The sequence below is a fragment of the Cydia fagiglandana genome, chromosome 3 (genome assembly GCF_963556715.1).
Source record: "Cydia fagiglandana chromosome 3, ilCydFagi1.1, whole genome shotgun sequence".
Lineage (NCBI taxonomy): Eukaryota > Metazoa > Arthropoda > Insecta > Lepidoptera > Tortricidae > Cydia > Cydia fagiglandana.
The window spans coordinates 5,575,341-5,647,429 of NC_085934.1; the positions used below are offsets into that span (position 1 = coordinate 5,575,341).

At 37.8% G+C, this 72,089-nt stretch overlaps 2 protein-coding genes across 3 annotated transcripts; both read left to right on the forward strand.

The window, feature by feature from the left end:
- Positions 1-19,402: 19,402 nt before the first annotated feature.
- On the forward strand, positions 19,403-45,614 carry LOC134679905 (peptidylglycine alpha-hydroxylating monooxygenase). Its single transcript, XM_063538845.1, has 9 exons — positions 19,403-19,741; positions 24,375-24,432; positions 26,493-26,580; positions 27,264-27,339; positions 28,389-28,515; positions 32,338-32,386; positions 32,907-33,052; positions 33,456-33,645; positions 35,357-45,614. The coding sequence occupies exons 1-9, from the start codon at positions 19,634-19,636 to the stop codon at positions 35,526-35,528; spliced, it is 1,014 nt and encodes a 337-aa protein (XP_063394915.1). The 5' UTR covers positions 19,403-19,633; the 3' UTR covers positions 35,529-45,614.
- A 14,765-nt stretch (positions 45,615-60,379) lies between these two features.
- On the forward strand, positions 60,380-64,291 carry LOC134679887 (uncharacterized protein K02A2.6-like). Of its 2 annotated transcripts, none has more exons than XM_063538804.1 (2): positions 60,380-61,044; positions 61,733-64,291. In XM_063538804.1, the coding sequence occupies exon 2, from the start codon at positions 61,759-61,761 to the stop codon at positions 64,195-64,197; it is 2,439 nt and encodes an 812-aa protein (XP_063394874.1). In that variant the 5' UTR covers positions 60,380-61,044; positions 61,733-61,758; the 3' UTR covers positions 64,198-64,291. The 2 variants fall into 2 exon arrangements, with proteins under 2 accessions (XP_063394874.1, XP_063394875.1); XM_063538805.1 differs by having other exon boundaries at positions 61,733-64,277.
- Positions 64,292-72,089: the final 7,798 nt, after the last annotated feature.

The window sequence follows — 72,089 nt, forward strand, 5'->3', positions numbered from 1 at the left end:
CGCTTAAGAGCGATCTCTTCCAGACAACCTTTGGGTATCGGAGACATAAGAATTAGAATATACGGTAGGTGGCGCAAAGAAAAAAATATGAAAAGTCAAATTGAATATAACTTAACAATACAAAATATTACTATAGATAAACATACTTAAATACGTATAACCATAAACATACATAGACATACATAAAAAGTATATATTAAATAAAGAAACAACAGTGTCAATATTATAAAAATGAAAAACTAAGGTAGGGAAAGGTAGTATTTCTTAAGGTTTGATTTGAAGGAGGTAATAGATTGAGAACGTCTTAACTCGACAGGGAGGGAGTTCCATAGTCGAATGGCCCGAAAAGTAAATGAGCAATTATAGAATTTGGAAGAGGAAGATGGCACAGATAGGAGCAAATTTTGAGAGGATCTAAGAGAATTTACATAAGGGAAACGTTCCTTGAGATAGCGGGGAGTTGCAGGATTAAAAAGTATAGAATAAAGAAAAGAAAGTATGTGAGAGTTACGACGATGACGGATAGGGAGCCACTTGAGTTGGGATCGGAAACTGGAAATATGGTCATATTTGCGTAACCCGAATATGAACCGTATGCAGACATTTTGAATGCGCTCAAGTTTATTGAGTTGCTCCTCAGTAAGGTCGAGATAGGAGATATCAGCATAATCAAGAATGGGGAGAAGTAACGTTTGAGCAAGCGCAATTTTAGTAGGTATAGGCAGAAAATGACTAAGTCGCCTGAGAGACCCTATAGCGGCAAACATCTTCCTGCTCACTTCACTCACTTGAGGTACCCAACATAGAGAGCGATCCATAACAACGCCAAGATTTCTCACTTGGCTGGAATAAGGAATTTGGATACCATCAAACACTATCGGACGAAGCTTAGCGAAGTCGATTTTGGAAATCAGTTTAGGGCTGCCAATTACAATTACCTGAGTTTTCAGTGGATTTACTCTAAGGCCATGATTCTGACTCCAATTGGATAAGCGCATCAAGTCAAGATTCGTGCCCTCTATGACTGAATCGAGATCACTAAGAGCACCCTGCGAATAAATTTGGAGGTCGTCGGCATAGAGGTGATAATAAGAAGAGAGATTAAGAGTGATGGAATTGATAAATATAGAAAATAATAGGGGAGACAGCACACCGCCTTGTGGAACACCAGCCAGCGTGCTGCACCAAGAAGAGTAAGAAGAATCAATCTGTATTCTTTGCCGACGACCAACTAAATAGCTACGAAACCAGTCAATCGCTGTAGCAGACATGTTAAGAGAGCGTAAGAAAGCGAGCATAATGTCAAAGTCAACCGTATTAAAAGCATTGCTAAAATCCAAGAGAGTAAGAACGGTAAGCTTCTTATCGTTCATACCCAATCGGATGTCATCTGTGATTTTAACAAGTGCCGTAGTAGTGCTGTGGCCAGGACGGAAACCAGATTGAAACGGGTTTAGTAGGTCGTTTCTGTTCAGAAAGGAATTTAGTTGCTTATGTACTAGCCGTTCCAGGACTTTGGATAGGAAAGGTAGAATGGAGATAGGACGATAATCGGAATAAGAAGTGGGATTGGATTTTTTTGGTAAGGGAATAATATTGGCCTCCTTCCACAGACTCGGAAAGGTGCTGGATGAGATGGAATAATTTAAAATATTGGTGAGAATAGGAACAAATAAATCGAGGAGAGGGAGTATCAGGTAATGTTTTTATGTAAAAAAGTCTAGTGAACGAGGGCGGTATTATATAAATAAACAATAATAATCTGTAGCCAATTTCAAACTAAGGTTTTACCAGTCTAAACCGGCGGGTGTATACAATATTTTATTATAAATGACCACATCACTCTGACAGCCGCATCATCAAATATTATGTCGTTTTTAGGGTTCCGTACCCAAAGGGTAAAACGGGACCCTATTACTAAGACTTCGCTGTCCGTCCGTCCGTCCGTCCGTCTGTCACCAAGCTGTATCTCACGAACCGTGATAGCTAGACAGTTGAAATTTTCACAGATGATGTATTTCTGTTGCCGCTATAACAACAAATACTAAAAACAGAATAAAATAAAGATTTAAATGGGGCTCCCATACAACAAACGTGATATTTGACCAAAGTTAAGCAACGTCGGGCGTGGTCAGTAGTTGGATGGGTGACCGTTTTCTTTGCATTACTTTCCGTTTTTTTTGCATTATGGTACGGAACCCTTCGTGCGCGAGTCCGACTCGCACTTGCCCGGTTTTTAATGTATTATATAATTAAAATGGTTATGATAAAAAAGGTATATGTATATGGAACGTGGTGTTATTTATATGGTGGTGTGTTAATAAAATAGGTACTTTATTATGATAATATTAATTGCACGAGAATAATGATATTGTTTGATTAGATTGACACTAAATGAGTATAACAAATTGGAAATTATTATTTTTACTGATTACTGCTATAATTATTCTTAAAAACTTCAGTCCGATATATAAACTTAATTAAACAATATATATACCTATAAATTTAAATAAAAATTAAACTACATGATTTAGTAACTTCGACGTAAAAAGCCAGTGTTAGTGGTTGAATAAAAATTGGATTAAAAAAAAGAAGATTTACTACCGTTGTTTGTAGAATTATAGACGTAGAAAAAAGAATTGTATATTTTTACTAAGTCACACGAAAGATATGACATCACTTAACTTCAATATCACGGAAGTTTTGGAAACCAAACATGTTAATGTCACTGATGATAGTCTTAACATCTACGATGACAACACGACGATCGACTATGACTTCGACAATTCTACATCTGACGATGACGTTCTATGGGGTGATTTTAATATCTCACTGTTCCTGAGGATGCTAGAAATGTTCACATACTTGGTAAATGTGGCCGCTGTGTTATGTTCAGTGACAGTGTTATTTGGAGTGATATCTTGGATTTTATTACCAAAATGGAGACAGTTCAAAAATTTTGCGTTTTTAAACTTTTTCCTGGCTTTTGGAGTATACTCGTTATTTTATAGTAGTTTATTTGACATTAGTTACACGTATTCATCAGTAGCGATGTTTATAGTTAGTGTGAGTGCTATATCTATTCCAATTTGGCAAATTGTAATTGCTTATTCCTTTTACGTAAATATAGTTAGAATATTTAGTTTTCATTCGACACGTGTATACTTTTATGCCGTTTTCTGCGCATGGATCGTACCACTTTTCGCCACTGTGGTAATCCTATATTACGGCTACGAGAATTCAGATTATATTGAATACGTGGATATAGTGACGAGCATTTTAAATTTGCTGTTATACTTGAGAGTTCTTCGCGTTATAGTTTCGTCTAAGAAAATACGGAGCAATGCTAGTAGTACTTTTTGCTACCGAATACGTATCGCGACAATAATTTTTGTGATAAGTGGCATTACGAATTACGTTCCCTTATTCGTGGGAATGGTTGTCGAGGGGAAGCCGGAACTGAGGTCTTTGCCGCTTTTTCTATGCTTGCTCCTAACAACTCTTACCAATGTGCTGTATTTGATGCTGAAGAGCCACAGGGATTTGTGGATGGAGTATATAAGAAGCCAGCGTAGAAAATATAGTTTCTTACGCACATGACGCCTCTTATGTATTAACATTGATGATGTGTTCTTCATATTCAATATTACTTAATTACTTAACTTTTGATACCTACTAAGTATAGTTTTTGATGTAAGATTGTTGGTGCATTAAATAATTTTGACTTACTTAATTCTAATACTTATTATTTTTATGTTTATGGCGAAAAAACCCTGGTCGATTAACATACGCAGCGAACATGTTTATGTTATTTTATATTTTGCTTTGAACCTTTCTAGAATTAAAACTATTAAGTACTTGAAATTTTGTATATTAAATATTGTTTATTTTTTTGTCAACTACTAAACCACCTTTTGCTTCTGAAAGTTTAACACTTAATCAATAGGTTACATAATAAGTAGATGTGTTAGGTATAAATTTTTATAAGAAAATTATAAAACAACAAAACCACTTTGATTTGAATATTGTCTTCGTTCATCGTTGCCGGGGGTATAATATAGACTTTGAGGGGTTCCATCGTATAGCTATCATTCGTAATTACTCATATTTACCGTTTTTAATGTGATTTGACGTCCCAATTAATAATTATCATGTTAAAAGCGGAGCCGTTAAATAAGTACGAAGAACTCTCGTCTAAAACTTTGGATTAATTTATAAATGTCTTCATTAAAACGTTGAGTTATAAGCATTGATTTTATTTATGTAGACTTGTTTTTATATATGTATCTGGCTACGTAGCCAAGATGCCAATCGTTTGCGCTATGACAACGAAACGCTATCTGTAGGTATCTCTATCCCACTAATAAGTAAGAATGATAGAGTGAGAATGGTAGAGAAAGTAGAGAAAAAGCGTTTCGATGTACGCAATCGATTGGCATCTTGGCTACGTCCTCTGACCAGATTACTATTTAAAATAAATATTAACAAAGCAATCAGCCTCATGTCAACAAAGCAGAACCATAAAACCGGTACATCCCAAAAGTTCAAAACAATACACAAGTCAATCAGGCGGGAACACAAACAAATTTCAAATTAGGAAAGCAACCGGGTTCCGGTAGAAGGCACAATATGGAAAATCTAGCCAACCGGAAGGGATCGTTCTCTGCAAACGGATATTCAATAACCGACTCCTACTTAACTTTAAAACAAGCCAAAATAAACACTAGAGCATACATAATAAGGTCCACGTTAGAGCCAGTTTGGGCCTGTCGCGGACCAGCACTGAGCTGTTTATTTTTTCATGCTACATTTAACTTTGAAATAACCTTGACGCATAGATGCGTCAATATTTAGCTATGGAAATTCTCGACGTTTGGAGAAATTATAATTAATTTCTGTAATGATAGATTATTTAAATAGGTGTGTGCAAATTTATTCAGGATTGTCGAGATTTTCTATTTATAACTCTGTATCTTTAGGTAGGTACCTACTTAAATAAAAGTAAACAAATAATTTGTACCTACATTTTCGGGTAGTTAGTAGTTATAAAATTTATTGAATAACCAACCAAATACAAAACCACCTGGATCTGTCACTGAACAACCTGACTTTAACCTACATTATTTGATCATGTAATGTTTTCATCTACCCTCAAATGGCTCCTTAAGCCAGTTGAGGGTAGATTTTGTTTACTGTTTTTTAAATACCTAAAGATACAGACTATAAATATACTTCCGCTTCTTGAAGTCGACAAAACACGAATCTAGGATATTATCGTTTTAAAAAACATCAACTTGCTTGTGCAGACATTTATCGCTAAGACTGCTGAAAAAGGGATAAGGTACCCTGACCATAGAGAAAAAAATACATAGAGTGCTGACTCCAAACTTCAGTTTTAGTACTTACCTACCAAAAAGACTATTATTTTCGTAGTCAACATCTAGCATCGAGTAGTGGAATTATCAGTACTGCTACTTGACAATAGATGTAGCACCGACCGAAAAGTCTAATGCTCAACAATTTTCAGCTAATATTATAACCGGATTAACTAACTCTATTTTCAACGACTTCTGCTTTTAATATTAGTTATAAATTGTTGTTCAATACAATTTTCGTGAGCCACGACACTAGAGAATTCTAGTATCGAGTAGCAGTACCTACTGATAATTATGCTACTCGACGCTAGATGTCGACTGCGAAAATAATAGTCGCTTTGGTACCAAAACTGATGTATGGAGTGAGCACTCTATTCTTACTATCCCTGACATAACCTACAACAAGGTGCAAGATTTCCCCAAAATAAAGCCGTTAACCCACTAACCTATACGCCGGTTAAGTCACATGACAGATGTTTTCAAAAATGGCGGCCCGACACGCAAACGGGCCGTAAATTTTATCCGCCGTACATTATGGCGGGACAAAGAGTAGATATTGGATTTAGAGCTTCAGGCATAAAGTAAGCAATATATTTTGCTTGCTGTATTATTTAAAAAAAGATAGCAAGAATATAGCTTATCACAAAATAAGTAGTTCTAGACAGACTTATTATATAAAAACAGTGCGGAATCGATCACTATTTTTGTTGATATTGGAGTACGGATATACAATAAGTCTTCCCAGATCGAGTAGGTACTCCCAGACTGACCCTAGATTTCGAGTAAAGCTGTATAACTAGCAGAGATATATATAACTCCGTATAAGATAAATAAAGTCTAAGAAAAAAACGTGCATCGGGCGGCCAAAAAAAAGTCATTCCCGAATAGATGGCGCCATTACCTTTGGCCTATTCTCAGCTAGATGGCGTTAACGACACCGTTTGGTATTTAACAATTTTAACACATATCAGTGAAAGAACATGGGTCAGTATGGAACAATAAAAATTAAAAATCATTTATCCGTAAACATATTTTGATTAATTTATACATTTTCAATTTTATTTTAAGTTTTAATCGTGTGTCGATAGATGGCAGTAAATGTACCGTGACTACGAAATTGACAATGACAGGACCCCTCTATACTATCTATTCTTTTTGATAATTAGTAAGTTAGAGAAATTAAAAAAAACCTATACTAACTTATATGATAGCTAAGACGTACCTATTCCAAGCCTAAAAAAGATTAGATAGGAAAAGACAAAAATTGTTTCAAAATAAAATAGTAGCCAATAATTCTAGGAGACCGAGCTTTGCTCGGAAAACATATAAAAACTCAATGCGCGTTTTCCCAGAGATAAGATCTAGCTAGATCGATTTTTCACTCCTGAAAACCCCCATGCAGCAAATTTCATCGAAATCGTTAGAGCCTTTTCCGAGATCCCCGAAATATTTATATGCCGGGTGTGACCTGTAACACGAGCAAAAAATGTAACTGTAGACTGTACTCCTCATACTGACCAACATTTGTTCAGAAACTTTAAAAAAAATAACTTGTGGTTTGATTATTAAAACACTTTAAAGTTTTTTCTAAGACGCAATGTATTGCGAATTTGGTTATGTTAAGGCATGATAAGAAACGTCAATCAAAAATGATATGGCATGGCGATGGCGTCCATTGAAGATAATATTTATTTTGTATGAAAAATAGGAAGTCTAAATACTTCACAATTTTTAAAAGTTGTTGAACAAAAGTGTTACCGTTTGAGGAGTACAATCTATGTTTTAATTATTTGATCGTGTTACAAGCCACACCCGGTATAAATAAATATACAAGAATTGCTCGTTTAAAGGTATAAGACAGGTCAAAATTGGTCAGCTAATTTTTATTCCGAGTTTTCCCATCCGTATGAAATATTACATTACTCAACCCCCGGCACATCCGGCGAGTTTCACTTGTCGGGGGATTTTCCCTAAAATCGCCTTGACCTTTCCCTAAACGACCAGAAAATGGGGTGTTGTTTGTTTGACAGGCTCTATTACGATAATAAACTGCATTCTGACATAAATAAATGCCTTATGGCATTAAGTCCGCCTTTTGTACTATAAGATTTTTCTTTTGTGCAATAAAGATTAAATAAATAAATAAATACCTCTAAAACCACAGTATTTTAAAACTAGTATAAAGATGTAATGCCAGGCGTGGTTCACTCCGCGATTTCGGCGCTTTGCTACAGGTACCTAGCTAAAACTCCATCCGTTCGACCCCAATTTTGGGGTCTGCCATAAGCCGCGCCTGGCGCTGTCGCCACCTAGCGGCCATATCTGCGCTGATCGTGACAGACGCGTTTTGTTAGAGAGTGAGTCTTCTGTACCTAGTACTATTATTTATTCTGTGGTAATGCATAATTGTTTTCCATCATATTTTCTCATATTTTGTCATGCTTCTTCAGTCAACCTCATCAGACACCTCAGTGCTTTAATTATGTACCGAGACTGACAGAAATAACAAGACACCTTCGTACGTTTCCGTGAAAGTACGATGGAAAATAATTATGCACTACATCTGTATATATATTTTTTTTATTATGAGTATTCTATTGAATTTTACAAGTATTCTATTGAAATACTCTTACTATAAACATTTTCTGCTAAGAAAGCGTATCAGAGCTCCATGCCGACAATTCAAATCAATATGATTATTGATGTCAATATGAGAGTACACATCAATACTTATTGATTGAGTAGACATCAATATGATTATTGATGTCAATATGAGAGTTTGAATTGGCTTCCTACGATGATGATTATGATGATGATGCTCTCCTGATCGATTTCACACAGCGATTGTGTGCTTCTATACTTAGTGCCTTAGCGGAAAACTCTCCTTGCAAGGCTAGGCAAAGGTCACAAGGACTCAAAATTGGCGAACGAGCATTTAGACCCACCGTTCCTAACAAATCTACAGTCTGTATTTATTTTGTACTCTATGACTCTGCTGACGTCACGAAGCCTGCGGGATCAGCTCGCGTGTCAAGCAGGTGTAAAGCGTCTCCGAAACTGCTTAATTAAAAGGCAACTAGGCCTGTTGCGGTAATGGCGTCGAGTGCCAAGTTTAGTAACCTTCAGAGTTTTGGGCATTTTAAGTTAGCCTATTTTGTGACGGGGAGCGTTTATGTCAATATTAGTTAATTTTTCGCTGGGGTGATGCGGTTGAAGCGGACTTGCGCGATCTCCATGCTGATAACTGGCGGGAGATGGCACAGGATCGAGACAACTGGCGTGTACTCGTGTCGGAGGCCAAGACTCATTTTGGGTCGCTGCGCCATTAAATAAGTTATAAAAATTTTGAACTTTGGGGTGGTGTTTTTATATCTCGGTCAAAAACGTTCGAGAAAACCGGCGTCTTTCCTGTGGACAATCCAAAAGTTAACAATTCGGATAGGTACACTTTTCTTTCTTGTACATTCATCGTCTCCAGCTTTCACATTCTGACCGTCGTAACTGAGGGCCTAGGTGCCGCGAAATACGAAAATCGAATATTCGTTATCTGGCTCTCTATCACACATATATTTAACTGATAGAGAGGCAGATAACGATTTTTCGATTTTCGTGTTTCGCGATAGACCTTCGGGTCACAAACGCTTTTCACAAAACATCACATTACGATTTATATAACACACGTCGCTCCAACTTTTCACTACAAGAAATAAAAGAAAACCAATAACGTGACAGATAACACCGCCCTTTTAGGGAGCCCTAAAAAACACGCCAGATAAACGACACAACTCACTACGACACCCACACGTTTAAGCCAGTACTACACGGAGAACAGAAATGCTTAGATATGTGAGGGGTCCGGTGGTCCGGTGCAACGATTGCAAGTTGCCGATAAAATGTATGTATCGGTTGGTATTTTGATTTCTTTTCACTTGAGTTGACGGGGGAGGCGGAGTGAACGCAAGTTACAAGAAAAGGCGAGACAGTAAAAATTTTAATCTGTTTAAATCATAATTTTGAACAAACAATAATATACGTAACGGACTATTAAGTCAAGCTACCACCTAAACCTCTGTTCTTTGTTTAGTAAGGATCCTGTCCTGACCGATTTCTTAGCTGTATATTTGTATTTGTTTCGAGAACGATCGATGTTTTCTGCTCTACCGACGCATTATTGGACTACCACACACATACTTAGTCGTATAAGGGTAATCGTTGTTTCGATAATTTTAACGAACGGTTAAACACTTTTGTACGTCTAGTTTTGAAGGTCTACAACTAAAGTGAAGCTTGGTTATGTAGGCAGAACTTATTCTATCGTCCTAACATTATGTGGCCATCGGCAGGGCCAAATAGGATGAGGCCACGACCAATCGCGGGCCAATTTGTCATGTTTTGTATATTTTCTGTACCTACTAACATAGTTATTAAGTCAAAATTGTTACTTAACATTATATGGATCTTTGATCTGCAATAAATGTATATTTTTTTATGTAGATACTTCACAAGAAGCACAGGTTCGAAGTTGAGCTAGATAAGATGAGTATGTTGCGGAAAAGTACTTCGGTGTTCCTGGGACCTCGCCGTATAGCAGCGAGGCGGTAACAGAGGGGTTTTAGTGGGTAAACCTGGGGTCTCATTAGCCCACAACAGGGAGTCCCACAACTCCCACATAACTATCCCGGCCCGTCCCCGCGCCGGGTGGTATGCGTAAAGCATTTCACCTCTTAAAGGTAGGATGAGTATAGCGCCTTTTAACTTTATTTCAAAATTAACAATTCAATTTTGCAAATTTTATTTGTAATAGGTAATCAAAAATTGACGTATGTAATTTTTCAAATAAATATTCATCGCTCGTCGTTTTTCAGTCATACCACGCACAGAATTTTCATAGTCAGAAGGGAAACGAACAAGAATTCTGTGTTCAATTCGAGTCCAATAAATACCTTGTTAGGCACCGGCCCGTCCTGTTTATCGAGGGATGAAAATATTTGAGAGAAAAAATTGAAATTGGCTGAAAATATTTTGCAATAATTATGTATAAGTATTGGCGAGAATCGCTGCTGGGACATTTATTTCGGAGAATAGAGGAATGTTTTATGTATTTAATGTAGCAGCTCTATTTACCCAAATGTTTTGGTGGCCTGTTTTAATAAAATTATTTACCTAATACTCGTATCATTTAAAACGTAAATGTCTGGGCGTTGGAATCTAGGTACCTACAGATGTAGTATAATTATTTTCCATCGTAGGTATTTTCACGGAAACGCACGAACGTGTCTTGCTATTTCAGTTAGTAGCGATACAAAAAGTACTGAGGTTGACATGGGTTGACTGAAGTTAGTAGCATGACAAATACGAACGATTCCGAGAAATTCGATGGAAAACAATTATGCACTACATCTGGAGGCCAATTTTTGAATTTCGATCGCTCGATTTCGTCACTTGAAAATCGGTGCAAAACGTTGAAATGCTAATTTTTGAAATACGAGCCAAACTTGGATCGAATCTATTCGTATTGACCACTCGATTTCAATTCTATTAGTAGAATTTAAATGCCTAGTAGTGGAGATATTATTTACCGAAATACACGAAATCGAGTGGTCGAATTTCAAAAATCGGCACCCTGTACCTCAATTGTTTTTACTTTATTCATATCAACATAGGTGTTTTCCATCGTATTTTCGCTTATTTTCGTATAAACTTTACATTATTTTTTATATTGTTTGAATAGTGTTAAGAATAAACTAATAATTAATCCTAGTAATAGGTACCAAGATACTCAATGTACCTACTCGTCCCACTATGATTTGAAAGTCGGTTTGGTCAAAATCGGTCCCATATCTCTGAACGCTACTGTGGACACGTTTCATAAGAAAAGAAACATACATACAACAAACTTCAATCATCCGGGAATACCGTCCAGACTTCCGAAGAACTAAAATGTAAAACCGACCGACCGATGTAGGACCGGGACAAGTGGCGTACTAGAAGAGAGGCCTATGCTCAGCAGTGGGCGATAAAGGGCTGATATGATGGGTGTACCCTTGTTTTGCCGACAAACTTTTCATCGAATATTATTTCATCGACAACGATTCATCGAAAGGTTAGTACTAGTAATATTGTTTCGCGTTATTTTGTTTCATATACTATTTATTTCAATTTTTCTTACTGCGTAGAAATACTATTCAACGAATATTACTTGATCGCTGATTCGTTTCAAATTATTTTAATTGGCACAACTACTAAACATTGCAATTCATTTGTTCGACGTATTGCTTTAATACATTTTTATATGTCGTACTACTCATTTATACATTTTTCTGGTGTAACAATTTTAGGTTTAGGTTAGGTTAGAACTGCGACCCCACACAGAAACGAACGGCTATCTAAGTCGGTTTAGGTTAGGTTAGAACTGCAACCCCACACAGAAACGAACGGCTTTAAAAGTAGGTTTAGGTTAGGTTAGAACTGCGACCCCACACAGAAACGAACGGCTTTCAAAGTGGGTTTAGGTTAGGTTAGAACTGCGACCCCACACAGAAACGAACGGCTTCAAAGTGGGTTTAAGTTAGGTTAGAACTGAGCCCACACAGAAACGAACGGCTTTCAAAGTAGGTTTATGTTAGGTTAGAACTGCGACCCCACACAAAAACGAACGGCTTTTAAAGTAGGTTTAGGTTAGGTTAAAACTGCGACTCCACACAGACACGAACGGCTATCAAAGTAGGTTTAGGTTAGGTTAGAACTGCGACCCCACACAGAAACGAACGTCTTTCAAAGTAGGTTTAGGTTAGGTTAGAACTGCGACCCCACACACAAACGCACGGCTATCAAAGTCAAATATTACATTTTGAAATAATTTTATGCGTAATAAATTGTATTAAATGCAATCCAAAATGAAATAAGAAAACCCGTAAAGAAATACCACGATATAAACTATATACGAAATAACTCGAGTGCCAATTAAAAGTCCTAGATTTAAATTTACTAGTATCAATTCTTCGACGCAATGACTTGTCGATGAAATGAAAATACTTGAAACGTTGTCTTCGAAATAACATTCGATGAAATGTCTGTCGGCAATTCAAGGGTAAACCGATATGATGAAAATGTAAAATCTTCTTAAACGACGATAAAAATGCAATCATGACCATCATCAATGAAATTTCCATACAAATCTAGTATTCCTTCCGATCGCACACATAAGCATTCAAACAAAGACCCTCAATCCATAACATCTCCAATATCAATAAAGGGGAAATCAAATGCCCCATTTACCCACAAAACTAGGTTTATTTATTCCCAACGCCTCGGATCATCTCTGAACCAGTGAAATCCTGATCCTACTCGTAGAATAAGGATGACTAGACTAGACTAGACTAAATAGGACTAACTTTTTTTATAACATAATTAAATTAGAGTCGTCCGCCCGACTATAATTTGTATGTTATTGGTTATAAAAAACCGGACGGAGAAGTGCGAGTCGGACTCGCCCACCGAGGGTTCCGTACTTTTTAGTATTTGTTGTTATAGCGGCAACAGAAATACCTACATCATCTGTGATAATTTCAACTGTCTAGCTATCACTGTTCATGAGATACAGCCTGATGACAGACAGACGGACAGTAAACTTAGTAATATGGTTCCGTTTTTACCCTTTGGGGACGGAACCCTAAAAACGGTGAATAAAAAGTTAGTGATGATGAGTCATCCTAATTCCAGGATCAGGATTTCACTGGTTCAGCTAATACGCTCTTTACCCTGAGTGTTGTTAACTAAGGATATTTTTTTAGGTTTCCGTACCCAGAGGGTAAAACGGGACCCTATTACTAAGACTCCGCTGTCAGTCCGTCTGTCACCAGACTGTATCTCACGAGCCGTGATAGCTAGACAGTTGAAATTTTCACAGATGATGTATTTCTGTTGCCGTTATAACAACAAATACTAAAAAGTACGGAACCCTCGGTGGGCGAGTCCGACTCGCACTTGTCCGGTTTTTTTAACATAGTTAACAGAGTCGGCCGGACGTATCCGGCCTTATATCTCTTCACTCTAATTAACCAGGGATAGAAAATCTAATTTACCTTATAAGGGGCAGCAGAAAAATCTTAATAGCGCGAAGTAGCCTACAGAACAGCACCATCTACTGTGATAATTAGGCAACTATTTATAAAACAAAACATTACTGACAGACCTAGAGTTCAAGCAGGCGTGGCTCACTCCGCGATTTCGTCGCTTTGCCCCCAATTTTGGGGTTTGCCATAAGCCGCACGTGGCGCTGTCGCCACCTAGCGGCCATACCTGTGCTGATCGTACCTAACAGACGCGTTTTGTTAGAGAGTGAGTCTTCTGTGCTTAGTACTATTAGTTATTCTGTGGTTCAAGTTATACTAGTGTTCAGCTTAAACTGGATGTTTTGGGAAGGAAACTAGGGTTGCCACGTAAATCCCCGTCAAGGTCGGACGTGCTCGCGGCTTGACGCATGGCTCGATACATCTGCACGTGATTTGTGTTTTAACAGCGGTAGCCCTGTGAAATGTTGGCTGTTGAGATGGTATTCTGTACTTTCTGGTCAGTTTTGGAAAATACTATTGCTCGAATATGCAAGAGCGATAGAGTCTGGCCAGCGAGTCGTGTCACAAGCTGTTTTTTTTAAATTCTTTATATGGCACCTTTTTTCCTATCAAATAAGCTGTCAGTTTCAAGCTGTCATTTAATTTCAAAGTAATTTTATTGCCAGGTGCGGTTTTTATTGAAATTCCCGCGTTTTTTTGTGCCACGACTCGCTGGCCAGACTCTAGAGAGGCAGAACTTTGCGGTTTTTCGGTGTTGGCGGTAGGCCCCCCAGTACTGCCAGTATTCTCGAAGTTTGCGTGAGCCGTCAACTCATCATCCTTACACCTAGGGCCAGTACCAATTCCCGTAGTTTGTGTGATTTATCCTTACTTTAACTCATATACCTACCTATAGAAAAACTTCACTTAATGTCATAAGATAACTACAAGATAATCATGAACATCTCGTTACTATAGTCAGTAAAGTAGGTAGTCACTTTCCACCCCTAAATAACACAAGCAATATTCTAACGTCAATAAAATGTCCATCCGTGCCTTAGGGCAGTATTTCATGACCCCTGGGCCATCTCCATTCTTCGTAATTCATAATTCGTGTCTCTGTCACACCATCATAGAGCGATAGAGATGGAGATAGCCGGTTTTCAAACTTCGCGGTAACCCCCATGCTCACTGCAGTCTTGCTGTTTTAGATAGAATGCATGTTGTAGAAAGTTATCAGCTTGATCTGATTTTATGGGCAGCGTAAGATGTTTCAGACGTAAAAGTGGGAACATTAAAAATATGCGCGTCGTAAAAGTGGGAACATTAAAAATATGCGCGTCGTGTAGGTTTTATTAGGTAGGTAAGGTACCTGTATGTTTGATGGCTCCTCTACACGATGGGCCAACGCCGGCCACTCCAAGGGACGCATTTATGCGTTAGAGGGAGCAAGTGATATTGCTATCTCATTCTACCGCATGGCTGCGTCCCTTGGAGTGGCCGGCGTTGGCCCATCGTGTTGAGGTGCCATAGTCCTATTGTATACAGCTATAGTAACAGCACCAGTCATGGGACATTTAAGAGGAAATTTGGAATATTTATGATATTTCCCGTATACATGTAAATGGTCTACCGCTTAGCGTGTTAAAAGATGAAAGTCCTACCCGTCTTTCATGTTTTAGGCGTGTTGTATCAAAGATACAGCAATTAGTTTCCACATATTTAACAAATTAAAACTATGCTTTTTTTCTCCAGTCATGGACACCAAAGCTCCAGTAATGGGCCCCCGGTAATGGACGTGGATCCAGTAATGGGCCCCCTATAATGGACATTGCTCTATCAGTATAAAATATTGAAATGGGGAATAAGTTACGGCAAAAAAAACAATTTTTGGTATAAGCTTTTATCGCTGAATGTATTTTTCTTTCCACAGCCAATTATTATTGTATTAGATCCATCGAGACAATTCTAATATACCCAAACACAATTAGTTAGGGTTTATTGCGATAAAGTTCCCATGGCCACCTCCTGTCTCCATCATCAGATAAGGTCCATGTTATCATAATATTGCATTATCATCCGATTTGTATACTTAATTACGTACTTACACAAAATTTCAACTGAATCGGAAATCGAAAAGTGGCTCAAATTCAGCTACCAAGATTGGACCCACACTAACTAACAGGGCAAGTTAAATAAAAGTTTGGAAAAACGATATTAATTTATCCGAAGTCCGAGAATACCTCCTGATTGACATATTTCGTAACTACATTTTACTTCTGTATTGTTTAAACATGAAATTATGGCATGGCAAGCATCATTCTGTCAATTGTCCCATCATAGGAGGTACGCAGTTTTACAGCTCCTATAATGGGATTGGGCCAAATACCACAATTTTTTTACATCTGTGGACTCACAACATAGTGTGTTGTATACCTTATCTCATGGTAAATGCAACTAACAAAACACATTCTAGTTTTCATCAAGTATTAATTAATTGAAATTTAATCAATTAACTCACCTCTCTTAGCGAAGTTGTTAAGAATTCGTAGTGGTATTTTTTTTCAGTGACACGACAACTTTTGGGTTGACGCCAATTTCTTAAAAAGCAACCAAATTTAATGAAACTTCAAACTGAAACAGCTCTAGGACTCTTATTTATGATAATATACAGCCAGTGTTTATAAACTACTTTTAGATACTTATTTTAGAGGAATTATGTTTTTTTGTCCCATTACTGGTTCCACGCCCATTATAGGGTGTATACTACACACCAAAGATTGAAGCAATACCACAGAATAAAAAATAGTACTAGGTACAGAAGATTCAGGAGTAGGACAGGTATGACCGCTAGGTGGCGCAAGCGCCACGCGCGGCCTATGGCTAGCCACCAAAATTCGTGTGGGACGGATGTACTTGTAGCTACTTGTTGCGATGCGACGAAATCGCGGAGTGAGCCACGCCTGGCAATACATTGTATCGTTCATTTGAGAAACCAATGTACCTAATATACAGTTAGACCAATACAAGTTTGCTGCGTTTGATAGCACACGCAATGCAAGTGTTATTTTAGATATCAATCTTTATGAAATTATGACGTATAAATAACACTTGAACTACGTGTGCTATCTAAATCGTTGCAGACTTGTCTTGGTCTAACTACCTATATATACGAGTACGAGCTTTAATTGTATGCTAGCCGTGTAGATACCTATAGTTGGTCAAGCAGATCTTGTCAGTAGAAAAAGGCGGCAAATTTGAAGAATGTAGGCGCGTGTCTCATAGAAAATTTGAATTTCGCGCCTTTTTATGCTGACAAGATTTGCTTGACCATCTATAACCTACTTATATTTTCATCAAAAAAAGTTAGGTAGGTCCGTTGATCTGTTATCGACTATCGTCTAGCTAGAATTTTCTAACTAGATATGTAGATACCCAACTAATTTTGTAGCTAGAATTTTCTCTAAAACCCAGTGTCGTCCAAAGTAAACGCTTCACTTACTCAATTTGAAGTTGTCGTCTCCAATTTCGCTAAACGAAATAGCATTTTTCAAAGGGGAGCGGTAGTTTTGAAACTTGACAGATCACATTATTACTACAAGACAACTCCATTACGCTGCTCGGTGGGTTAGTTCTTAAAGTATTGAAAATAATGGGATAAAGTACGTACCAAGTCTATTAATAAAATAATAATTTTTAAGAAAAAAAAACCGACTTCTATGGGGCCCGGTGAAAGATTATGGTAGATGGTGCACTATGTAGAAAAGGAGGTAAAAAAAACCAGTACCTACTTTCTAGTAGCATTTCGTTTCCGTAAGGGTCGTAGTTATCTAGCCTAACCTAACCCACTTCTCTGATAGCAGTTCGGTTCTGTGAGGATCGCAGTTCGAACCTAATCAAACCCACTTTTCTAGTAGCATTTCGTTTCTGTAAGACTCGCAGTTCTAACCAAACCTAACCCACTTTTGTTCGGTTCTGTGAGGATCGCAGTTCAAACCTAACCTAACCCACTTAACGGCGCATGCGGTGCGGTGTACGGGAGTTTGAGCGGGAGGGGTTTGGCATCATCATACCCACATTTTATGGTAGGTAATCATAGTGGTTTATTTAGTTTAGGTATCATAGTGGTTTTCCGGGTCAAGGTCCGGGTCTCTGAGTCAGAGTCCGGGTCCGAATCCCGGTCCAAGTCCGGGTCCGGGTCCGGGTCCGGGTCCGAGTCCGGGTCCGAGTCAGGGTCCGTGTCCGGGTCCGAGTCCGGGTCCGAGTCCGGGTCCGAGTCCGAGTCCGAGTCCGGGTCCGAACCGGATCCGGGTATGAGTCCGGGTCCCAGTCCAAGTCAAAATCGAAATTCGAAATCACCAAACATGTACTATGCGTCGTTGAAGAGTTCTGTTCTGATCATCATCAGCAGTTCCACTTCATCAAATGCGACAGTTTTTAATGTAAATGCTTGATTTTATGAGGAAAATACAAAAAATTATATACGTATGCCTTTAAGATTTGAGGAGTTCCCTCGATTCCTTATGGATCCCATCATCAGAACTCGAGCTTGACAGAAATGTGGCTTCAAAACTAAACTTGCTTAGCAAACATAACGAAGAGGACAAATCGCCAAACGTGAACTATGCGTCGTTGAAGAGTTCCGTTCTGATCATCATCAGCAGTTCCACTTCATCAAATGCGACAGTTTTTAATGAAAATGCTTGATTTTCTGATGAAAATACAAAAATCTCTATACGCATGCCTTTAAAATTTGAGGAGTTCCCTCGATTTCTCATGGATCCCATCATCAGAACTCAAGCTTGACAGAAATGTGGCTTAAAAACTTAACTTGCTTAACAAACAACGAAGAGGACAAATCGCCAAAGGTGAACTATGCGTCGTTGAAGAGTTCCGTTCTGATCATCATCAGCAGTTCCACTTCATCAAATGTCACGTTTTTGAATGTATATGCTTGATTTGTTGATAAAAACACAAAAATCACCATATGTATGCCTTTAAGATTTGAGGAGTTCCGTCGATTCCTCATGGATCCCATCATCAGAACTGGATTTTGACAAAAACGGGACCAATCTGTATGCATATACATACAATCAAAAAAATAATTTTCAAAATCGGTCCAGTAATGACGGAGATATGGAGTAACAAACATAAAAAATAAAAAAAATAAAAATAAAAAACATACAACCGAATTGATAACCTCCTCCTTTGGGATTTGGAAGTCGGTTAAAAATAGGGTCTTCACTTTGGTTTGTTTCATAAATTTTAATTGACATGAATGAAGCTAAGCTTAACCGACCGACAGAAATAGTTACTAAACATTTCATTTATGTGTGTTCAGAATTGGTTTTATATTTGGTTGGTGGTAACGCTTGCAAACAAGATGAACTTTGAAAACAAGAATTAAATTGTGGTTAACGACGCCATCTGTTATATTTTTCGTGTTACACGTCGCCGACATGTTGCCCACATTATCTAGTTTCATGATTTGTACAGCTAGTGACATCTATTGTCCATCCGAGTAACTTGTAGACGCTTTGCTTCCGTTCGGAAATACATAATATATTCAAAGAGAGCTTTTAAAATGAAACACATTTCCAAGTATAAAGGCAGTATTATAAAATTTGCAACAACATAACAAAAAATACACGTTTTAAAGAAATTATTTGAGGCATTTTTATTTATTAAATTACATTTAAGAATCTTATTTCATGTACATTCATCGTCTCATTTCTAAACGAAAAAGTGCTGCCAATACATATTCTAGGAAATCTTGAAAAATGCTCTCTGTTTTACAAATATTTTAGCTATATTTAGTGAATTACCAAAAGACGTAATTCACTTTAATCTGTATCTTTTGACAAGTATTACATGTTTGTTATTTTAAAACGTATACTTTTCTGTGCTAGCACAATATTTTCCGAATAAATGAAAATAAGGATTTCGATATCTGCGCAATTGTAAGCAGACTGGCAATACACAAATGACGTTCGTAGCAATTATCGATCGCGCATAAAAATAGTTCCATATAAACACTTGTAGCTTTTGCCGTGTGGACACGATTCGCTGACCAAACAACGCGGATCAAACAAAATTATTATAATAACGTTTCACCAAACGCGCGTTTCTTTTACTCGTAGAGACAGGACGCGGACAGCGACACGGCGTCCGACTTCCTTGATTGCTTTTTAAATTACTTTTAACATGATTAAATTAGTTGTTCTGTTATGTGCGCTTGGAATTTGCGGTAAAGTTTTCGGTCTCGAAACGACAACGTACGAGTTATTAATGCCAGATGTCTATCCACACAGGGTAAGTTTTAAAACTTTATTAATTCTTAGTTTAAATATTTCGCAACCAAACTTTGCATCAAGGCCGCATTAAATTTCGCATTAATTTATTGTTATTGGTTTTTAATTCGCCGAACTTATAATTAAAAGTTACATTTGCTATACCGGTCCAACTAAATTTGATTTACGACATTATTTGTCAAGCGATTTACTATTGAAAACTTGCTTACATAGTTACACTCATGGAATCTTTACTCCATATTCGTAAGTTTATTGATACAAATACTGCTTTTTCGGTGATTTGCTTTATGTACTTACCATTTAAAGTATTAAAACTTTTAAAGAAGAATTTAAGCAAAAGATTTTTAATGTTCATCAAAAATTATAATTTGCTTAATTTTAATAAGCACTTTTAGTGTGAACTATGTTTCTGTAAATATGATACAGTCAGCAGCAGAAGTTGCTAATCGGGCGATGTGTTCAAAATTACCTTGATGCACTCTTAACAATAAAGTTGCATCAAGATCGTTTTGAACACCTTGCCCGCTTAGCAACTATTGCTGCTGACTGTACAATGTTGTTGTAACCCTGTTTTTCATCACTGTGAGAAAGTCAGTAAATGAAGTGAAATTGATTTTTAGTGTGCGCACAAAACTTTCTTCATGGTATGGGATCACTTCGGTTTTGCAAATCAGTTAAATATATTTATTCCAATCAATGAATTCTTGTATTAAAATTCTTTAAAAAATTGATTAATATTATAAAAATCCTGACATCATCCAAAACCTTCCCATTCCTCTGCCCAACTCAAAACTTCTATCTAGCTCTGTTAGTTGAGGTTTCAAATCCCTGATACTCGCCAAGTCCCCCTGCAATATGGACAAAGGACCAAAGATCCTGACATGCCAGGGAAAGAAACTACCCTATATATATGGTCATGATATTTCTCTCAAATTGGAAATTATTATTTCCATCTGATGGTTTTTGAATTCCTGGTTTCAACTTCCACTTTGCCCTGTTAGAACAATAATTATTTAATAATTAGCTAATTAAATAGCAATACTCTCTACATCAGCCATTCTCAAAAGTGTACTCCGTGGAGCCTTAAAGCTCTGCAAAATAAAAAACAGATCTTTTGTGACTGGTTCACAGTTCAACATGACAAAAAAAAAATATATTTGGGCTCCGTCAAATTATTTTGCTTTTCAAAAGGGTTCTGTCACCAAAAAAGTTTGAGGACCTTTGCTTTTTTTTTTTTTTTTTTTTATTATGAATGGGCTTACTCATGGCCACAGACTAGCCGAGGCGTAGACGTGGCCTACGATGGAGCGAGCTCGCCCAGAAGGTGCCTGTTCACTCTTGATTTGAAGGTTGCCGGGTTATAAGAACACGGAAATATAGACGCCGGCAGGGAATTCCATTCCTTCGCAGTTCGCATAAGGAAAGTAGAAGCAAAGCGCTTCGTGCGAATTGGTGGAATATCTACCATGTAAGGATGGAAACCGGCCGTGCGTCTAAAAGTCCGATGGTAGAATGGGGACGGTGGTATAAGCTCGTGTAGCTCTTGGGCACACTCCCCGAAGTGCAGCCTGTAGAATACCGACAGGCTGGCGACTTTCCGCCGATGGGCCAAAGACTGAAGCTTAGCCGTTAGCTTCTTGACGCCAATCATCCTCCTGGCTCTGCGCTCCACTGAGTCCAAAGCGGCGAGTTGGTATTTAGCTGAGCCATCCCACAGGTGGCTACATCATCATCTGAATATGCATTATACCAGTCAATTGACAATAATTAATTTAATTCAATAAATTCTTTTAGTAGTTTGTCATGCATTTTTTGCAAACTTGTCCACTTCATTATTTTGCAGTACATATACTCTGTAGTTTGCACAGTCTTGCCAACTTGGCATAAATGATGCCAGATCTGGCATATTTTCACATGCTTTGGCACCAAAATGTTCCATTTAGCATCTGGCATATTTTTTAGCATAATTTAGTCTAAGCCAAGTTTGCACCAACTTGGCAGCAACAATATGCGCCATCGCCTTATGTGGTTCATATTTTCATATGAATTTTGATTTTTGTGGACGGATGGACGTCAACGGACTATATAAAGTTGGTCAAGCAGATCTTGTCAGCAGAAAAAGGCAGTAAATTTGAAAAATGTATGTGTTTTAAGTGTCTAATTTCAAGTGATATTTTACCATTTTTAGCATAGGTGTTTCAAAAATCTTTGGCATAATTTTGGCATAATCTAGACATTAGTCTAGCATTTTTTCAAAATCCGAGTTGGCAACACTGAGTTTGCAAGTATGAATGATTTAGTTACGCAGTCAGATTTAAAAAACCCACCTATCATACATAACCGCTACCAAAATACATACTGTTATTATTTATAATTATGATAGGCATGGAAGTGTGAAATAAGGAAAATTTATGTGGTACTTATTTGATATTCAATCATGTTCAGGTTTTTTATCAACATTTTATAATTGGCAAGCCAATGCCAATCTCATTTTATGTATAAATGTACCTACCTCAAACTATGAAAACTCTTAAGGCCAGTCCGGATGGGACAATTTCACGCACATTCTGATTAAATCGTCAATTTAATCAGGATGTGTGGATGCAAAAATGAAAGTAGCTCGCCAATCCCACTTGATTTGATTGTAAGACCGATTTAATGGAGGTGCGGACGCAATAATACAAATATTTCATTATCATAGCCAATTTTGCCACTGGCTTTAAAATTTCTCAATATTTTATTAATCAGTTTCTACTTCTCCCATCCTCTTTTGAACTGTACTAATCTATCTATCTCATAACTTTAAACGACCAATTCTTGTTTATATATTTCGTGGATCTCGGAAACGGCTCTAACGATTTAGATGAAATATGGGGATTTTCGGGGGCAATAAATCTAGTTATACCAGGCGTGGCTCACTCCGCGATTTCGTGGCTTTGCTACAGGTAGCTAAAAGTACATCCGTTCGACCCCAATTTTGGGGTTTGCCATAAGCCGCGCGTGGCGCTGTCGCCACCTAGCGGCCATATCTGTGCTGATCGTGACAGACGCGTTTTGTTAGAGAGTGAGTCTTCTGTACCTAGTACTATTATTTATTCTGTTAGGACTTATCTCTGGGAAAACGCGCAATTTCGAGTGGTTATATGTTTTCCGAGCAAAGCTCATCTTCTTTTTCTTCTTCTTCTTCAGCGTGTGTTCGCCCACCGTTGGGCATACGCCTCTCCAATGTCTCAAAACAAAACTCTGTCTCCCAGATATTCATTAATTAAGAGGAACCTTATCAAAGCTTTGGACGTTGATTTTATTTGATAGATAACGATGCGTGGGTGGTTATGACACTTACGGCCTTGGAGTGTGTGGGTGTATTGATCAGTCTGTACGTTGTACCATCGCTCACCCTGTTAACTGTGCATTGATGGACCTTATGCCTTTTGTAATAAGGTCTACCAATGTGCAGATTTGGATTGTTGCTGTTTGTATGTCGTGTTGTGACTGTCATGCAAATTTAGTTATGAAATATGGGGTAAACATTAAAAGATCTGAAATTACGTGTGATAATAGTTTTATTCGAATATTAGCTTAGACTCTAAGCTTTAGAGAATAAGGAGGCCTATTTCTTGGAGCAGTTCCTGACCCAGTAAGCTACCTACATTTTAGGGCCTGTCATAATTTTCCATCAAATGAGACTGACATTGAACACTTGTTAGTCTATAATCTATATAATTATAATTACTATACAAGAATTATTATGTAAGTCTGTACTCATAATTATTGTGAAAATTACTTTTCAATGAGCACTTGAGATTTGACATCAATTCCATATCGGTTCTGCACACATTTCATAACACAGCTAGGGTTGCCAGATCGGAAGGCGCTATTATCGGGAAACAATATAATTTTTTCGGGATTTTGGGACTTAAGTCGGGAAAAAAAAACATTCAAATTAAAGTACTAATTGTATTAAAAACAACGATATTTTACATTATTGGCACTAACTATACGTCAGCTCGTTCGCTCGACGACAGTTCTGAACTTGGAATTATTGTTTTGTAACGTGAAGCCGTTTTTCGGGACAGTTTACATTTTGTCGGGAATCGGGAGCACATGCTAAAAATCGGGAGAATCCCGCCAAATCCCGACCATCTGGCAACCCTAAACACAGCCAATATATAAATAATGACGAATATTTTATTTTTTAAGTACCATTGCCCACACTATTAACTGACACTTCGTAAACCTTATTACAAAAGGCATAAGGTCCACCGTTGGACAAGATGGTGTCAATCGATCTCTAACCACCATACCATTCAAATATTAGTTTAGACTTCAGACTCATTCCATTCCATCCTGATGCAAAGGTTGTCCATCGCAATCCAACACGGCAACCCAGCGAGCGTGATGGGCACCTTTGCGTGCCCATTGTGGTTTCGTGGGGGGCAGCCCGGGACGGGCTTCAGTAGGCAATTTATTTTATACTTATTTAATTTTTATTTAAGTTTAGTTTTTAATTAGTTTTATGTTTAGTTTATGTGTCATTTTAATTAGGTATGAAATAGGTAAACATATTTATTATTATTATGCAAAACATAACATTGGAACATTTCTGATTTCTGATTAACATTGAATGATTACAGGATGAGCTATACCTCTGCACTCCCATCCGGATCTTCCCAGACAGAAGCTATTCCATAGGTGAGTTTCAGTTTGGTAACCCCTTCCATAAATATTAACTGTACAAGCAAGACATTTAGAGTCAATTGGCTAAATGCGGAGTGCGTGAGGCGGCAATACAAGACACGATAAAAACGACAACGCACAGCGTGGAAAAAAAACCGGGCAAGTGCGAGTCGGACTCGCGCACGAAGGGTTCCGTACCATAATGCAAAAAAAAAAAACAAAAAAACCAAAATAAAAAACGGTCACCCATCCAAGTACTGACCCCTCCCGACGTTGCTTAACTTTGGTCAAAAATCACGTTTGTTGTATGGGAGCCCCATTTAAATCTTTATTTTATTCTGTTTTCAGTATTTGTTGTTATAGCGGCAACAGAAATACATCATCTGTGAAAATTTCAACTGTCTAGCTATCACGGTTCGTGAGATACAGCCTGGTGACAGACAGACGGACGGACGGACAGCGAAGTCTTAGTAATAGGGTCCCGTTTTACCCTTTGGGTACGGAACCCTAAAAAGCGGCCAAGTGCGAGTCGGACTCGCCCATGAAGGGTTCCGTAGCAGCAAGTAACATAATAAAATTGCGGTTTAGGATTTATGACGTATTAAAAAAAATGAAATACTAGATCTCGTTCAAACCAATTTTCGGTGGAAGTTTGCATGGTAATGTACATCATATATTTTTTTTAGTTTTATCATTCTCTTATTTTAGAAGTTACAGGGGGAGGGCGGCACACATTTTACCACTTTGGAAGTGTCTCTCGCGCAAACTATTCAGTTTAGAAAAAAATTATATTAGAAACCTCAATATAAGTATGGGGAACCCCCAAAATTTATTGTTTTTTTTTTCTATTTTTGTGTGAAAATCTTAATGCGGTTCACAGAATACATACCAAGTTTCAACAGTATTGAACTTGTAGTTTCAGAAAAAAGTGGCTGTGACACACGGACGGACTGATAGACAGACACGACGAATCCATAAGGGTTCCGTTTTTTGCCATTTGGCTACGGAACCCTAAAAATCTTAACTTTGACTTTGACATTATGATATCTTGACAACTGTGATGTCTGAGTCTGATATTTAACTAATGTGTTACTTGGCCACGAGGATTGCGCCAAAACTAGAGATAAGTACCGGGTCTCTATAATAGGTATGTAAAACAATTACGTACTTACATAACTACATATATTTTTGAACTCGGATCTGTAGAGATTTATCTCTAATAACTCTGATAAGGTGGCAGATATTTTTGGCTCGTTGTTATATCCGCTACTAATGCTGTGTTGCTGCCTGTGCGTGTCAGAATTTTCATTTCAAAATTCAGCATCAACATTCGACATTTTCTTCAGCAATTTAAGTGCGATATTTAACAGTACTTATTCATTTCATAACAGTAGATAGGTATGAGAATGTAGTTATATACCTACTATACTATTTACTCGAGCGATTAATTATCATTGAAGAGTCAAATGTTACGCGTGTAGTTTCCCCTTTCTGGGGAATTACCGACCGCTTAACCATATCAGAGTAAACAGCAAAAGTTGCTGAGGTTAATATACATTACAATAGTACCTATTCTTTATTGTGATAATGATGATGATGATCCTTCTGACCAATTTCTGCAATGGCGACCGCTTAAACTCCTAGTTAGTTGGGCGCTCGTGCCCCCGCAGATGGCTGACGTAGCGATTCTTTATTGTACTCAGATAACAAATAGAACTAGCGGTTCGCTCACAATTCACATGGCAAAAAGCCGTTGCCTTGGCTTGGATGATGATGGGTCTATTTGCAGAAATACATGTGTAGAATTTGTTATTGACCGAAGCGTAAGGTCTACGTTTTGACTCGGGCCTTGTTTTTTCGTATGTTCTCCACAGGTCGCAACCGATTCTGGTGAAATTTTGTGGCCAGATTCTATGAATAAATAGTTTCTTTTTGACGATCCGGTTTTCGTGAGGCGTGAAAGCTCGCGCCTAAACAAATAGTCGTATAATACTGTTCGATTTACTTTATTTAACTCTTAACAGATGGATCATTCACTATATTTGTACCTACTAAAATTTTTGTTTGTTTTGTAGTGGGGTTTGAACCGAACGCGAGCATGCACACAGCCCATCACATGCTGCTGTATGGGTGCTCAGAACCAGGATCCAACGATAGTGTTTGGTAAGTGTTTTACCTTTCCTCTATATCTTAGGGCTCATTTGCACGAGCGCTTTTACAACGTGCGTTAAAAAAGCGTTTAAATGACACAAGTTTAAGTGATACATGTGTGGTATTTATTCACACGATGGCGGTGGCGCTTTTTATTAAGCGTTGTTGAATTTTTGGCTTTATAAGCTTTGGTCGTTAAAATCTAATTTAGCGTGCGGACTCGTTAGTAAATAGGAGGCCTTAAGGTCTGTCATGGAGGTAAAGGCTCATTTGACATTAGGTATACATCCAATTCAGCTCGCATACGAGTTTCTCTCACCGTCTAAATGAGCCCTAAAAGTACGTTGTAAGTCTAACCGCTTCAAATGGTTTGTTACAGCGATTAAGGCTTATAATTCTGGCTGTTTGTTTGTATGTTCGCGTGTCGGTCCGCTACTGAGTGATAATAGATAAACTTGGTTAATAAGAATAAGAATAATTTATTGAGAACACCTTATTGCTAATGTTACATTGTGCGTGAACTTTTACATTTTACGTACATTGTTACGTGCACCTGAACTAGGAATATAATCCTGTCTCTCAGGCAAAGAGATAATATTCTAATTTAAAGAACAATAAACAATAAATAAATTAAAATCATGACCTAAATATGTAGGTATTGAATTGTCTTCGTATTAAATACTGTCCATTTACAGGAGTTGCGGTGAGATGTCAAGCAATGAAATCGACGCACAGTACAACACAGCGAGCCCGTGCCGCTCAGGATCTCAGGTATTCTCATCATTCTCTTGCCCTTGTCCCATTCACTTGGGGTCGGCGCAGCATGTCTTTCTCTTCCACACCTCTCTGTCGCCCATCATTTCATCATTCACTTGCGTTCGTTTCATATCATCTCTCACACAGTCCATCCACCTTTTCCGCGTACTTCCCTCCACATTCATTCGTAATACCTTTCTCTTTCTCAGGTATTCTTTCAAACATTAAAAATATGCGAGGAATTAATTGGGTCACACACTTTTCAGTGGATTTATTCCGTGGACAATAGATTAAAAGTTAACGACCCCGGTAAATTTACTTATATCAGGTTTTTCTTGTTTGTCTCAAGTAGTCAAACAATCTAATTTCCAACCCATTTTCTACCTTGTATGTATATGTATGTATGTATTTACTTTATTGTACATACAAATATAAACACGAGAAACACAGTTACAGAGACAATCTTCACACAATCTTGTCTCAGTGACAATCGAAATGAAAGTCGTCGATAAGTACCTCATACTATAGTCACTCTATATGACACAAAATGGGTCCGGTATTAAATTCTTTGACTGTACCTGTCTTGCAAAAATATTATCTTTTTTAGGGTTCCGTACCCAAAGGGTAAAACGGGACCCTATTACTAAGACTTCGCTGTCCGTCCGTCCGTCCGTCCGTCCGTCCGTCCGTCTGTCACCAGGCTGTATCTCACGAACCGTGATAGCTAGACAGTTGAAATTTTCACAGATGATGTATTTCTGTTGCCGCTATAACAACAAATACTAAAAACAGAATAAAATAAAGATTTAAATGGGGCTCCCATACAACAAACGTGATTTTTGACCAAAGTTAAGCAACGTCGGGAGTGGTCAGTACTTGGATGGGTGACCGTTTTTTTTTTTTTGCTTTTTTTTTGTTTTTTTTTTGCATTACGGTACGGGACCCTACGTGCGCGAGTCCGACTCGCACTTGCCCGGTTTTTTTTAAATCATTTTTTCATTCTCTTAACTTCGTGCAGTCTACAGAATTTTCAACTCAAAATTCCTATTTCTATCATATTTCAGATCGTGTACGCATGGGCTCGAGACGCTCCGAGCCTGACGCTTCCCGAGGGAGTGGGATTCCTAATCGGGAAGAACTCGCCCATCAAGTATTTGGTGCTGCAAGTGCATTACATGTCGAAGTTCCCAAGTAAGTAGGAAGTTCTATCATATCCTCCTAAGACCCAAGGTCCTACATGTAGTACTTAATCTTGATGAAATTTAACTCATACTCAATTGGAACAGAGTCGCATTTGTTTTCAAACAAAACCAAAATCAACTCTATTATCTGCACTAAAGGTTCAAATTTCAGTTGCAAATTCTGGATTTTTCATTTGTATGGCAGGGCCTTAGGAGGATATTTCAGATCTGTACGCATGTCGAGACGCTCCGAAACTGACCCTCCCCGAGGCCTGTTTGGTAAGCCCAGTGGCGGATTTGCCCTAAGGCCGCCTAAAAAATTTGCTGATGATAACAAGAAATAACTCAAAATGTATAGTCAATATGATGGGTGCTGAGAAAGGGGCGGCTACAGGGTCTGGAGCTTAAGGGACTGCAAATCCGCCACTGGGTAAGCCGGAGCTCATTCGGCCTTATTTTTCTTCGACACCTTTACGATAATTACGATAGCGTGCTTGACTCCCTCATTTTACGCAGGCCCATCGGAATCGAGGGTATAATCCCATTTGTCCCCGCCCCACGTAACTGCTACACATGAGGCGTGGACAAATGGAAATGATTCATATGAAGCGCCTATTCCCATCTGCCCGGCAGGGACAAATAGGAATAAACCGAATATATTATTATAGTTGGTCAAGCAAGTCTTATTAAGTAGATAAAGGCGGCAAATTTAAAAAATGTAGGCGCGAAGTGTTATCATCCCATATACAATTTATTATTCGCGCCTTTTTCTACTGACAAGATTTGCTTGACCAAGTATAGTTTTATTGATGCCCGGCTATTGTCTGACGGTATTTCACGGCGGATTCATAAAATAGTCTTGATGCTTTATTCTAATCAAGTGTAGGTAGTTATTTTCAATATAAATTTGCGTAGCATTACTAGCATTGTTTCACGGTTGACCACTATACGGTCATTAAATACGGAACGTAATCACATTTTATGGCATACACGCCATGCGCCTTATCGAAACACGTTGAGTGAACAAATACATGTATTCGTTCAAACATGTTACTCAAATTAAAAAGATGTACACTGGCGTTCAAAAGTGCATGGATAGATGTCGACCGTAATGCCTTAATTTTACGGTTGAAATATCTCCATGCACTTTTGAACAGTTCACAAGTTGTACAATGTACAGATTTTACTTAGAGGCTGGCGGAGACAATCAAATAATTAAACGTCATAGAATACGAGTAGGTTACACAAGTCGATACTTCCAAAATAAGTCTTATGTTGCTGATAATTTGACGACGATATATGAGATATATATACAATAATACTATAGAATTCCATAGAAAATGGCCATGACTCGCTCACACGACACTAATAAATGCCCTTTACCGAGATTCGAAGTATTCGAACCCAGGAACGTCAGCTTCTTAGGCACACTAAATAATACTACTACACTTCTTAGGGTCACTAAAAGCGGTCGCCAGAATGTTGTATTATTTGAATAAATATTAATTGATAATTTTATAGGTAGGTAGTACGAGTATATAGTTACAGCAGTGGGGAGACACTCCTCACTTCGGTCGAACTCGGCTCTGTTCGGCTCAGCATTGCTCCGAGCAATTATTAGGGTTGGCACCACTTGACTTCCTTGTGCGTGAACGACCACAGATGAGATAATCACTTGAATTTTGACTACCCTAAATAGCCGAAAGGGATTATAGTGCCCTATATGAGGAAGGGATAGCATGATTCGACCCTGAACCGCTGTCAAACTTCGGGTTTGTAGGAAGAGTCCGTTCTGTACGGTCGTAGTACTATTATTTATTCTGTGAATACAGTTGACATCATGTGTTTATACTTTTGCTACGTAAGTCTTGTCAAAGGGTAACAAGCAAACGTATGACTTCATCACGCTCACGCCAATGCGAAAAAGGTGGCACCAAATCAGTAGTATTAGTATGTTTGCAAATTCTCCGGAATTCCAAATGGAATAGGGAATATTAGGCAAAGCTCTGCGTAGATGGCACCTTTGTGGCACATACAGTAAACAAACCACATTGACACATAACACGTCACGTCAATGACATGGCCTACCGCGAAACAAGAAGATCGAAATTTCGTTATCTAATCTCTCTATCACTCTTGCATATTCGAGCGATAAAGAGGCAGATAACTAAATTTTGATTTTCGCGTTTACCGGTAGGCCCTTGTTAACAAACCGCCTTGATGCATCAATGTCATATTTTATTGTCTGTGAAAACTTGTCAATAAACAGTTTAAGGCACATATTATGTATAAGTTGGTCTATGAATTTACTAGAGTCGGAGTGCTGCACTCTGGCGGCAGAACATTGCAGTAATATCCCCTATTATGTACGTGTGTTACAATTCCTGTTGTATTGACCGTTGGCTATGTTAAACCATTTAGCATACAAATGATAAATGGTTTCCTACAGATGCAAAGATATCCATAACAATGCGTTTGTACCTTTAATGTTCTGTCATATAGTCGGAGTGATCCAAATCTACATGTTTGTCAATGGAATTGTAAATCTTAAGCTAATAAATATTAGTATTATTATCGTGTGTAGTGCAAACTGACACTACAGTTAACGTAGTTTTTGTTTACTTTCACGATGCTTGCTGTTTAGAGTTTCCTGCCATTGTTAGTTTAAACAATTAGAGGTAAATAGAAAATATCTCCTGTCAATGTAGTTTGAATCTTCTCGCATTGGCAATAAAGTCGATATTTGGACGGATTATTTTGAAAAACATAAAGGTCGCGGTGTCGACGAACTTTTCCTGGATTTGGCGTTTAGATCATTGGTTGTGGGTCCATGGCGCTCTGAGCCTTTTCAAAGACCTGTCGAATAGCCTCCGAGATGCTCAGGCGACGGAAGAGCTGGTAGCTTCCACGCTCAACGCTGCCAGCATCATGGGTACTACGCCGCAGGGACCATTTTTTAGGGTTCCGTACCCAAAGGGTAAAACGGGACCCTATTACCACCAGGCTGTATCTCACGAACCGTGATAGATAGACAGTTGAAATTTTCACAGATGATGTATTTCTGTTTCCGCTATAACAACAAATACTAAAAACAGAATAAAATAAAGATTTAAGTGGGGCTCCCATACAACAAACGTGATTTTTGACCGAAGTTAAGCAACGTCGGGCGGGGTCATTACTTGGATGGGTGACCGTTTTTTAGGGTTCCGTACCCAAAGGGTAAAACGGGACCCTATTACTAAGACTTCGCTGTCCGTCCGTCCGTCCGTCCGTCCGTCCGTCCGTCTGTCACCAGGCTGTATCTCACGAACCGTGATAGCTAGACAGTTGAAATTTTCACAGATGATGTATTTCTGTTGCCGCTATAACAACAAATACTAAAAACAGAATAATATAAAGATTTAAATGGGGCTCCCATACAACAAACGTGATTTTTGACCGAAGTTAAGCAACGTCGGGAGGGGTCAGTACTTGGATGGGTGACCGTTTTTTTTTTGCTTTTTTTTGTTTTTTTTTTTTGCATTATGGTACGGAACCCTTCGTGCGCGAGTCCGACTCGCACTTGCCCGGTTTTTTTTTTTGCCGTTTTTTTGCATTATGGTACGGAACCCTTTGTGCGCGAGTCCGACTCGCACTTGCCCGGTTTTTTATATTATTTAATATTTATGTTGTGAACGACGTTTACGCATTCTTGAAATTGTTACTGTTTACTCATATATAAATATGGTTTACAATTAGCAAATATAAATATACCAAGTATTGAAATAAGAATGCGATTATGTTATTGGAACAATGAAGATTTTAATAATGATATAATTGTTTTTATTTACAGAAGGTAAAACGGATAACTCGGGTGTCTTCCTGAAGTATACGCAAGAACAGTAAGTATTCACGTGTTTCTATCATCAAAATAATAAACACCACGAGCAGACAGAGCTTCTGTATCGATCGAATATTTATCAAAATCAAATCAAATATCATTTATTATCAGGCAACTAAGGCCCATAGATACATACCTTACAAACTAACACACGTACAATAGTAAAATCTTACAAGCTAAAAATTATTTCGGCGACACGGCGGTTTTCAGTTGTGTCGCATGTTCCGGTGTAGGATTTGGCAGATTCCCACGGAACCGCCGAAACACCACACCCTTCGGCCAGAAGTCCGCGCTCGCGATGGTTCCCAGCAGCAACGAAAGAGCTGAAGTGCACGTAATGGCGCGATCGCAGCTGGAACACTTTCAGCTCGTAACGGCTCTTCTTGCGAACATATGCAAGAGCGATAGAGAGGCAGATAAAGAATTTTCGATTTTAAGTTTTCTCGGTAGGGCTTTTGTTTCTCGAGACTGTTCGAAACTCACCCTTATCACCTTGACTCACAGCTCAATTCCCATTGCAGGATGCCCCGCCAAGCCGGCGTGTTCCTGCTCGGCACCAGCGGAGCCATTCCTCCCAAGAAGGTGGAACATATGGAGACGGCCTGCACTATGACGGAGGACAAAGTCATCCATCCTTTCGCGTTCCGAACTCATACTCATTCCCTCGGTAAGTAATTATTGGTGTTCCTTCTTTTTTAAAGTTTAAAGAGAATCCCATCAAATTGTCGCTTCAAAAAGTACTCCTCTGATTTGTTTCTGATTATGCTAAATTTTTGTTTTACACTGATTTATAAACAAAGCTATGAAAACGATATCTTTATTCTTCGATTTATGCATTATGCATATAATGAACTCATGGAATATCATCAAATAAAAGATAGGCTTCCTAATATTTGTATTACACTAAAAAAGTAGCTTTCGTAAGCGACATTCTAGTGAAACACTCCTTGATTGTAAAAATATTACGATCGAAAAGTACGTTATTACGTGGAAAGGTACTAAATAATGTCAGACATTTAAGGAATAACCTTCATAATACAATAAACTAATCAAATCATTGCTCATTCCAGGAAAAGCGGTAACCGGCTACGTCGTCCGCAAGAACGAACAGGGCGACGAATGGAAACTGATCGGCGAGAAGAACCCCCAGTTACCCCAGATGTTCTACCCCGTACAAGACCCCTCGCCAATCAGCAAGGGAGACATCGTTGCTGCTAAATGTGTGATGAATAATACTCACGAACACACTGTTAGGATTGGGTGAGTCTCATACAATCATTATGTAGCTAATGAGAAAGGACCCCCAGCTGGCCCAGATGTTCTACCCCGAACCAGACCCCTCGCCTATCAGCAAGAGAGACATCGTTGCTGCTAAATGTGTGATGAATAATACTCATGAACACACTGTTAGGATTGGGTGAGTCTCATACAATCATTATCTAGCTAATGAGAAAAGACCCCCAGCTGGCCCAGATGTTCTACCCCGAACCAGACCCCTCGCCTATCAGCAAGAGAGACATCGTTGCTGCTAAATGTGTGATGAATAATACTCATGAACACACTGTTAGGATTGGGTGAGTCTCATACAATCATTATCTAGCTAATGAGAAAAGACCCCCAGCTGGCCCAGATGTTCTACCCCGAACCAGACCCCTCGCCTATCAGCAAGGGAGACATCGTTGCTGCTAAATGTGTGATGAATGATGAATAATACTCATGAACACACTGTTAGGATTGGGTGAGTCTCATACAATCATTATCTAGCTAATGAGAAAGGACCCCCAGCTGGCCCAGATGTTCAACCCCATATAAGACCCCTCGCCTATCAGCAAGGGAGACGTCGTTGCTGCTAAGTGTGTGATGAATAATACTCACGAACACACTGTTAGGATTGGGTGAGTCTCATACAGTCATTATCTAGTTAGTAAGAAAGGACCCCCAGCTGGCCCAGATGTTCTACCCCGTACAAGACCCCTCGCCTATCAGCAAGGGAGACGTCGTTGCTGCTAAGTGTGTGATGAATAATACTCACGAACATACTGTTAGGATTGGGTGAGTCTCATACAATCATTATCTAGTTAGTAAGAAAGGACCCCCAGCTGGCCCAGATGTTCTACCCCGAACCAGACCCCTCGCCTATCAGCAAGGGAGACATCGTTGCTGCTAAGTCTATGTTGAATAATAATCACAAATACACTGTTAGGATTCGGTGAGTTTCAATATTTAGTAAATGAGAAAGATTCTAGGTGTTCCAGATGTTCTACACCATTCAAGGTTCCTCACCTATCAGTAAATGAGACATCTTTGCTGCTAATTGTGTCATAAATAATATTCACGAACACACTGTTAGGACTGGGTATCATTAGTGTTATTTATATTAATCTACTGGTGCTGGTATTACAAGACTTACTTTAAAGATCTGTAGTAAAGAGTGGTTATATTTAATTTCAATTTCCAATATTTGAACCATTTTTTTTAAGGATTCTTGTTATCCAATATCTTGTTCAAATTTTTATACTATTTGCGTAGCCAATTTGAATTGAATGTCATTCGTAATATTTGATCAAATGTCGATTATCGGTGTTTCTAGTAAATTTGATGAAATCCCCCAATTTATTTGATCAAATACACATTGGACAAAGATACTAGACAGATGGAATAGATATCAGTTAGGGTCTCCCCAAATATATCGACGCGCATTCGGCAAAAGCCGATAGGAAAAAGCTTTATGTCCGCGCAATAAGAGCGAAAAACCGGTCGACGCGTCCGGCGTCGTCGGCCGTCGCGAGCCGAGCCAAACGACGACTTTTTCGCTTTTGCCGAATGCGCGTCGATATATTAGGGGAGACCCTTACTCTTCGAAAGCCGCAACACACTCTTATGACTACAAATAAGAACGTGTCAGTTATTTTTGCGGACTTCTACATATTTTACCGTTACCAGTATTTAAAATGAACTTTATCCATTCCAGCGCCACGAACAGGGACGAAATGTGCAACTTCTACCTGATGTACTGGGTGGAGCGCGACACCCCCCTCCAGCAGAAGTACTGCTTCTCGGCCGGCCCCCCCTACTACTACTGGTCGCGCGCGCCGCAGAACTTCAACCGCATACCCGTCCAAGATAACACCAAGTACACGTAAACGGACCGAGTATGTCTCTCTCACACTTTGCTACCAAGGAATGCAAGCAAGCAGACAAGCGAACGTATGACTTCAGGCGGCGTAGCACGGTGGCGTTTTTATCCCTTGTCACCATACCTGTCACGTTCTAACAAGTATGTAAGTGCGAAAGGGACGCGCATAGTGATAGTCGATAAAAATGGAACCGTGCTGCGCCCGCAGGACACTCAATAGAAGGACACCTCAATAGAATTATCGCAGCTACACGCTGTGATGTGTTTATTTTTTGCACACATTGTTTAATGTTCAAGGTTTGCTCTCCTTTGGCTTTGAAAAAAAAAATGATTTAATTCAATCTGAAATTCGTCGAACGTGAATGCTTAAGTAGCAAAGACTAGCCTTAATTTTAGTTCTTGTACCGTAAAACGGGGTGAGTAGGTTTCGCGGGGAGAGGTGGGTTATGAATGGGGAGAGAAGGTTTGAGAGGGGGGTGAGAAGGGATTTTAAGGCTACTGCTACAAAAATAATGTATTCCGATTTAAAATGGGGCTATAGTAATACGTATAATAAAAAAAAATCGATCCATCAATCTTCCAAAATCACCTTTGTATGAAAAACCCTCTCACCCCAAATACGAGGCACTACGGGGTGAGGTGGGTTTTACTCTTTATCGCCAAAGTTATGAAATGGAACTACCCAAAATAAAATACAAACGTCCGAACCACTTATTATATACACCTTTCAGTTTTCACATGTAAAAATAAAATTTTATCGAGGTTTGAAAGTCAAATTTCACCCAACTCACCCCATTTTACGGTACTTACTGCTTAGAGCATTTAGTATCTGGAGACGTCATGGCTGTCATTTTCTGCACGAAACAGTCTGCCGGTTTTTGCGGGGGAGGGGACGTCAAATGTATTGCTATTTCTACAAGATTTGTACGTAACGTACAAAATAGCCATGTCAGTGCATACAAAAGTTTGCACAATTGTGCAAGTTTTTCGGCAGAGGGGTAAGCTCTTAGGGCGACTCTAGTTGTTAAATCAATGCTCTAAGACTTACTGCGTTTCATATTTTCGTAAGATACATTTACAGTTGAATTTAACCTTTTACACAGTAGGTTACATTCTATATTTAAATGACGGCAGCTTCCTAACAGCCTACTAGAATTTACCCCATCAAGGGCCAGTTGCATCAACCACAATAGGGTATTATACTGCATTTAAAATAAATTATTTTACACCATGCATGAAATAAAGCACCACATAATTATTAGAAAAACACAGGAGTAATTTTTAAACACAAGTAGGTGAGTTGACCGTGGCGTCACGATGTAATGTTTCATATAAATTCCATATTAGCAAATCGTTGTGACAGTTGAAAAAAACCGGGCAAGTGCGAGTCGGACTCGCGCACGAAGGGTTCCGTACCATAATAAAAAAAAAACAAAAAAAAAAGCAAAAAAAAACGGTCACCCATCCAAGTACTGACCACTCCCGACGTTGCTTAACTTTGGTCAAAAATCACGTTTGTTGTATGAGAGCCCCATTTAAATCTTTATTTTATTCTGTTTTTAGTATTTGTTATTATAGCGGCAACAGAACTATCACGGTTCGTGAGATACAGCCTGGTGACAGACGGATGGACGGACGGACAGCGAAGTCTTAGTAATAGGGTCCCGTTTTACCCTTTGGGTACGGAACCCTAAAAAGGAACTGATTTGACTAGAACGAAAATACCCTATTGACGGACTGATCATAATTTCGTGAATTGACCGGTACTTAAACCTCGTACTAGGTAGCATAACGTGAGAAAGACTTAAGAAGGTCAACACTGCCGATTCCGGTAATAATAAGTAATACTAAAGGCCTATGTTGCGTTAATGTCATTTAAAGCGTATTTTGAAAAAAAATATGTGTAAAGCGTTAAAAGTAAGTACGAATCGGCTGATGAAATGATAGAATCAATATAGGTGGTTATTTCTGCTACTCTTAGACTAAAAAAAGTATTATATACATTTCAAAACTGTATTTATATCTGTTTAGCTATGTGCTAACTGCCATATGAACACTCATGGCGACTCATCGTTCACTGATGCCGTTATCTCTCGTAGCCATAGCTGTTTCTCATGTTACATTCTAACCCCCTTATTCATAAACGCGCTACAAACCTTGATTAGCTAATAATCGTTTGTGTTTATCTTTCATTTTGACTTATGCATTTGTAAGAAAGGGATAAAACACAATTTAACTAAATCAGTCCCGTAAAGTTTTATGAATAAGGGGGTAATGGTATAACGGTAATAATCAGACCCCGTTATCATTGGTGAAATTTTATTGAAATGCGAAGGGTTGGCACTCACTGCCCCACCGTGCGGATAAAATTGCGCAGTTATTGGGTAAAAGTACGCATGTGGGGTAATTGTTCGCATCAATTTCATTGGAATTGTTGAAATAAAGTTATTAGAATAACGAATATTTATGAAATTGTCTGATCAATATCCACGTACTAATTTAAAAATATTAAATAACTATTGATAATTTACTTATGATATTGAATATTTCTTGATTATTGCCTCATAACTTGACTTTAATGAACTCTAGACGTCATACTTATACATCAATAATGCGACGTGTGTTGAACTGCTTTCGCTTTGCGTCCGCAGCTCACGTGGTTCCAAAATATCGATCAGACACGATTTCATAAATAATTATTTATTTGTTAAACTTTATTTATTTGACAATTCCATTGATATTGACTTTTTGCGGACAATTACCCCACATGCGTACTTTTACCCAATAGCTAGCGGAATTTTACCCGCACGGTGGGGGAGTGAGTGCGAATGCCTTGCATTTCAATAAAATTTCACCACTGATAACGGGGTCTGAGTAATAATTATTCATACGTTTATGAATAATTTCTGACCTGAAACGTTACTGTCCTGAATTAGCTATGGACTGTTCCGTCCGTTTACTATAGGATATATTCTCGAGGCAGAACATTTCCCATAAGTACAAAACCGAGAACGTTTCCGAGAACGGCACAACTCTGGGTATGGATCGTTTGTCTTTATCTGTCATTTTGACTTATGTATTTGTAAGAAAGAGATTAAACATAATTTAAATTCAGGCCCATCATTTTTTTATGAATAAGGGGGTAAATCTTAACCCATTCAGTGAAGGTACGATCTTGATGCTGAATAGATTAAGGGTCGGTCGCACCAAACAGTCTAGAGTTAGACCAAGAAAAGTCTGCATCGATTTTGATAGCCCACGCAATGCATGTGTTATTTATACGTCATAATTTCATTGAAGTTTGACATTTAAAATAACACTTGTCACTGCGTGGGCTATCAAAATCGCTGCAGACTTTTCTTGGTCTAACTTTATCACCGTTAAAGCCTTCGCCAAATTTTATTGTACCTATGGGAAGTTTCATAGATCTCTGCAGGGTGACGTTGATCAGTCTGTTAACCTTTTTGACGCCGTGTCCAACACAAAAGCTGTCACCCAGACGCCACGTCACCGAAGTGTCAAAACTGAAATTGAACTTTATGCATAATGCTCTAGCCGTAGCTCGTAGGTCTGTGACCGATTAATCGGTCTTTGGCGTTGGACCTGCGGTGCCGATATTGGGAACGTGCGAAGTCGGTGGCGCTGATCGTCACAAACACAGGTAATCTTATGGAATGTCCGACATTAGTACTAGCGGCAGCCGCTTGAGCTAATTTTACTCCATAAGATTAACGTAGAAATTCCGACAAAATGAGGGCAGCACCAGTCGTGCACATAGCGAATATCGGTCATTGGCGTCCAAAAGGTTAACTGTGGTTGGTGCAACTGACCCTAAGTAATTAATGTAATTACACGTATTCTATCTGTTAGTCTATCATTTCAAGGTCGCGTACTTACGAAAGTTGGCTTCAATTTCTACTTTTACTTTTAACTATGGGGAATAGATTTGAAACTCTTACATAGCGAAAGGGAGGAACAGCTGTTCTAGAAACAGTTTGTCTTGAAAATATCGTGTCAGTGTTTAGAAAAAGATGTTGGTTGGCATCCTTTTCAGCCACTGATATATAAATAGTGGCATACCAATTTTAAAACTCAGAAAACTTAGACCATAGATAACTGGACTAGTCTTTCAGTAACTTTCTGTCTATGGACGGTAGAGGTAAGGAGAATACTCTTTATGTATGATAAACTATGTATGAATAGTACCGTCTTTACCATAAGGCCACACGGGGCCCGTGCCCAGGGTCCCCATCCTCGGGGGGGGGGGGGGGGGGCCGAAGGACAGACAGTAACAGTATATTTGATTACCCATAATAAATAGAAGATCATAGTAGGAAAATGGTAGAATTCGTTTTTTTTTCCAAAAGGGCCCCATATTCTTATGTGCCCAAGGGCCCCAGTTTAAGACGTTTAAGACGTAGACATAGTTTAAGACGGCCCTGTGCCACAATACCTAAAATATTTGGTACAAAATTTCAAATCACTGAGAGCGCACTTCACTCCGTCAATAACGGCTATGTTTCTAGCTACTCTAGCGCCACTCTGGAGTGATTTGGTACTATTATATATAGCTGACAGCTGGACACTGGCAACTTTTCTCCCATAAGAGACTTTTCTCCTTTCCTCTACCCTCCATATTTATTTCGTCTACAATTTTCTGCACATCGTGCAGGGTTTCTGGCACACGCGTCAAAAACCTTGCACAATGTGCAAAAACTCGTATAAAGTCCTTTCCATGTGTGATATGTTTGTGTGCGTCAGAATGAGCATGTGTTAATTTTTATTCATATGTGCGCGTGTCTCTTCGTCTTTCAACACAGGTATGTATGTAGGTATATTTATTTATTTGCATACTGTGTGAGTAATCTTTTGCACCTCCCCGCAAAATTCGGCAGCCATTTTTGTACGCAAATACGACAAGTACGGCTAATCCAGTTATGTATGGTCTAAGTAAGAAAATATCCTCATAAGTATGAATACTTTTTTATGAAAATTATCTTCTTGTGGTAAAACTAGGTATTGATAGAATAGTCAGAAATTTCTAAGTGGGCCAGTGTTCAAAATGCTCTGAACACACCTTTGGTATTAAAAGAATACGAACGTGTGCACATCATTTTCAACACAAGTGAGTGAGGGTTCACCATTACGCGGCCATTGCGTCAACTAAAATCCTGTGCATCTCGATTGCACCAATGACAGTACGAGGGAGATGCATTGTGAGTTAGTTTACGCTGTCGGTACCGAATATGTCAGTGTCAAACTCGTGGTAAGAATACTGGTCCGATTACCTATTTGTGCTGCTAGCTCTAATATTGCATTTCTGACGTGATATTCTAAATGCATTTGTAAATTATTTTAAATTGACATATTATTTAATTTGTACATTCCAATTGCGAAGACTAAGAAAGAAAACTAAACATTCCTTTGTTCAAGTATATGTATGTAATTAAATTTAAAAATCTGAAAATGGATCTGAAAAAATAAGGTATTGTAGCATTATTAACGTCTTCAGTATTTACTAACATGTTACTTATGTCTACTTCTAGTCATTTAATAAGAAAAACTTTAAGATTCATATTGACAATTTATTGAAATTACTACATATTTTAGCCGTTATCAGTTTTTAAACAAACGCACAATTTGTGGATTTGTATCCAAAATGTCAAAAAATTATATGAACGGCTATAAATAAGGCGAATAACTCTTATTCATACAAATTATAGTTATATTTATTATTTAATAATGATCTGAAGTGCAAACAATTGATCTGTTATTTACAAAAAACTGTAAAAGCATAATTATTCTATTATTTTAATTGTGTTTGTAAAAATAAAGATAGGTACCGGTTTAATCCTACAACTTCGCATAAAAATAAAAAAAAGTCATCATGATTTGAGAAAAATGGTATAAAAATATATGTATAGATTTAAACCAAGACAAGCCTGCTACGATTTTGGTGGCACACATAGTGCAAGTGTTAGTTTAAGACTTGCACTACGTGTGCGGTCAGAATCGTTGCACACTTATCCTGGGGGCCGATTTTTGAATTTCGACCGCTCGATTTCGTGTATTTTGTTCAATAATATCTCCAATACTAGATATTTAAATTCTACTAATAGAATTGAAAACGAGTGGTCAATGCCACTCGATTCCCAATTTCTATCGCTCGTATTTCAAAAATTAGTACTTCGTTATTTTTGACCGATGGTCGAATGACGAAATCGAGTAATCGAAACTCAAAAATCGGCCCCCTGGTCTAACTCTTAACTCCCTTATTAAATATATACAATGTGAAAAAAATCAATGGGCCCTGGAGGGAAAGTACCTTAAAACCTTAAGTTACCTCATTTTACTTAAAGTAAACAATATTTTATATTTAAAAAGAAAAAAAAACCATTAAAATATTTTTTTTTAATTTGCTTGTGTCGCCCGGGAATTGAACCGATTTAAAATTCAAAAATACTAAGTATTCGATTTTATGGATATTTTGTACGATAGGCGAGTGTACCTAAGACTTAATGTTTCTTGAACAAATGTTAACATTTGACATTCGACTAGTAAAATAGTGATTTTTTTTTAAATTTTAGTTGGTTTGTTTCCCGGGAGAGGCTACGCGAATTAAAAAATCTTTGAATTGTTTCCTTTAAGTAAAATGAGCTAACTTAAGGTTTTGAGGCATCATCCCGCCGAGGCCCATTAATTTTTTCCACCTTATTCCCGCAACCCTTATCCTTATTACCGCGCATATACAGATATGCGCGGGAATAAGGATTGCCTGGCTAATATTTATAAACTGCATCGCTGAACTCGGCCGTCTAAAGCAGTACTCGTTGCAGTGAGATCTTGATATTTATTATTGTATTCTAGTTTCATTAATGTTTTTTTTCCTTGACGATTAGGCAGCTATTGTACTTTATTTTCGGCGAAGAATTAGTATAAACCAGTATTTTAATGGCCGTTAAAGTTAGACCAAGGGAACTCTGCAGCGATTTTGTTAGCACACGCTGTGCAGTGTTTTAAATGACACATCTACAGTCTATGCCAGCGGTCGGCAACCTTTTAGCAGCCAAGGGCCACATAGTAGTTAATGGAGGTGACGCGGGCCGTACTTCGTTAATATTTATGACTTTATGAGACATTGTCGTTTGTCACTATTACATAAAAAAAAGCCAAAGCGGCACTCGGGCCGCAAGTGACAGGTTCACGAGCAGCATGCGGCCCGCGGGCGGTTGCCGATAGCTGGTCTATGCTATTATATCTCCAGTTATCTTGGTCTGACTCTGTTCATAAACGCGCTACAAACCTCAATTAGCCATAATCGTTTTTCTTAGTCTGTCATTTTGATAAATGTATTTTGAAGAAAGGTATAAAACACAATCTAACTAATTGAGGCGTGTAAAGGTTTATGAATTAGGGGGTAAGTGATTATGTAAACCCCTGTAATATCCCATTATCATAATAATATGTAATATGTATAATATGATTAATATGACCAACATATTTTTATGTTGTAGATAACTTATTAAATCATGAAATAAAATTTCTCATACGAGGAAGTGTTTTGTTAGTAAATTAATAATTTAGAAACAGCAATAAGAAATAAATATTAAAACTGCCAATGTAACTTCGCTCTGCAAAATCTTAAGTAGGTACGAAGTCGTAAAGATTTACAAAATATGTATGTATGGAACTCCGAAGAAGTGACGTCACCTATACTTCGTTTTTTTAGCATTAGAAATTAGGTAAACAATCTTGATGTGTCTTTTAATTGAAAAACACATTTTAAAAACAAGTTACGGCAAATATGTAACAATTATGAATCTAATAAGATCATTTATATTCTTCTGCTTTCATAAGTAATAGTTTTTGATTTTTAAAAAGCGTTTTTCAATTAAAAGACGTCAAGATCGCTTACCTTCTTGCAAGTTCTTTCTAATGCTAAAAAAAACGAACTTTAGGTACATATTTTTTCTGTCCGTAAAGAAAATATGTAGGTGGTTATTAATCTATTAGTTTAGACTTTAAAGTGACAAAAAAAGATTTAACCTATGCCGGTGTTTCCATGATTGAGAAATTTTATTTCCCTAACTTATATATCTTTAATGGACGACTTTGGCTTGCAATCTGGACTTTGAAAATGTATATAAATTATGTATATCCTTAAGTATACTAAACTTAACGCTTATTCAGAGACTTTTGAACTTTATATGTATTTCTATAAAGTGTAGTTCTATGGAAATTGCTAACTTGGTTTACATCAACCGCCATATTGAAATTGTCAAAGAATGATGAATTTACTAGTGACTTTTTTTTACATAGTTAGCAAGTTCCATAGAATGACACTTTAATAATTGATTTTTCAGAAGTGTTTGAATGATTCGCTTTACATTTGGGTTGTATATTGGTTTTGATAGGGCCTCACAGTGTGACTGGACTATATTCGGGATTCACAGACAATCTGTCTGTCTGTCTCTGATTATTTTTATGACTTTGCGCTTTGAAAAGCGTTTAATGAAGTATGTCAAGATTTAATGAATGGCCATGTCACGCTTTTATTAAATCTTGTTGAATAGAGCCCCATTCACCTGTGGCCAAGGCCTGGTAGAGTATTATTACGTTATAATTTGTCGTTATTAGACAGTAAGTGAACATTCCTAATACAAAAGTGAGCACGTAAATTTATTCCAAAATGAACCTTGAATTTATACGTTTAGGGTCGAATTCGAAAAGAAATAAAATACTAAAATTAAGTGTGAAATAGTATAAAATGCGCATAAAGACAGCACATTAGACCTAGGACAGTATACAGCAAGACTTGCGGCCTGATTCTAATTTTAATAAACGTCAAAAATTAGATCTCGATACGATATGGATCGACACTGACATATCCGGTTCATATCGTATCCAGTACGGACAGGATGGTCGTTCTTGTCGACGTGACAGCGTGATAAAACGGCATCCGTCACTTTGAAAATCACGCTTTGTTAAAAAGTGACGGATATTTTGTCACGTGGATAAAGCCATACATAGTAGGCTTAAAGATCAAATTTTTGACGTTCATTAAAATTAGAATCAGGCCATTGATGTATCTAATTTTCAGTAGTGGCAGCAAAATAAATATGTGTACTTAGGTAGATCGACCTACATAAGTTATTTAGCGTTTAACAATTTATTTTGTTCAATAACCGAATACTTATACAATTTTCGCAAAATAACGCCTGAATTAATCAATTACATGAACTGAATAGTCAATTTATATGACTTCATTTACGGTTTCTGCTATATTACGTTTATTATACATTAAAATATTTATAAGAAATGTATAGTAAAATACTAGAGTAAGTAAATCATATTTATGCGATAGATAACTTCCTACTATAGTATATATCATTTACAATATATTTTATTCCATGGATGTTAAACTAGTATAACACATGTTAGCTTTAAAATTAATGTTTTAAATCATATCGATGTGCTGAGCTAAAAGCGAAAATTGTTATAATAATTAGTACGTCATAATAAGTGAAATCGTCATAAAAAGTGGCAAATATGGGAAACCCATGAAAAACAATAAAAAAATGTTATATTTTCTCTAAAGTCATATTTTATACCTTCTAATATCTAATAACTTACTGTATATTATTTACTGGATACTTAGAATGCTTGGGTAACATACTAGAGATTATGCCAGCTGCGGAAACTTTCTAAAAAGTTGGAAATGTTCTAGAAAATATGAGGATTTTTTTATGGAAACTTTCCGACGGCATATTACACCGTATAATGTAATATGCCGTCGGAAAGTTTCCAAAATTTCAAAAATTTCGGAAACTTTAGATTTTATTGTAAGGGAATCTAAATTTTTCATATGTGTAGTTAGATTTTTATGAAATCCTTGTTATTGTCAAAATATCACATATACCACACAGAGAGAGAAAAAAACGTGGAAGTCCGTTCATTATTACCCGAGCATACAAAGTAACCAGTATTAGATCAATTTTACAAAATTGAGTTCCAAAACCTAACATTCCTACTACAAATCTCATATTGTATGAAACGGGGAAGTGCAAAATAAATATACTATATCTATATTTTACTGATTGTTTTATTAATTCATTATTTAGAAGAATCCCTTACTAAAAATAAGTACTCAAACTCTTTTGTACTCATTAATTACCAAGTCACCACCTCAGGCACCTTCTGGGCGAGCTCGCTCCATCGTAGGCCACGTCTACGCCTCGGCTAGTCTGTGGCCATGAGTAAGCCCATTCATAATAAAAAAAAAAAGACATAGATTTGAACTAATTTATGTAGGTACCTACATATATTAAATTGGTTCCTCTTTTTTTCTGTGGGTATTCAAAAAGGACCGCGTTGCATAATAAAATACAAGCTTATATTTTTAGTGATTGTAAAAATTAACATACAAAATGACTATTAAAGGCCACTTGCACCATCCCATTAACCTGGGGTTAAGCGGTTAACTGTTAAACCAGTGTCAAATTGTAGTGGTAACGATGGTAACTCCAGATTTAACACATTCAACACCAAGAACCCGACTGTCGGGTACACTGTTCGTAGCTAGCGACTACGCGCTACATACGCCGAACCCGTGGCTACGCGCTACGAGCGTAACCCGTAGCACTTACCCATATAACCATTCCAGTCGCAGAATCATCAAAGTGGTAACTAAATGTCAGATGTGTCGTAACAGAGTCCACACAATGTGTCTAGAATTGTTTCGAAACAAAGTGTCGTCGCCGTGTGTACACTTTTCCGTAACAAGGTGTCGACACATTTGTGTGCACTTTGCGTGCGGTTTGCGACTAAATCTGACAGCAAATTTGTGACAGCAAATGTCAATATAAAATACCTCTTGAAAACCAAGGTTTGTCAAACTACTATTAGTGTCTCGTGTGCTCGTAAGTAATTCTAGTAAGTCATCATGGGCGATGCAAATGATAATAATCGACCAAAACCATATAAACACCCAACACCCGTCAACCTTTTACAGAAAAGTTTTTAAAGAAATGCAATAAGCTACTTAGGTCAGCCAACGAATGCTCAAAAAAGTTGTAGAGGGAAATGCTCGGAACACAATTTTTGACTCTGTAACTTGGTTTGGACAAGTTAGGAGGTGAACATATCAAAAGTCCCCGGCCGTAGCCCTTGAGCGGGGGGAAGGGAGGGGGCTTTGAAGGTCCCATTTTCCGGTTTTTCGATTATATCTCGGAAACTATGCATCTTAGCGACATGGCCACTTATACAAAATGAAAGTTAATTTAATTTGTTACAAGTTTATTCCGTCAATTTTTTCGATATGTTGAATAGTTTTTGAGATATCCGCTCTTGAAAGTTTATTTAGGGCTCTCAATTTTATCTTGAACATCAGTGAAGGTGCTAGGCCGTGTATGGTATCGTTTTCGTATAAATCTGGGTTGCTGAATCCACTTAAGGTATCACATTGACACCATTCCACAAAATTAAAAAAATCTTTTTAGGGTTCCGTACCTCAAAAGCAAAAAACGGAATCCTTATAGGATCACTCGTGCGTCTGTATGTCTGTCTGTCTGAATACACAAAATAGTTCTTTACCTATAGATGACAGGAAAACCTATTAGAAATGTGCAGTCAAGCGCGAGTCGGACTTAATGTACGGAACCCTTAATACGCGAGTCCGACTCGCACTTGGTCGGTTTTTTTAAACTCCTCTTGACGCTTAACCGCTGAACCGATTTCGTTGAAATTTGGTATAGAAATAGTTTGCGTCCCGGAACAGGACATAGGATAGATCTTATAATCAAAATCATCTTTTGAAGGTGTGAAAAGTGGCGTGGAAATTTGTACGGGAAATCAATAACCGCTGAACCGATTTATATTAAATTTGGGATGGTCTACATCTTTGATTTAGTTAAAAATGATAAAAAAAACATGACTTCAAACCTAAACTTAAACAGTATTAACTTCAAGAAGTCAATTCTGAATTCCCCCCTACACCTCATTTCACACCTTTGAAGGATGATTTTTGAGATAACTTATTATGTCCTGTCTCGGGACTCAAAATATATGTGTACTAAATTTAAATTAAAACTGTTCAGCAGTTTAAGCGTGAAGAGGAGTTTAAAAGAAAGTAAGTTTATATGTTTTTACTTTGGAATGGTGTCAATGTGATACCATAACTAAATTTGGTACTGCGAATTTATACGAAAACGATACCAAACATGGCCTCGTAGCTTTACTGTTGTAGAAGTCAAAATAAAATTGAGAGCCCTAAATTCTTATTACTTGACCAAACTTGTGTAGAAGGAAAAGGAAAAATAAAAGTCTTCGGCAGGAATATAAGACACAAATATATTTTTTTTTGCGTTACTATTTCAATCATCAAATATAAACATACCTTGGTTATATTATTCTAGTGAGATCCTCACAGATAAACAAAAACATTTACTTAAAAAAATACAAGGTCGAAATGTCACGGAACTTGTGAGAGTAATACGTGAAAAATAAAAACTTTAAGACAAAAAAATCTGGACACAATTTAAGAAGCATCCCATTGCGTCGAGGAATCATCTGTATTTTTGCTTGTTTCATTACCTCCTCGCTTCTTTTTTTGTCCTTTGTATTCTGTAGCAATTTGTTAGATCTGAAAATAAAGATAACTTGCGTCGTCACGGATGTCGATTTATAGGTTTTAGGGAGTGCAGAATTCGAAAACGATGATCATTTTATAGTCCAAGATGGCCGCTACGTATTTTATCATAAAAGTCGTCATGAATATCGTTTTATAGGTTTTAGGAAGTGCCGATTTCGAAAATGATGACCAGTTTGGAATCCAAGATGTGTGCCGTGCACTTTGTCATAAAAGTCGTCATGGATATCGTTTTATAGGTTTTAGGGAGTGCAGAATTCGAAAATGATGACCATTTTGGATTCCAAGATGTCTGCCGTGCACTTTGTCATATAAGCCGTCATAGATGTTGATTTATAGGTGTTAGGAAGAGCAGATTTCGAAAATGATGACCATGACCAACAAAACGACATCCATGTCGACTTTTAACATAGTGTATGGCCGCCATCTTGGATTCCAAAATAGTTATTATTTTCGAAATCGGCGCTCCCTAAAACCTATAAAACGACAGCCATGACGACTTTAATGACATACTGCATGGCCGCCATTTTGGATTCCAAAATGGTCATCATTTTCGAAATCAGGGCCCCCTAAAACCTATAAAACGACACCCATGACAACTTTTATGACATAGTGCATGGCCGCCATTTTGGATTCCAAAATGCCCATCATTTTCGAAATCTGCGCCCCCTAAAACCTATAAAACGACACCCATGACGACTTCTATGACATAGTGCATGGCCACCATTTTGGAATCCAAAATGGTCATCATTTTCTAAATCTGCGCCCCCCAAAACCTATAAAACGACACCCATGACAACTTTTATGACAGTGCATGGCCGCCATTTTGGATTTCAAAATGGTCATCATTTTCTAAATCGGGGCCCCCTAAAACCTATAAAACGACATCCATGACGACTTTTATGACATAGTGCATGGCCGCCATTTTGGAATCGAAAATGGTTATCGTTTTCGAAATCTGCGCCCCCCAAAACCTATAAAACGACACCCATGACGACTTTCATGACATAGTGCATGGCCGCCATTCTGGATTCTAAAATGGTCATCATTTTCGAAAGCGGGGCCTCCTAAAACCTATAAAACGACATCCATGACGACTTTTATAACATAGTGCATGGCCGCCATCTCGGAATCCAAAATGGTCATCTTTTTCGAAATCTGCGCCCCCTAAAACCTATAAAACGACACCCATGACGACTTTTATGACATAGTGCATGGCCACCATTTTGGAATCCAAAATGGTCATCATTTTCTAAATCTGCGCCCCCCAAAACCTAGAAAACGACATCCATGACGACTTTTATTACATAGTGCATGGCCGCCATTTTGGAATCGAAAATGGTCATCATTTTCTAAATCTGCGCCCCCCAAAACCTATAAAACGACATCCATGACGACTTTTATGACATAGTGCATGGCCGCCATTTTGGAATCGAAAATGGTTATCGTTTTCGAAATCTGCGCCCCCCAAAACCTATAAAACGACACCCATGACGACTTTTATGACATAGTGCATGGCCGCCATTTTGGATTTCAAAATGGGCATCATTTTCTAAATCGGGGCCCCCTAAAACCCATAAAACGACATCCATGACGACTTTTATGACATAGTGCATGGCCGCCATCTTGGAATCCAAATTGGTCATCGTTTTCGAAATCTGCGCCCCTTAAAACCTATAAAACGACACCCATGACGACTTTTATGACATAGTGCATGGCCACCATTTTAGAATCCAAAATGGTCATCATTTTCTAAATCTGCGCCCCCCAAAACCTATAAAACGACACCCATGACGACTTTTATTACATAGTGCATGGTCGCCATTTTGGATTTCAAAATGGTCATCATTTTCTAAATCGGGGCCCCCTAAAACCTATAAAACGACATCCATGACGACTTTTATGACATAGTGCATGGCCGCCATCTTGGAATCCAAAATGGTCATCATTTTTGAAATCTGCGCCTCCTAAAACCTATAAAACGACACCCCTGACGACTTTTATGGCATAGTGCATGGCCGCCATTTTGGATTCCAAAATGGTCATCATTTTCAAAATTGGGGCCCCCTAAAACGTATAAAACGACATCCATGACGACTTTTATGACACAGTGCATGGCCGCCATTTTGGATTCCAAAATGGTCATCATTTTCGAAATCGGCACTCCCTAAAACCTATAAATCGACACCCATCTCGACTTTTATGACAAAGTGTTTGGCTACCATCTGCATGCAAGACATTTCTATTATTTTTACGTACAAAAATGGCCCCCTGTCAACTTCCAACCGAGATTTAATCGATAATTTATTCGATTAATGTTCAGATTAATTCAATTTCAATCTATGTTAGGTCGACTAAACTAATCGTGATTAAAATTTGAGGATTAACTTTTTTTATTCCATTAATTAGTCGAATAAACAGTTAATCTATTAAGTCCCATCTCTGACCACGTCATTTTTACACTTTGAGAATATCTGAAAACAAATGAACACAAGGAGCCATTTTGCAAATCCAGTAACTTTGTTATTACTTTTGACAGCGCGTGTCATGTGTCTACACAGAGTCGACACAAAGTCGAAACATTTGCGACTACTTTGTGACTGCAATATTTCTCAGCCTTAAACCATATTTATACATCATAATTAACAAGTTTCGTAGTATGTAAAGCGTTATTTCTGTTATTTAAGTACGCATCGAAGTACTAAAAATGCATCAAATAATATATTTATGAACACAAGCACTGAGAAGTAAACAATTTCATTTCCGATTTCCGGCTAAACTAAAACAATGTGGTGGCGCGTTGATTATATTACACTTAGTTTATCAAATCACTCGAGCAGTTTAATTCCCCATAATAATTTAAGTCCTATTGTAATATAAATGCAAACAATATATAATTACGTCTTGTAATCCGTTTACGAGATGGCGTATTAATGTCACTTATTTTTATTTAACTATTTTTCCATCTGACAGTTTCCATTTGACAGGAACAAAATGAACGAATGAACGAATGATTTTGGCATAAAGTAGTCGCAAACTAGTAACAATGTGTGCACACGGCGACCACACTTTATGTCACTTTGTGTCATGTGTCGACCCTTCCCCATTTCTGGTAACTGTGTCGACACGGCGACGACTCTGCGACTGGAATTGTGACCGAAACAGACGGTGTCGACACAAGATGTGTCTACACCGCGTCGTAACGGCGACTGGAAATGGTTGTATGGGTAGTGGTAATGAATGTGTTAACCGTTTAACCCCGGGTTAGTACATCATGCAAGGGGCCCTAAGCGTCATCGTCACTAGCTTGTCGGTAGGTATTTTATCATGCAGTAGGCCTCTGGACTCATTTATGATTGTAGTTTTCATTAATATTATTAATCAATACAATTTTGATTACACAGGTGCTGATATTATTACAAAACGAAATAAGTACCTACCCAAGTACAAATTTGAATACTTTATTTAAGGTGTCAAAGAATTTAATTTTTTACCGAGAACTTATAAAAAATGGAATTAACCTTCCCCTACAATCTATATGAACAGTGATTGCCAAGCGTTGATGGGCAGGAGTTATTTCTCGCATGGCGGTAGGGGGGGTGGGGAGGGCACGTTTTCTCTCCAGCTGCGTTTGTCCCCCACTTTGCCCTTGCGTGGGTGCTCCGTTCATGTTGGATAGTAGGGAGACGGACTTTAATGGTATTTATTCTAGAAGGCGCGAACAAATACTTATAAATTTGAGAGTATTAATCAACTTGCGGTAAAGATGTGTTAAAACCACCATTCATTCCGCTAGTAATCCTTTAAATCGATACAAAAGAGGAAATGCATAACTATAAAGAAAAGGATACATACTTATATACCTATATTCAGTATTTTGGACTTTATTGAATGATACGTGAATATCATCTATTTGTTGGCAACCTTTTCCGTGCACTTTCACTGAGGACTCGGGAGAGAATTACGCCCAGAGGGCCTACCGCGAACCACGTTCGACGTCTTGCCTCCCTGTCACACGTACGTACGAATTTACAAGTGCGACAGAGAGGTCTTGTCCATGCTTGCCCCTCACACGCACGTCATTTCTTCGACCTCTTGCACAGAGTCTGTAGCTATGAGATCGTCATTCGGAGGGTAAAAATCGAAATTTCGTTATCTGCTTCTATCGTTCAATTTCCAAGAGTGATAACGAAATTTCGATTTTTGCGGTAGCCCTTAGCAGTTTTGAAACCCGATGGTACGCAATTTCAAATATGTCTCTACATATACCTATGCTGTACCTACCTACGAGTATGTACAGCTTGGCCAAAAAGAGTACCTAGAAATTAAAAAGTGGCAACACTGTAGTGTCGCCCATTTCAAACCAATTTATATAATAAAACGGGACGACACTACAATGTTGCCCCTTTTTAATGTCTACTCTTTTTTGCCAAGCTGTAGGTATATACATATTCACCTAAAAACATATCCGACTCCTTACTAACGTAGCTCTTTCACGGGTCGTATTGACGTACAATACAATAATTACCTGTGTATGAACCCGCCTGGCATACCGTGAAATTAATGATGTGCCTACCTACGCTTCATACGTATTAAATAGTATACCTACGAGTAGTATTAATTATTTTAAAAATAAATTCCGGGACAACTTTATCAAGTATGATTGTTTAATAGATACCTTGGGAAACTATCTACATTCCCAATTAATAAAAGGTCAAGCGCAGGTGTTATTGTCACATGACATACAAACGGCCAAGTTATTTGAACAAATAACCTGAAGGTACGTACTCTGTTTTACCACGCATGATATTGGAAAATCAGTTTGAACTTTGAATTTATTGAGTTTTGAAGGAATTAAATTTGTATGGCCTTTATTTGGGAACAACATATATATTATATATATAGTAGAAATTAAAAGGTGGCAACACTGTAGTGTCGTCCCTTTCAAATCAATGTATACAATAGAACGGGACGACACTACAGTGTTGTCACTTTTTAATTTCTACTATTTTTTGCAAGGCCGTAACTACCTACATAAAAAAAATGTACCTATATAGTAGGGGAGGTAGGCGACTCGTCCTGATTTACAAGGGGTTGCCAGAACCCGAGCCTCCCAACTGCCCTATGGCCTATGGTCCCCTACCTCCCCTAGACTAATCATTAAAACGAAACTTATAGGTTAATAAATAAAAACCGGGCAAGTGCGAGTCGGACTCGCGCACGAAGAGTTCCGTACCACAATGCAAAAAAAAAAACAAAAAATACGGTCACCCATCCAAGTACTGACCACGCCCGACGTTGCTTAACTTTGGTCAAAAATCACGTTTGTTGTATGGGAGCCCCATTTAAATCTTTATTTTATTCTGTTTTTAGTATTTGTTGTTATAGCGGCAACAGAAATACATCATCTGTGAAAATTTCAACTGTCTAGCTATCACGGTTCGTGAGATAGGTACAGCCTGGTGACAGACGGACGGACGGACGGACGGACGGACAGCGAAGTCTTAGTAATAGGGTCCCGTTTTACCCTTTGGATACGGAACCCTAAAAACATTCCTAGTTGACTTACTAACTGCTGCTGTATGCTTATTGTACCTATGAGATTATTCATTTCGTGTAAAGATATTGATAATGTTACCAATCGAAACAAATAGAAATATTTGTTAAGTGGGTAGATATATTTAGATACCTATAGTACTTATTTTATTATTAAAATAATACCTAAAGTAAGCACTTAAGTAAGTTTCATAATTATGGTTTAACCTTCACAAATTAATTTTTAATATATTATTCACGTAACATAATACTTTCAAGATGTCTGAACCGTCCAAACCTTAGAGAATATAACCAAATGGAGACGCCATGTGTAATTTTCGGTACAAAATAGTCTGCCAATTTTTGCGGGGGTGGGGCACGTCAAATGTATACGTAACGTAAAAATAGCCATGTCAGATAAATGTCAGTCCATACAATGCGTATGACCATTGGCCGTCTATTTTCGACAGAGGGGAACGCCTGTTAATGGCTACTCCGTTTGGTTTTATCCTATAAGGCCAAACATCTTACATTTTCACGTTATCAAACACTTGGGTGGCTCAAGAGGTTTGTTTACTTGAGACATAGCCTACTTAGGAATCCTCTAGACCGAGTTTAGAGCAATTATTTCATGCAACCGCGCAGGACGAGGTGAGCGAAGTCACGTGCCGTGATTGGTCCGTTCAAAGACACGGACGTTACACAAAGACACTTTCGACTCGGACATGGAGTAAAATTACCGAATGCGTGGCAGAGGGGGTAGCGCGACTATGCTCAGTCTGGAGGATGTTTTGTCTGTGACTTGAGGCTATTCAGCCCAAAAATGAAGTAACAACCTGAGGAACACAAATTATAAGAGGAAGGTCACGCCAAATGTTTTTATATTGAATTTTTACACGTTTTAATCAAGTCTATGAAAAAATCACGAAGAAACTAAACTATATTTGCAAGGGCAGACTAACCAAAACCTTAATTAAAAGGCTTTAGCTCGATTGAATCAAGTCAAATTATTCATTTGTATATTGTTATCCTGAATACCATAGCACGATAATTTGATTATAAAATAACTAGTTAAATATAGCTAGAGTTAGACCGTAAAAAGTCTGCAGCGATTTTGATAGCCCACGCAGTGCAAGTGTCATTTTAAACGTCAAACTTCTATGAGATTATGACGTATAAAAATACCTAACACTTCCACTGCGTGGGCTATCAAATTCGCTGCAGACTTTTATTGGTGCGACTATAAGCAGCCATGTATAAATTTTGGAACTTAATTGATTACTATCAATATTTATTTGATTTATTGACAATAATACTACTAAATAACTGAATTGGTTTCCGTTTTTGTAACGTTGGCCTTGAATTTATATAAGTAGTGTAAGTATTTAACATTAAACATTACTTATAAGCGCCTTGGTTTATTAGACTGTAAGCTTATTTGTGAATATGTAAAATTGAATAAAATGAAAATGCTTGATAGCCGAGGGATCTGACGAGCAAAATTTTTAACAGAAGTAGTAATTAAGTAAGTACCAGTGGCGGTGGCGCGTGTAGATTGGTCGTAGGCAAGCCGTAGCTAAGTTGCCCTACCTTTTCTCCATAACTTTAAAGAAATGGCCCAAGAGCCTGAATATCAGACAAGCCGACGGGAATCGAGTTCCATGGACGCACCGCCACTTAAAGTACCTACTTGTCTATATTATTTTGAGAGTAATTGAAATAAAAGGTAAAAACATTTATTTATTCCTACGAAACAACTATTGAAAAACATTTGGAGACGAAATCGCTCTGGGTACTTATTAATTAATTGATATAATGATCTGACAAAAACAAAGTCAAATAGCAAAAAAACAAAGTCGCTCTAGTACTTATAGGAAAATGCAGTAATTTTCCGTTTTTTCCTGAATCTGCGCATATACGCACTACGCTGCTTACGTCTTTAAAAAAAAAACAAAAGAGGAGAGAGTTAAGTGACACTGACGGATGGCACCCTTGACAGCATGCTCGAATTTGCGTTGTTCACTACGATGTATCCTTAAATAACGGATAGGTATATTTTTATTCAAAAAAAGCATAAGACCAAATTTTTCGTCACTCGAACAGACATTTCTCAATTTGAAGACGTTCCAGTTTGTAGAGTTGCTCTTGAATGAATGAATCATCATCATTCATTTAAGAGTTAGACTCTTGTCGGTGGAGCGATTTCCATGTATGTCGGTCCTCTGCCTTCTCCTTGACATCCTGATACGACACGACGTTGAGCTTTTCCTTTACTTGATCTATGTACGTTCTCCTTGGTCTCCCCCTCCGTCTTGTTGCCTCAACTTTCCCTTCAATGATATTTTTGATAAATTCGTCGTGTCGTAGCAGGTGACCAAGCATCTTTCCTCTTCTGTTTTCTATGGTTCTCAACAAACTCCTCTTCTCTCCTACCATGCGTAAAACCTCTTCGTTTGTTTTCTTCTCCGTCCAGCTGACCTTTGCCAATGAATGAATGAATGAATGAATGAATGAATGAATGAATGATTTATTTGCATACGAATATTGGGTTACATAAGTAGGTGTTGGGTAGGTACAATATTTTAAATTTGTTTCACCAAGATTCTACGATAAGTAGATATAGTTAATTGGCTTGATTCGCTACATACTAATAGGAGTAGAATTTAGCCACATTACAGAAAATTTATAATAATAGGTACTTAATTGTAATATATGACAACATTGTTAAATTTAAGTACCTATACAGGGTGATTCAGGAGACGTGAGCAGGACTAACACTGCGCATTTCGTAAATTATAAGCAACTGTTTCCTATCAGAATTACCCTAGTAGCATTTTCGTTGGGGCCCACGGTGCCAACGGTAGGGAAAACGTTGGGATGAGGTTCGTTCCAAAGCTAACATTAATTTTGTATTGGCCCACCATCGCATTTACCAACATTCGCTGTGGCACAGATGCCCAACAATGGGCCTTTGTGTATTTTGGTACCGTTGGCTAAACAACGATAATATTCGTTGGCCCATTGATGACATATATCACATTTACCAACATTGGCAGTGGCAGTGATGCCCAACAATGGGCCTTTGTGTATTTTGCTACCGTTCGCTAAACAACGATAACATTCGTTGGCCCAATGGTGACGAATACCGCATTTACCAACATTGGCTGTGGCACGGATGCCCAACAATGGGCCTTTGTATATTTTGGCAACGTTGGCTAGTCAACGATATCATCCGATGGCCCAATGATGACAAATATCGCATTTACCAACATTGGCTATGGCACTGATGCCCAACAATGGGCCTTTGTTTATTTTGGTAACGTTGGCTAATCGACGATATCATCCGATGGCCCAATGACGACAAAAATCGCATTTACCAACATTGGCTGTGGCACTGATGCCCAACAATGGGCCTTTGTTTATTTTGGTAACGTTGGCTAATCAACGATATCACCCGATGGCCCAATGACGACAAATATCGCATTTACCAATATTGGCTGTAGCATTGATGCCCAACAATGGGCCTTTGTTTATTTTGGTAAGGTTGGCTAGTCAACGATATCATCCGATGGCCCAATGACGACAAATATTGCATTTACCAACATTGGCTGTAGCATTGATGCCCAAAAATGGGCCTTTGTGTATTTTGGTAACGTTGGCTAATCAACGATATCATCCGATGGCCCAATGATGACTAATATCGCATTTACCAACATTGGCTGTGGCACTGATGCCCAACAATGGGCCTTTGTTTATTTTGGTAACGTTGGCTAATCAACGATATCATACGATGGCCCAACGACGACAAATATCGCATTTACCAACATTGGCTGTAGCATTGATGCCCAACAATGGGCCTTTGTGTATTTTGGTAACGTTGGCTAATCAACGATATCATCCGATGGCCCAATGATGACAAAAATCGCATTTACCAACATTGGCTTAGGCACTGATGCCCAACAATGGGCCTTTGTTTATTTTGGTAACGTTGGCTAATCAACGATATCATACGATGGCCCAATGACGACAAATATCGCATTTACCAACATTGGCTGTAGCATTGATGCCCAACAATGGGCCTTTGTGTATTTTGGTAACGTTGGCTAATCAACGATATCATCCGATGGCCCAATGATGACAAAAATCGCATTTACCAACATTGGCTGTGGCACTGATGCCCAACAATGGGCTTTTGTTTATTTTGGTAACGGTGGCTAAACAACGATAACATTCGTTGGCCCAGTGAGCACAAATATCGCATTTACCAACATTGGCTGTGGTACTGATGCCCAACAATACCAGTTGAGTTTGCTTGTGGCGTCACTAGATGGCGTTACTGTCTCCAAACATCGAAGTTATAGTTATTTTCTCGATTATTCCGGATATAATCATAATATTTTCTTAAAGTAACTTATAAATCTAATAGCTATAACTATAAAATTTACACATAAATTTAAAAAATTGTATTTTGCCAACATTTTCTCAATTTAAATCTCAAAAAACATAAATCTCGCTTACGAAGTTTCGAAGTGCGGTTAGTATATATACAAATTAGAGTGTATAGTAAGTGTACTTGCTTCGGCAGTACATATACTAAAATTGGAACGATACAGAGAAGATTAATAACAACTGCTGCCTAGGGCCTTCATGTGGATACAACCAATGCCTATCGTAGTGTAATTGTAATATTTATTAGCAAAGGCCCAACGTCGTATTACACAATCACTTAACGTAGGGTAACTGTAGGACTCGTAAACAAAAGCCCATTACATAATAGACTGTAGGCACACTATAAATTACACAACTATTTACCTACGGTAGTATTGTAAGAATCCTATACAAGGCCCAACGTTAAAGTGACAATGTTGGTCCTTTGTGGGACAAGCTGTGTTGGGCCTTCAACCTGGTGCACGACTACCTACCGACCTACCTGACTTGCCGTTGGGTAATTGTTGAATTTGCAAACAGAAGCACAACGAAAAAATTGCCCTTTTTTATTTTTTGGCAATTGGCCCTACAGCAAGCCATACGGCCAAATGTAACAATTAACCAACCATCAAACAAATGTGTATAGGCCCAACCACGGCCCAACCAAAACCACCACCGTTGAATAATTGTATGATTAATTTAAATAGGCCCAACGAAAAAATTACTCTAATGGCCCTCTGTTGGGAATCTTCGGGAGGGCCTTTGTCAAGGGCCCTCCAGCAAATCGTACGGCCAAATGTAACAATTAACCAACCATCAAACAAATGTGTATAGGCCCAACCACGGTCCAACCAAAACCACCACCGTTGAATAATTGTATGATTAATTTAAATAGGCCCAACGAAAAAATTACTCTTATGGCCCTCTGTTGGGAATCTTCGGGAGGGCCTTTGTCGAGGGCCCTCCAGCAAATCGTACGGCCAAATATAACGGTTGCCCAACTAATACGTAAACAAAGGCCCAACAAAATCCCTACAAGAAAATGCTATTAGGGTAGTGAGGTTAACGTTAATTTTCTAGTCGTGTTGAAAAAAAAAGTTATAATTTATTTACGACATGGATGGTCACCCTAACATTAGAATACTAAACTACCGATATTCTGTGTCAAATTGAATGTCATCACTGTCATCACGGTCTGGTTACTTTTGAAAACTCGTATCTCACTCAGGTTTGACATTTTATTTTCTTCGTAAAAGAGGTTTTATGTTTATTAATTAGGTCTTGTAGGGTGACCATGATTGTAGAGAATTAAATTTGCCCTCACCAAAAAGTTGAAAAAAAGGAAAAAGTGTGGTTGTTTCACCTAAATACGACGGTAATCGATCAATTACCAGTTACTGAGTGTGCAGGATTAGTCCTGCTCACGTCTCATGAATCACCCTGTATAGACCTACCTATAGAGTTATACAACATCAAGTCAAAAAGTTACGTCATTCCTGATTCTGATTATAAAAATAAAAATATCAAAAATAAAAATGAGAAAGAATGTACCTACACGTACGGTCAGCCAAGAAAGTGGTGACTCTATCATCTGATTGATAGAGTCGAAAAGTGATAGACCATTTTCTTGGCTGACTATACCTAAAGTTAAGAATAACCAATTAAATAGGTAGGTAAGGATTAAAATTTATAATTAAGAATTGTCTTCGGAAATATCAAGATGGGAAACATCAGTGCATCAGTGTCACCTTTGCTTATCTTGATAAGGAGGAGCATCGTCGGTGGTAAACAAGCATACAGCCCGCCTGATGGTAAGCAGTCTCTGTGACATATGTGTCATAAGGATGATTATCTGTGGCAAGAGACCACTCGCCAACATGGCATCTTGGAATACAATTATTGATTTTCGTAAATAATCTTTTATTTAATATAAAGTCCTGAATCCTTGTTCAATGCATATATAATGCATACAAAACATGGTGTCAGGTGAAAACTGAGTATAACAAGAAGAAAAAACCTAAGTGGTAAATAGAAGTATTTGTGAAGAAAATAAAACCTTTGTGGATCAGACAAAATGGAGGAAAGGCCCGTAATGACCCTGGGGTTGCAGCCTCCTAAAGGATACAAAATTGAAGATGCGGAGGCTTGGAAAAAATACAAGCAGATGTTCAATTTATATATACAGGCCACGGATTTGGAACAGGGGACTGATGAAAAAAAGGTAGCCATTTTCTTAACCTACGCGGGAGAAGATATTTTAGAGATTTACAATGGTATGAGTGACACTGCTACGTTAAAATGGGTTGAGTTGCTTAAAAAGTTTGATGACCATTTTAAAAACAAAACTAACACCGTCGTGAACAGCTACAGATTTTATAATTTACGACAAGAGCCAGATGAACCGGTTGAACGATTTGTTTTAAGATTGAAGAATGCAGCCAAGACATGTAACTTTAAAGAAGAAGATAGAATGGTAAGAGATATGTTAGTGATAGGTGTGAGTGAGACGGGCATTAAGGAGAGATTGTTACGAGAGAAGGAACTGAGTTTGGATACGGCACTAGAATTATGCAAGGCTGCTGAATACAGCAAGAAAAATGTAAAAGAGCTGGAAGAAAAAGTACAGTCAGTAAATATGGTAAGAGAAAGTTCTCGTTATAACAAAGATGTAAAGAAACCGATTCATTACAATTGCAGTTATTGTGGTAAGAAACATGAGCCAAGAAAATGTCCTGCGTATGGGAGAAGATGTACTGTGTGCAACATTTATAACCACTACGCAGAAATGTGTAGATTTAAGAAGAAAGAAGAGAAACCGCAGCAAAAACAAAGATCCACAAAAAACAAAGTTGATGGCATCAGGGAATCTACAAATGACAGCGACTGCAGTTCGGAAGACTTTGTAGTAGACTCTGTAAGTAGCTCAGATAGGTTACAATGGTATGAAGTAATAAATGTTGAAGGAGTAGATATAAAATTTAAACTGGATTCTGGTGCTGACTGTAGTACTTTATCACTGGAACTGTTTGAAAGCTTAAAATTAGACAAATGTAAACTCGGGGAACCCACAGTGTTAGTTGTTTATAACGAAGAAAAAATGAAAACTGTGGGATGTGTTAATTTAACCTGTACTGTTAGGGGAAAAAAGGGCAATGTAAGATTTACTGTTGTGGATATGCCTGTTAAACCAATCTTAGGCTTGCCTGATTGTGTCCAATTCAATTTAATAAAAAGAGTAGATGCTGTAGTCTCAGAAGAAAAGAATAAATTTGTAAAATTAAATGATGATGTGTTTAATGGGTTAGGCAATATAGGTACATATTCAATAAAGCTGAAAGAGAATTCAGAGCCAGTAGTTAAGCCTATTAGAAGAGTTCCACAGACTATAAAGGAAAGACTTAAAGAGACTTTAAATAATTATGAAAGTAGAGGAATAATTGAAAAAGTAGAAGGACCTACCGCATGGTGCAATAATCTTGTCATTGTAGAAAAACCAGATAAGTCACTTAGGTTATGCTTAGACCCCAAAGAGTTGAATAAAGCCATTCTTCGAGAAAATTATCAAATTCCTTCACCTGAAGAAATATATAATTCACTTGCAGGTAAAAGTGTCTTCACAGTACTAGACATGAAGGATGGGTTTTTTCAAGTGAGTTTGGAAGATGAACAAAAACTCTGCACCTTCGGTACTCCCTTCGGAAGGTATTTTTTCAAGAGAATGCCATTTGGCATTTCTTCGGCTCCAGAGGTAATGCAAAGAATAAATACAGCCATATTTAGTGATATACAGGGGGTAAATGTGTATTATGATGACATAATTGTCGCGGGGGACAGTTTAGCAGACCATGATAAAATTCTCAGTGAAGTAATAGATAGGGCAAGGAAGTTCAATGTAAAATTTAATCCAAACAAAGTTCAGTATAGAAGTGATTTTGTTAAATATGTAGGGTTGTTAGTCTCAAAATCAGGAATTAAACCTGATCCTGAACATGTAAAAGCTATTGTGGACTTGAATGAACCAAAAAATGTTAAAGAACTACAAAAGTTTTTAGGTATGTGTAATTATTTAAGTAAGTTTATACCACAATACTCCAAAACAACTGAAACACTTAGGGATCTATTAAAAAAAGATGTTTTGTGGGATTGGGGTACCGCACAAAGTCAAGCTTTTGAAGAAATAAAAATGAAAATTAGTAAAGCCCCAACCTTAGATATTTTAAAGAGAGACGGTTTGGTGACTCTACAAACTGACAGTTCAAAAAGTGGCATGGGAGCTTGTCTTCTTCAAAATGGTAAACCAATATCTTTTTATTCCAGATGTTATACAGAATGTCAACAAAGATGGGCTCCCATCGAAAAAGAACTCTTTGCAGTTTGTCTTGCAATGGAAAAATATCACCAATTTGTCTACGGACGCAAAATAGTTGTTGAAACAGACCATAAGCCTTTAGTGGCGATAATGAATAAAGACATTAATAAAATTTCAGCCAGACTGCAAAGAATGGTTCTTAAACTTTTAAAATATGAATTTGACATAAAGTACATACCTGGTTCTCAAATGTATGTTGCTGACTATTTGTCTAGGCATTATAATTCAACAAATGGGCAAGTAGAGCCAACACTTAAAGAGTTAGTGCATAGTGTAGAAACAGAAAAAGTGTATGGACTAGACAGAGACTTACAAATATCAGATAGTAAATTAAAAGAATTGCAAAATGAAACAAATAAAGATGGTAACTTGCAACAAATAAAGATGTGGTATAGTGCAGAATGGCCAAAAAATGATAGAAATATTTATGGTGTGGAATTAAAAAAGTTGTACAAATTAAGACATGAGTTGATAGTTACAGATAATATTGTATACTTTGGAAATATGGTCCTTGTTCCTAAAGCATTAAGGAAGGAAATGTTAGATATAATACACTCAGGGCATGCAGGTGTAGTAAAGTGTAAAAAGAGAGCTAGGAAAGTACTGTACTGGCCAGGAATGTCAAGAGATATAGAGGATTATGTGTTAGCATGTAGAGTATGTGAAAAGTACAGGATGTCAAACTGCAAACAGCCAATTATATCACATGAGATTCCTGATCTTCCTTTTAGTAAAGTAGGTATGGACATTGGATACTATGCGGGTAAAGACTTTTTAGTGGTTGTAGATTACTTTTCAAAATGGATTGAGGTTGCAAAATTGAAAAACAAATCGACCACTAATATTATAGATGAGTTAATTAAGATATTTAGTACTCTAGGAATCCCTAGGCAAATAGTCAGTGACAATATGCCATTTGGTAGTTTTGAATTCATACAATTTGCAAAGAAGCATGGTATAGAATTAGTCAAGTCCAGTCCACATTATGCGCAATCAAATGGGCTAGCAGAGAAAGCTGTGGGGATTGTTAAAAATCTGATGAAAAAGTGTAATGAAAGTGGTTCTAATTTTGATTTAGCGCTGTTACATTATAGAACCACTCCAGTAGCAAATTTGGATTACAGCCCATCAGAGTTGTTAATGAGCAGATTATTAAGAACAAATTTGCCCTGTTCCAAAGAAGTGTTAAAACCTAAATTATGTGTAAATGTCAAAGATCAGATGTTAATTAATAATGAAAAATCTAGGGACAATTATAATAAAACTTCAAAAGTTAAAAAACCATTTCAAAGAGGGGAAGATGTAATTGTTCAAGATGTAAATAGAAGTAAGTGTTGGTATTCTGGTAAAATAGTGGATAAAGCCAGTGGACCTAGATCATTCATTGTTAAAAATGATAGGGGTAATTTAGTTAGGCGCAATGAAAAACATATTCGACATAGTAGAAATAAGTTTATTGTTACAAATCAGTATATGCTGGACTCATCAGATGTGAGCCAGGCAGTGCATGAGAGGGGTAGTCAGGGAAGACAAGATGCAACGGTGCCACCTGCACTGGAGCCTCATGCACATGTTCCTCTTCCACCGGTGCCAAATGTACCTGCACCTAACCTAGAGCCATTAGATTTGCCAGTAGTTACAAGGACGGGAAGGTTGGTGAGGAAACCTGCCTACTTGGGCGAATTTGATTTAAGTTAAAATAACTTCTAGTGGCTCGAGAGCTTTTGTAATTAGCAGTATGTATGTATAAGCAGTCAATAAAATTAGCATAAGGGGGGGATGTGACATATGTGTCATAAGGATGATTATCTGTGGCAAGAGACCACTCGCCAACATGGCATCTTGGAATACAATTATTGATTTTCGTAAATAATCTTTTATTTAATATAAAGTCCTGAATCCTTGTTCAATGCATATATAATGCATACAAAACAGTCTCCGTAGCCTATGGACGCCTGCAACTCCAGAGGTGTTAGGTACATGCGCGTTACCGACCCTAACCGACTCCGCACCCTCATGGAGCTATGGAGATAATATTACTAGCGATAATATTATATTATGCTTTATCTTCTTATTAGATAAAGCATAATATACACATAGTAAACTATTTCCGAGAAACTGTACTGAAAATAGTAGTCTTTATTTTATACTTGTCACTATAAATAGGTACCTACTAGAATTATCCTAGACACACCCACGGAAGCCTATAAATAGGCCTTACGCGACATAGTAAGCCTATTTCTTGTTCATATAACCCGCGCAAAGTACTTCTAAGTGTTTACATGACTGTAAGTTTGCTGTGACATAGAACTATGAAGATTCAGTTAATTTTATTGTAGTAGGGGAGACCGAGGTGAGTTGTGACAGAGGAGAGTTGTGACATCGTCGATTTTTTGGAATCTATTAACTAGAAACTAGGTCGCAATAGCGCGTTTGATAGTTCAAGTTACGAGCTAACAAACGCACACTGTTGCGACCTAGTTTCCAGTTAATAGATTCCAAAAACTCGACGATGTCACAACTCTCCTCCGTCACAACTCACCTCGGTCTTCCTTGAAGGCGCATTTAGATTTCTAAAATCGTACGGGTACGGGTCCGGGCCGAGGCGTTCAACACTTCGCTTACTACGTACGCAGTGGACATTTATATACAGTGGACAATCTGACACAGTGGACGCCTTGTCAGTCTTGTAACAGTGAAGGGTTTGAGACTGTGGACACTTTGAACCCCTTTGGGTTTCACAGTTTGGGTCAGGAGCCTTTGCTCCTAACAACTGCTAAAAATTGGCTACTTTAAATTAAACTCTGTCAAGTTGACAAAAAGTCCAAACTAGATTTGGGGCCTGTGTACAGTCAGCATCATAAGTAGCGGATCAAACAACGCGTCATTTTGTACGAGGTTATTAAAAAGTGATGTCGTTATATCCTACTCGTAGAACAATTCTCTCTCTCTCTCTCTGTGATCGTTCCCTCATGACTAAGGATCGTGGTCGTCGGTGGATGTGGATGCCTAGCATGACTAAGGATCGTGGTCATCGGTGGATGTGGATGCCTAGCATGACTAAGGATCGTGGTCGTCGGTGGATGTGGATGCCTAGCATGACTAAGGATCGTGGTCGTCGGTGGATGTGGTTGCCTAGTTGTTATGATCTGCCTCCAACGAACAATAAAAATCGGTGCCTGATAGAACAATTAAGACTGTAAAATTACATTTGAACCAGAATTTTTGAAATTTATATGTGTTTGGAAATAATATCTGGGATGTCAGATGCTTCCGCTAATATTGATGCGTATTGCTGACTTTACTAAGTACCCACGGGTAGGACGATGGACGTCAAAAAAAATATACCTAACTAAACGGAATCTTTTCTAGAAACGTAAATTAAAATGGAAATATCGGAGTTAAGACTTTTACCGTATGATAGGCCATCACTTTTCACCAAGTTCGCCTCTGAAATAGTGGACTCTCAATAAGACCGTCTATTTTCGTTTGCAACTTTTGTTTAACGTATTGGATCTCTTAATCCCGTAGACAGACTGCTGACGTTATTCTTATTATGCCTGAGAATGCTGAGGTTCATCCACCTTTTTAGGGTTCCGTACCCAAAGGGTAAAACGGGACCCTATTACTAAGACTTCGCTGTCCGTCCGTCCGTCTGTCACCAGGCTGTATCTCACGAACCGTGATAGCTAGACAGTTGAAATTTTCACAGATGATGTATTTCTGTTGCCGCTATAACAATAAATACTAAAAACAGAATAAAATAAAGATTTAAATGGGGCTCCCATACAACAAACGTGATTTTTGACCAAAGTTAAGCAACGTCGGGAGGGGTCAGTACTTGGATGGGTGACCGTTTTCTTTTTGCCTTTTTTGTGTTTTTTTTTTTGCATTATGGTACGGAACCCTTCGTGCGCGAGTCCGACTCGCACTTGCCCGGTTTTTACTCGTATATTCACTTGTTTCCATTGGCGCTTTGTTTTACCAAATACTATAATATCGATGAATGGGTCTTCTTCTAGACAAAAGAGTTTCATTTATGTATTAAAAGTACGTACTTATACTTTTTTCTACAGGCTTTGTCATCACATACAATTTGATCATCAAGTAAAAATAATAGGTACATTCTGTTGTCATATTTCTAGGTTTGTTAGAAGTCTAATTTTTGTTGCCTAAACAAAAATACAAGGTCAGAATAAAATAAGGTAATTTTCTTATTTTTTTTTTATTTTTTTTTTTTTATTTTTTTTTATCATAAAGTACACAACACTTTTATAAACATTATATTCCTCGCCAAACTGCAATTGCAGTTTGTTGGCGAGATCGCGCTCATCTTCACAAACATACATATTATGCTATGCACTAAATACTAAACTTAACTTAACAACTAAATTCAGGTAAAGGTATATTTTAGGTACAGTTTAAATGTTAGGATATATTATCCAATAACGTATTTTTTAGGAAAACTTCAAGCTTGCTGTCATAGTATTTTACTTGTAAAAATCATGAAAACTCGATCATCAGTCGGTAGGTTGTACATCATACTGAAGAGACTGTATCTTACTACGATTGAAGTTTGAAATATGATAAATAATAATTTAAAATTTTGCTCTCCATTACAGTTTTACTAACTCCGGGTATTACAACGCATTGCGTGCACGAGTGTTGCCTTGCGGCAGCCTTATTGGATTAGGTGTGAACTACTACTGCTTAGACGATTTATACAATGAATATTATTGTATAACCTTTCTGCGGCGCATAAAGCGTCATCTATTACGGTGTTATGACAGCGTCGGCTATATTATATTATCGGCTCGGTTATTATATTTAATTCTGGTCCAAATCATAACAATTTTTAATATTTTTATAACTCTTTTTATTTATACAATTCATTTAAGCAATCGAATTTACTTGTTAATACGCTGGTAAAAACTGCCTACATAAAAAGCGCGTGGCCTGGTGACGTCATTGTCTTCGATTTAAGTTCATGTCTTTTGGGTTCAAATTTATTTTCAATCATAGTTCCAAAGATCTACACAATTTTACTTCATTAAATAGTTACATTTTGTTGTGAAACTATAACTGGGTCAAGCAAATCTTGTCAGTAGCAAACGGCGGCAAATTTGAAAAATCGCGGCGTAGCAACACTGTGTTCGAATAATTCGAAAATCGCGTGTCATCTGTGTTTTATCTGTGGAATGTGGATCGCGAATGACAGCCATCATCTTGTTTGCTTACAAATGGTTTACAATGTTTACATTCTGAATCGATTCTATTTCAAGAGATATATTTCTGCTGTGTCACCATTAAATACCAATATATTAAATATAAGACTGTGCTTAATTAAAGCTAAGGTGCCTACAATGCCTACAGTGCCAACTGAGAAATCTAATAAAATATGAAAATCCAGTATGACATCTACCTGCTGAAGCAATGATTTTATTCATACATTCTTGTTTAACGGCATAGTCCACTTACAATTTTATTTTGAGATCTTCAAATTAGTTAATCATTTTTATCAACATCACACACTGCTTTTAAATTGTCCGTCCATACGTATTAATAACAATTTCAAACATTTTCAATAGAGAATCCGCGAGTGACAATTTGAATTGACGTACGTGACAAGGCGCGCTCAGCGGAAAAAAAAGTTTTGTTTCGATGTACATTGTACATTGCTGCTTTTCTTAGCGCAATACTACTCTTTGAGTGTTGCCCTACTTTAGTTTGCTTTATATTGCTACTGACAAGATTTGCTTGACGCACTATATCTATCTATCTATATTTTAGCCCTACTAATAACCTATTAGGTACTAATGCGAAAGTAACTACTGTCTATTGTTACCTTTTCGTGCTTGTACCAGTTAAACCGCTGAACCTATTTAGATGGATATGGAGATACTTTAAGACCCGGGGATGGACATAGGGTAGTTTATATCAATCATTACTTATCATCATTTCACACAAGCAAAGTCGCGAGCAGAAGCTACACCTATATCTCAATAATCCACTTTATATTTATTACGACTATCTAAATCAAGGTTAGGTAATTTTCAGGGTGTATTTTATTTATTCATACCAATCTTTGCCATACAAACATGTTACATAAAACGCCCACGCGAAATAAAATCTTACCCAATGTTATATTATATCTAAATAAACTATGAATCATGGAATTAGTAAGCGCACCTGGAAAGCTTTCGTCGGATATCATGACTAATGTACCTACATTCGTTTTCAAGAGCCATGAAAATGAAAATAAATGTTTAATATGGTCATCATTGACATCAATGAAAGGTTTAAATCATTTTGCATTAAGTGATTCAGGTTTACTATTTAAGGAATTAAAATCAATTAGTGGAATCGATCGTATAGGAGGTGCAAGTGCGTACCTACCTAACTGCTAGCCCGTAGGTTAACACATATTCTCACAGGCCTAGATGTTAAGGCGGCGTTAGCAGCGAAAGCTGGAAGACGCGAATCCGGTCTAGTGGCAAAAACGTGTTAAGATGGTCATCATTCATCATACTCTCAGCCATAAGACGTCTACTGCTGAACATAGGCCTCCCCCTTGGACCTCCATACGTGCCGGTTGGAAGCGACCCGCATCCAGCGTCTTCCGGCGACCTTAACAAGGTCGTCTGTCCATGATAGTCATACTAACCAAATATCCCATGGAACAAACCACCAATTTGTAAAAAAAAACTTTATTATTATAAGTACACTTTAAGGGCCCAAAGTAGACGAAACGTATGGGTATTTTTTCTTTAACAACTTTCATATCGCTTACAAGAAAAACCTTGTTCAGTATGACATTCTTAACACATTTTTGCCATTCGAGATCACGACTCCAAAATCACCCAGTATTTCAGTGTATTAACTTTCCATAATGAGGGTTTCCGCGATCGAAATTTTCACTAGATGGCAGCACCGTGACGAGAGGTCTCTTTGGCAGCTGCTGTCAAAATCCACCAATAAAAAAAACATGGTAAACATAATTGGTGGATTATGACAGCTAGACCTCTCGCCACGGTGCTGTCATCTAGTGAAAAACTCGATCGCGGAAACCCTCATTACGGTACAATGCTCTTTCCAGTTATACGTAGCAACTATTAATTCCATGGCAAATACAATTCACAAGGTCTTTTATGAAGCTTTTGTCTCGTAACTGATGTTCCGTCTCATTACCAAACTGTCAGCTCCAGATCAAACAATCTCCTGGCCAGATCTTTGGCGTAACGTTTTCGGACGTATTTTGATACTCAAATGGAGGATTTTGATGTATCAATTTGATATAGTTTTGATCTGGTTTTTTGGGCATTTTCACTTGTGTCATTAACGGCCGGTTAGCAATCGTCACAAAACTGACGGTCAATGTCAAACCCCATACATTTTGTCAGGAATGTGACGGTAAGACATTAGGTACTGAAGCACAACTTAAGTCGCGCTTTAGTACGAGCAAGTACAAGAACGCCTGTTAATGGCTACTCCATATGGTTATAAATTAATAAAATAAAATCATTTTATTTCGGATATAAATGCGTTATATCCTCTTAAGTTTTTTCAGAATCAAAACTATACAGCCGTCGCAGAAATAAAGTCAACTTTATTCCATTCTGTGCGCCGTGTGTGAGAAAAATGAGAAATTGCCTTTCTATTTTAAAAATAGAAACCAGGATTTAGAATGTCGCGGGAGAAAAATTAAAATACCCTTATACGTCCTTGACAAACGCTCTGACTGATCGGTGCACACGATTCAGTATAAGTCATATCATTAGGCATCTCGGTCGCATTTATTGATACGGGTATCTAATCATCGCCAGGGTCGTGTCAAAACAAGATCGAAATCGTAACCAATTCTTAAATCAGAATCGATGTCCTTAGATGGATTTGTCACGCTTGTAGACACCGGTATTACACGCAGGTTGCGTGGGAGAACGTATTTATTGTATGTTATCGGTGTGTTCGGAAGGATATGATACTAATCTATTGTAGAGGGGAAATATAATTACCTACCTAAATAAAAAATCAGTGTCAGTCATCACTAATCTTATAAAACAAAGTCCCCCGCCATGTCTGTAGTTACTTCTTTTTTACCTACGTTAATAGATAATGAAGGAAGTAACTTCCTCAGGATAAAGCTACAACTTCGTTAGTGCTTTCTTCCTACACTTCATTTTAAGAGCCAACAGGAGTGGTCATTTCTCCATACAAACTTACTCGACTGTTTCCTCCGTGGGTTTTGATGCTAGAGCAATAATTTTTTCAACACAAATTAATATTGTCAATATCTGTGTCGGATCGTTTTGCTTTTTTTTTATTTTTGTTCTTTAAGGCGCTAGAGCGCGTCAAAAATGGCCAAAATGGCCTAATTGACTATGCCGCAATGAGAGGCATAGTATTCAAAACTGATATCAATTAGCCAGAAAAGCAAAACGGTCCGACACAGATAATTTCATAATCATTTAGATTTCCAAGTTTGGAAGTTTGGTTAGGATTGGTTAAGTTATGGAGGAGGAAAGTCGAGTAAGAAACCTCGATTTTTGAGATTTTTACGCGGGATTTTTCGCTTTGTCCTTATCGCACTAGTTTTAGGAGCCGTTTCCGTTAGAGAGACGGGTATATTTACCTAAAATATTTAAAACTCAGCTCCTGTTTCGTTTTAAACAGGCTCGACGTACGTCCAATCGCTCACAAAAGAAATACGCCGTAACTGCAATCAAAGTTAATATAAACATTTCAAGCCTTCTTGGCACCCTGCCCCAAGGCACTGAACTGGAGCCAGTTTTTTATTTATAGGTTATTTTTATTTATAGGTTATTTTAGTTTAGTAGTTATTTTTATTGTAGCTTTATGTAGTTTTAATTTTAGTTTATAATTGTTTTTATTTTGTTTATATTAAATAAATATCTGTATATTATATAAACATGTGCCTTTTCTCCATATGGAAATTAGTTTGACGTCACGTGCCCTCTGGTTTGGGCCAAGGGAAATAATTTATTCGAAATCCTTGAATAATTGATAAACTTGATTTTTAAATGGTATTAAGAGTTAGGTATGTTTACGGGGATGGGAAAGTGATATATACAATAATTTCCACCGTAAATACATATATTTATTTATTTATTTTATTTTAAAAGTTATTTCATGCAAGAAGGCCCATAGACCTTATAGACTAACGTACGAATAAAGTTCATACACTATTTTGGTGACAAAACAGTATGGCTCCGTTGAATCGTCTGTCCCGGAATCTCCGAAACACGACATCCTTCGGCCAGAAGACTTCAAATTCCAAAGTCCCAATTTGGAGGGTTCCAAATTTTTTTTGCAGTTTTATTTATTTTTAGGTTAAAAACAACATTCAATAAATCGCGCGGGCCAGATTACGAGCAATCACTTTCTAAAGTAGCCAGTTCAAAAAAAAGAGTCATTTTATAACATGGATAACGACATCCAATCCATTTATCATTATGTCCGCTGTTGTTGTTATACTCATATATTACAATACCGGTCTACATTTTCAATAAAAAAAATCTCTAACTCGCTTTAGCTTCTTAATCAAGCCCTTATTAACTAGCTACAGCTGATGG

Excerpts from the sequence above, each read along its gene's own strand:
- LOC134679905 (XM_063538845.1), top strand. The coding sequence starts at position 19,634 with ATGATTAAATTAGTTGTTCTGTTATGTGCGCTTGGAATTTGCGGTAAA. Across the intron at positions 28,516-32,337 it reads TTACATGTCGAAGTTCCCAA|AAGGTAAAACGGATAACTCG; the intron begins GTAAGTAGGAAG and ends TTTTATTTACAG. Across the intron at positions 32,387-32,906 it reads CTGAAGTATACGCAAGAACA|GATGCCCCGCCAAGCCGGCG; the intron begins GTAAGTATTCAC and ends TTCCCATTGCAG.
- LOC134679887 (XM_063538804.1), top strand. The coding sequence starts at position 61,759 with ATGAAGGATGGGTTTTTTCAAGTGAGTTTGGAAGATGAACAAAAACTC.